This window comes from Schistocerca cancellata, chromosome 4, assembly GCF_023864275.1.
Source record: "Schistocerca cancellata isolate TAMUIC-IGC-003103 chromosome 4, iqSchCanc2.1, whole genome shotgun sequence".
Classification (NCBI taxonomy): domain Eukaryota; kingdom Metazoa; phylum Arthropoda; class Insecta; order Orthoptera; family Acrididae; genus Schistocerca; species Schistocerca cancellata.
The window spans coordinates 614,947,859-615,019,947 of NC_064629.1; positions in this window are offsets into that span (position 1 = coordinate 614,947,859).

Consider the following 72,089-nt stretch of genomic DNA (forward strand, 5'->3'; position numbering starts at 1 on the left):
CATCTGAGCTCTTGATGTTCATACAAGTGGTTCTCTTATCTCCAAAGGTCTCTTTAATTTTCCTGTAGGCAGTATCTATCTTACCCCTAGTGAGATAAGCCTCTACATCCTTACATTTGTCCTCTAGCCATCCCTGCTTAGCCATTTTGCACTTCCTGTCGATCTCATTTTTGAGACGTTTGTATTCCTTTTTGCCTGCTTCACTTACTGCATTTTTATATTTTCTCCTTTCATCAATTAAATTCAATATTTCTTCTGTTACCCAAGGATTTCTACTAGCCCTCGTCTTTTTACCTACTTGATCCTCTGCTGCCTTCACTACTTCATCCCTCAAAGCTACCCATTCTTCTTCTACCGTATTTGTTTCCCCCATTCCTGTCAATTGTTCCCTTATGCTCTTCCTGAAACTCTCTACAACCTCTGGTTCTTTCAGTTTATCCAGGTCCCATCTCCTTAAATTCCCACCTTTTTGCAGTTTCTTCAGTTTTAATCTACAGTTCATAACCAATAGATTGTGGTCAGAGTCCACATCTGCCCCTGGAAATGTCTTACAATTTAAAATCTGGTTCCTAAATCTCTGTCTTACCATTATATAATCTATCTGATACCTTTTAGTATCTCCAGGGTTCTTCCATGTATACAACCTTCTATCATGATTCTTAAACCAAGTGTTAGCTATGATTAAGTTGTGCTCTGTGCAAAATTCTACCAGGCGGGTCCCTCTTTCATTTCTTAGCCCCAATCCATATTCACCTACTACGTTTCCTTCTCTCCCTTTTCCTACACTCGAATTCCAGTCACCCATGACTATTAAATTTTCGTCTCCCTTCACTATCTGAATAATTTCTTTTATTTCATCATACATTTCTTCAATTTCTTCGCCATCTGCAGAGCTAGTTGGCATATAAACTTGTACTACTGTAGTAGGTGTGGGCTTCGTATCTATCTTGGCCACAATAATGCGTTCACTATGCTGTTTGTAGTAGCTTACCCGCACTCCTATTTTCCTATTCATTATTAAACCTACTCCTGCATTACCCCTATTTGACTTTGTGTTTATAACCCTGTAGTCACCTGACCAGAAGTCTTGTTCCTCCTGCCACCGAACTTCACTAATTCCCACTATATCTAACTTTAACCTATCCATTTCCCTTTTTAAATTTTCTAACCTACCTGCCCGATTAAGGGATCTGACATTCCACGCTCCGATCCGTAGGACGCCAGTTTTCTTTCTCCTGATAACGACATCCTCTTGAGTAGTCCCCGCCCGGAGATCCGAATGGGAGACTATTTTACCTCCGGAATATTTTACCCAAGAGGACGCCATCATCATTTAATCATACAGTAAAGCTGCATGCCCTCGGGAAAAATTACGGCCGTAGTTTCCCCTTGCTTTCAGCCGTTCGCAGTACCAGCACAGCAATGCCGTTTTGGTTATTGTTACAAGGCCAGATCAGTCAATCATCCAGACTGTTGCCCTTGCAACTACTGAAGAGGCTGCTGCCCCTCTTCAGGAACCACACGTTTGTCTGGCCTCTCAACAGATACCCCTCCGTTGTGGTTGTACCTACGGTACGGCTATCTGTATCGCTGAGGCACGCAAGCCTCCCCACCAACGGCAAGGTCCATGGTTCATGGGGGGCCTTAGAACGTAGAACTATTTAAACCTAACTAAGCTAAGGACATCACACACACCCATGACCGAAGCAGGATTCGAACCTGCGACCGTAGCGTGCGCGCGGTTCCAGACTGTAGCGCCTAGAACCGCTCGGCCACTCCGGCCGGCAGTGATATTATGGCTTTAAGCCATGTCGACGTAATGTAAGCTGACAATGACATACAAATGTGTCAGCTTACATTAGGTCGACATGGCTTAAAGCCATAATATCGCTTGATAACGGCCTAAGGCCGAAATTGCAATAGTGTAATAAAAACTTATAAGAGTCGCTGGCGTAAAGATGAGGTCCTTCAAACAAAAAATTATGACTGTGAATCCCAGCTACAACAAGTTTATACATAGGTAATTGTAACAAATCGAATAAATCACAATTATATTATTACTCTGTAAGATGCCACCGGAAACCACGGGTTCCATATACCAATATACACAGAAAACATTCCTGAACAACCTCCAAAATTTTGTCGATAGAGCTCGAATTCGCTCTGTACACGAGTCGATTAAGAGCTAGTTACGATTCTTTGTATAAGGCTAGTATTTCATTTGATCTAACTGGATGCACTCCAATTACTCTTTATCATATAGATAAGAAAAATTCTGTTTCTGTAACAATGTTTTATTTGTGTGTACCAAACATGTTTCGCCTTCTCATACTAGACATCTTTATTGGTCTGTAATACAAAGAAAATTCTTTAATTACGCTTATTTTTATTGGAGATTTGCGGTGATTCTTGGCTACTCATTTAAATCTAACCATTTTATTTACAACTATATGTTTTTTTACACTTTCATTCGTTTTATGTTCTTTCATGCCTCCATATGTTGTAGTGTATGAATGTATGAACTATATCCATATAGTACAGGTTTTTTCTATTTTATATGTCCCATTTAAACAGTTATTTGCACGTAACATACGCTGTAGCACAGTATACATGTTCTTGCTCACATGCTGTAGGGCTGGCTGAGAAATCAAGGGAGCTGTAGGGGTTGAAAATAGAATAGGGTGATGGTGTGGGGATTTTGGTAGCTAGGCACTATGTGTGTGCGAAATGATTTTTTTGATAAACTGTGAATTAGTTTGGATATTGTTCTTCTGTTATTGCTCTTTTATTCAATGAGCATAGTTTTGTTTTTATTTATGGCCTTCTGTATGAAATATTCTTCCTGTAAAGTGAGCGTTCCCTTTCCTTTGTTGTCTTAGTGTAAGATAGCTTTGTCTGTCTGTTTTTATCCCATCTTGGCGGTGATATTCTTTTGTTAGATGTTCTGCATGTGTGGAGTGGGTATATTAACTCTTCAATGCCGTTGTACGTTCTCTGTACCTGATATACAAATTTCCTGCAGTCATACCAACAGAGTTTCAGCTATTATGTGTTAATTTATGTATTCCTGAAATACCGTATTTAGCTTTCTCTTCTGTCGCAGTTTATAATTTCTTTTTTATGGTGCTATGTGCTATAAGAATATATTAATTTTATGTTTTTTGAATATGTTGCCAATCTTGTGTGTGAATTGTTTGTGGTATGTTATGATGTGCTATTTCGTATTTGTGTTGAGGGGTGTGAGTGTGCAATGTTGATTACTGTTATGTGTTGATATATCTGAACTGCTTTTAATTTTGTTGCCTTCTGTTTGTATTTTCCTTTTATTCCATCGTGTAGGTAGAAGGAAAATACAAACAGAAGGAAGCAAAATTGAATCAATGAGCTGCAGTAAAGGTTATATGCAGAGAAATGTTTAAATGAGCCGTATCAGTTGGGAGCAACCTGTACTATGTGCATCTAGTACATACAGAACAGCACATGCAGGCATGAAAACGAGATAAGATGAATGAGAGTGTTAGAAAAAGACGTATTGCTGTAAATAAAATAGCTTTAAATGAATTGCCAAAAATCACTGCAGATATACAATCAAAATATGTGTCATTAAATAATTTTCTTTGCATTACATTCATGTCTAGCATGAATAGGCGAAACATGTTTGGTACACACGTGTAAATCATTCAGTTGCAGACCACGAACTTTTTCTTATCTATATGATAAATCATAATTCAAGTACCAAATGCGGAAATATGGTTGCAAATACTGACAACACGAGTGTACTTCATATTTAATCGGGTGGAAACCACGTCGTCTGCAATATTAAAAAAGTAATGATAATGGCAACACTGTGGGTGAAGCGCAAGTTTGTTGTCTTCCTATTCGCATTGTAGCTGGTTCAGTCGCGCGTATGACTCAGTTCTAGTTATATCTCGCTGTCGTTGCTGCACGAGTATAGAGAGAAATATTAAATTCCGTTTGGAATACGTGTCGCAGGGACAGACGAGACAGCAATGTTGGCGGCGTTTTTATTGACATAAAGAGCGAGATAGTATCTAGTGGTGTTATTACAGATCCTGAAGCCGCACGGGATTCGCCGAGCAGTCTAAGGCACTGCAGTCATGGACTGTGCGGCTGGTCCCGGTGGAGGTTCGAGTCCTCCCTCGTGCATGGGTGTGTGTGTTTGTCCTTAGGATAATTTAGGTTAAGTAGTGTGTAAGCTTAGGGACTGATGACATTAGCAGTTATGTCCCATAAGATTTCACACACATTTGAACATTTTTTTGAACAGATCCTGAATGAAAAATATCACAAATTAAAGTAAGTATCAAGGACGGATGAAACTTGGGAAGCGGATGCTTCCTATAGACCAGCTTCCAAAGCAGCTTAGAAACAGATCACTTCAGATAAAGCTTTGTGAACATCGTGGCTAAACTTCGCGATCATGTATTGTGACAAAGAGTGGGAGGGGGCGTCTCAATTTGCCAGCTACAGCATAGCGAAGTTACACGATTAAAACTGGTGTCACAGTCTGGAATTTGTGTGAGATTGTTCTGAACGCCATTTCTGAAAATTAGACCACTGACCCGTGAGCGCAACGTCTTAAATCTAAGACAGCATTAGTTAACCTGGAGGACGGAATCATTGATCATAGGGCTGTTAAGAAATCAGTGATTATAGTATAAAAAGGGATGTTTGGAAAGGTAGAAAATATTTTGACTTTGGAAGTATGGCACAGATTGTATGAACAGTTAACATTGGTCTCTGGGTACGGAGGCATGGAACACAAATAGCTAAATTTCAAGAGCATTGTGCAAAAATGATCAGATTTGTGTGTGCCGAGCAATGTTGCGGGAGATGGGATAGATCCACAGTGGTGCAATAATTGCGTGAGAAAGTTGTTACGGAAACTAAAAAAAGTCATAAGTGAAGTCAAAGCCTTGTTGCCAAACAAGAGCTGAACTAAGACAAAATGAGGGTAAGAAAGGCAAAGTAAAACGTTTCATTGTACTGGAAAGTAAAAGTTTGACTAGCGATGAAATGGGAAATCTGAAAATGATTTGGTAAACAGATGAAAATCATTTATTCATTCTCTGGGTGGGTCGGCGCAGCCTCAACGCTACGTAGTGATCTCCCCCCAAAAAGTGGAACGCCTAAAAGTAAGGAAGCTCTCGGATAACCAGTGACCATTATCTTTCTTTGTTACGTATAATTACAGTCCCTTTCAAATGAGAGATTCATTGTTTCAAGAAGCAAGTGCGTATTTCGGGCTTCAAGACATGTGAGAGTAGACGTTCAAATATTTACCACAGCAGTCCTTGGCATTCTGGCTTCGACCCAGTGACCTACATGAATAACTCGTAGATACTTGAATTATAGAACAAGGCTTTCGCAGATTGCAAACCAAGGTCATGGTGATACCACCTTGACATTTAACAAATCTGAACATCTGTCTTACGCCAGACGTTCCGTTTGTTTGCAGCAATGCGCTATCGAGTCTAGTAATTCTAGGCTCAGACGAAAGATTGTTAAAATATTATGATACAGAGACTAAAAGAAGCGTTTGTAACATGTACTTCTATTGCCTACACTCTGCATTACTTTTACACCTTCTTGATAAGTTGTCTCAGTATTTTAAATCGTAGCATGCAGCAGAATGATAGCACTCGAATTATATTGTTATTGATTTATTTGACTTGAGGATAGACAAATATTTGACAGGTAACGTTCATCAGTGTAATCGTCTTAAAAGCGTCATAATATGATTCCGATAGTTTAGTTTTTCGTTGGTATATACTCCCCAAACACAGTTTAAGGTTGAAACACAAAGTAAAGATAGCAGTCTTATAAAATACACCAGAAGGTATTTTCCACAAAGGGCGCCATTTAGTTTCCTCAGTCCACAAACCACTAGAACTCAGATGCAGCTATTTTGCGTTCACAGAATGAGATATAAATGAACTTGTCAATTACAAACCTCTCCAAGAGCAAACGGTTCAAGACAATAGAGGGTGTTCTATAATTCATGTTACACACTACCTGAAGTAGTTTCGCACACGAAATCACATGCTGTAAAGATTCCTTTCCATGTTACAAGAAAGAAAAATTGTCGTGTTTTCAAATCTCATGATATTAGTTACGTTTTTTTCTCGTATCTAACGACATGCAAACAAACACACCGCAAAATACAGGTGTCACTCATCATCATTCCCTAACATCATCATTACTGGTATCCCCGGTGGAGCCTACATCAGAAACAGATTCGTTCCCTCCTTCCTCGTCCTTATCTTCACTAGCGTCCAAAGCGTTTGAAATACAGATTTTATTGAATTATTTTACGAGCATTGGTGCGTCGATACTTTTCCAGGCAGCCGAAACCAAGTGTGCAATAATGTGGGTGCAGCACCGTTACTTTATTCTATCGGAGTCATTTCACGATTTGGTCCACAAAACCAGTTTTCGTACTGTGCCTGAACGTAACCTTTGAAAGGTTTATTTATACTGACGTCCATAGGTTGTAACACAGTAGCCATTCTCCAGAAACAACAACAAGCTCACTGGCTAGACTGTTGATATTCTTTTTTTAGTCGACATTGTGGTAGCCACGAAATGCATTGTGTTAGTTTGGGAGGCCCACCAGGGCGGAGTTCCCATAAGTTTTGGAGCCCCTCAAGCATAGTTTCAGTCACTCCTTCCTTCTCTTCATTTCGAACATTGACGTAATCAGGGAACAGCTTTAGTTTTCATGGACCCTGGGGCTTGTTTTCTGCTTGAAGATTAAGAAAGGGGAAAGTTTCCATCCACCTGTTCTGATTGCCAGCATTATGGTTATGAGCCGTTTTTCACGTCCAGCTGTTGTTCGTCCCATTTCGTCCCCGTCTCATCACTCGTGAAATGACATGACATATCAAACGAAACTGGCGTTTCATCAGCGTTACCTATGTGGCCTATCGAAAAATTCTTCTCTTTCCGAAGTGTGATGACATATCGCAGAAATTCTTCAAGTTTTTTCTCAAAATCCTGTGGAAGTTTTAGGTATAGTGTTGTCTTGGAGATAAGCCCGTCCGTTTCATAAAGCGCTCAACAAATCCACAGCTAGCCTTCAGCTCTTGCTTGAGAATACCAAGAACTGCAGCCACCTCTTTTGCCTTGTTGCTTATGGTGTCACTAGTCAGAGGTTTCCCATTCGTTCTCCTTTCACGGACTAACTGCAAAACTTTTACTTCAACGTCAAGATGTCTTCCTTTGCGACGGCTAGTAAATTTCTTCTTACTACTGGTAGCTGCCAATAATGCTAATTTCTGTTTCTTCCATAAGCGAGCGTTACTCTTAGCAAAATTGAACCTTCGTTCCATCCTATCGTTACCATATTTTTCGGCATAAGGAATTACTTTACGCAAAAAAGTAGCATCATGCGTTGTACTTCTCTCCTTGCATTCCATTACGTGGCAATATAATGAAACACACAACGCAGTAATAAGCCAACAATAATGTAATGAAGTCAAGAACTACAACAAAGCATTGTGACGTAAGAAACAATACCTAAATTTCAATGATGTTGCCGATGAACGATGGATTCAAATTTGTATTCGAATGTAATGCGCCAGCCAACTTATGCAGGGCGTCCATACGATAGGGGGGGTGGGGGTTGGTACGGAGTATTTTTAATGCTTTGAAAGACGATTGGCGACTTGTAAGTAGCCATAAAATGTTCCTGGCCCAACCCAGTTAAAAACCTACTTAACACCAACTTTTCGACTTTTAAATCATTTTCTTGATAGAAAAACGCCTGAATACATTATAATTTTTCCTCTCCCTGGCCGCCCTTGGCATATGGTAAGAAAAGGTGCACATTAGATTCACGGAAGTGCGGTACATTACTTGCGTAGTTAACAGAAAAAGCAACTAGATATGATGAATAGCATGTTTGTTGAATTCGAATATTTCCGTTAAATCAAAATATGAAGGCGAATTATCAATGGTGACTTGATTGAGAAAGATATCCTTATACCCTGGTTAATGGATCAGAGGTACATAGTTCCTGCAAGAAGTATTGCTGGACTTGTTTAAAGACGAGCCACTAAGTATTCCTGTAGAAATATAGTTTTAACAGGATTCTGTGCTAGCACATTTTAAGCTTCCCGTACAAGACCACATTGACCTAACTTTAGGGAAAAAGGAAGATGGAGATGGACCACTTGCTTTGCTGAGAAAGATTATAGGAATCGACTCTTTCTTTCAGGAAGGTATGAGAAATCATGTTTACGAGACCTCTCTGCAGACAGAATAAGATATGTCTTCACATGTCTTGATTGCGGCAAATAGAGATTATCCACCAACACTAGGTGTTATTAGTCATTATATGGATTATGTAAGGAAAAGGTGGTCGTTATATCGAGCAGATTTTGTTGGAAATAACATAAGAAACTCTAACAATATACCATGAGTTGGAACTGTTTGCCGGTTTTGTTTTTTCTATAACATGAAAACGAACCGTCTCCAGCCATTTTCCGATGAGTCAAAACGTTATGACCACATGACTGATAGCGTTTTGGTTCGCCTTTGGAATACAGTACAGCAGAGATAGTGCGTGGCACGTATTCGGCAAGTCATGGGCTTCCGGAGGAACGTGGCACCAAATATCTTCCCACTAGTCACCTAATTCCCGTAAATTACGAACCGGTGGTCCGTCAGCCCGGACCTGACACCTGACAGCGTTACGGATGTGTTCCATCGGGTTCGTATCAGGCTGATTTGGTGGACAAGAGATTAACGTGAGTTCAGCATCATGCTGCTCAAACCACTGTAGTACGATTCTGGCCCTGTAACTCGGACAGTTATCGAGATGAAACATGGCGTCGCCGTCGGGGACGACATCAAGGATGAAGGTATGCAGGTGGTCCACAATAACGTCCACGTAATCCACAGGCGTTATCGTGTCTTTGATTACTAACAAAAGCCCAGTGGGAGCCCAAATGAATATCCCCATATCATAATACTATCTCTATTGGCCTTCATCTGTTGGGCAATGAATGTTTCTAGCAGCCGTTCACGTTGGTGACAGAGTATCTTGGCACGACCATGGCCCTGTTGTAACAAGAAACTTGTGAATCATCCAACTAGACGACACGTTTCAATTGATGCACAATTCAATCTCGACGATCCTGTGCTCTCTGCAGTCATAACTGACGATGTCGCTGTGTCAACATGGAAACACGTAGGAGTCGTCTGCTACTGAATGCCATTTTCAACGTGCTCTAAACGGTGTGCTCCGAAGCATGCGGCAGCTCCAGCACTCTACTCTGCCTTCAGATCTGACACAGATCGCCGTTTGGTCTGATTTACAAACGGGCAAGACTGCGTCCCACACCTACTGAGATGGGGCGTGGTCGTACATCTTGTTGTACACTCGTAGTCACATGGACGTTCATGACAATGGTACCCGAACAACGGACCAGCTTCGCTGTTTCTGAGATGCTTGTTCCCGAGTGTCAGATGATAACAACCTGTGCTTTCTCAAAGTCCCTTGTGTCAGTGGATTTCCGCATTAGCGACTGATGTTTGTCACTAGAATGGTTACCCATCCATACCTGCTCCGCTTATATGTACTACCGAAAAAAATGCGACACACTCAAGGAAGTGGTCGTTTTATTGACAAGACTGGTGACAGTTAGTTCATCGCTGTAGTAGTATATGATAACAAATTCATCCACGTCATAGTAAAGGGTGCCCAAACAGTCGCGTCAATACACATTATACCCTAATTTGGCGGCAACACAGGAGTGTATTCCCGCAGATAGACTATCATAAAGGTGCCGAATTGTTCCCCACGATAGATTGTCCTAAGCATCTTGCGCCTTTGGCTGGAATTCGACAGTGGTTCTGGTAGACCCTGGAGAACGAAGACGTTCCAGCTTCATTGTGTCTCAAACGTGTTCAATTAACAAGAGATACGGTGACCTTGCTGAGAGCGCTAACGCGCTGCTGCCTGGACTCTGATAGGCGCGCCGGCCCCGGATCGAATCCGCCTGGCGGATTAACGACGACGGCTGGTGTGCCGGCCAGCCTAGATGTGGTTTTTATGCGGTTTTCCACATCCTATTCGGTGAATACCGGGCTCTTCCCCACGTCCCGCCTCAGTTCCACGACTCGCAGTCATTTGAAACAAATTTACACTATTTCACGATTTACACTAGACGCAGACAGCTGGGGTACACTAATTCCGTCCCGGGGGGTATGGGGTGGCTGCAGGAAGGGCATCTGACCACCCCTTAAAATTAACCATGCCAAATCCGTACTTAACCCTGCCGACCCTGCGCACAATGGAGGATAAAGGCAGTAGCAAAAGAAAGAAAGAAAGAAATAAAGAAAGACGGTGACCTTGCTGCTCAGGGCAGTTGTTGTACACCATGAAGAAAACGTAGCTGTATGTGGACGTGCAGTGTCCTACTAAAAAAGCAGATAAGCCTTCCTGTCGAGGAAATGGGAGTAGCATTAGGCAGAAACACCAAATGTGACAGAGGTTTGTAACTGATGGCTTCCCTCACCATGAACCCTGAGATGCGATTTGTGTTGTGGGCGAATGCACTCTGGAATAGGAAACTCTCTCGGTCTACTCCGTACACATGTTCGCCCGTACACTCGCATACATGCAGAACGTTATCTCTTCATTGAAGACAACATAGTGGCATTGCACTTTCCAATCAACTCCTTCACTACACCGGACTAGGCACGCTTGACAGTGTTGTGGTGTTAGTAATAGCCTCACCAGAGGTGCTGCAGGCAGATGGCTCCCAATGATCACTGATGGCATAGCAGGTGCAGCTTCTGCCAACCACTAATGCTCGCACAACGTATCGATCTTGACGTGCATCTGCTTTACGTGGTCGTCCAGAACCTGGTCTACGTGTGTGGGATGGTTCTACAGACCTCTGTTGATAGCAGTGACTCACCATCAATAGATTTGATCCCAACAAGTGCAGCAATCCGTCGATTCGTCCATCCAGTTTTCCACAGGCCCACAATGTTATCCCTTTAAAACGGCTGAAGGTGTTCTCATGAATACGTAGCCGGCGGTGGGGCGTGGTTGTACCCTAGAATGAATGTTGCAAACATTATTCACTTCTAAACGGAGCACACGTCCTGCCTGCAGAGTGCACATAGAAGGCACAGAGCTCTTTTTAGCTCCATCTGAACGCAAATGACCGTATCAAATGATTCGGTAACACTACAACCCGTCAGTAAGTACATCAATGAAGAGCCAAAGAAATTGGTATAGACATGCGTCTTTAAATACAGAGATATGTAAACAGGCAGAATATGGCGCTGCGGTCAGCAACGCCTACATAAGACAACAAGTGTCTGGCGCAGTTGTTAGATCGGTTACTGCAGCTACAATGGCAGGTTATCAAGATTTAAGTGAGTCTGCACCTGGTGTTATAGTCGGTGCACGAGCGATAGGACACAGCATTCCGAGGTAGCGATGAAGTGGGGACTTTCCTGTACGACCATTTCACGAGTGTACCGTGAGTATCAGGAATTCGGTAAAACATCAGATCTCCGACAACACTGTGGCCGGAAAAATATCCTGTTAGAACGGCATCAACGTCGACTGAAGAGAATCGTTCAATGTGGCAGAAGTGCAATCCTTCGGCAAATTTCTGCAGATTGCTATGCTTGGCCATCAACAAGTGTCAGCGTGCGAACCCGTGTGCGCTTGAAGACTGCATGACACAAAGATTTACGCCTCGCCTGGGCCCATCAATACCGACATTGGACTGTTGATGACTAGAAACACGCTGCCTGGTCTGACATGTCTCGTTTTAAATTGTATAGAGCGGATGGACGTGTACGGGTATGGATACAACCTCATGAATCCATTGACTCTGCATGTCAGCAGAAGACTGTTCAAGCTGGTGGAGTCTCTGTAATGGTGTACGGCGTGTGCACTTGGAGTGATGTGGGACCCCTGATACGTCCAGATACGACTCTGACAGCTGACACATACGTAAGCATCCTTTCTGATCGACTCATCCATTCATGTCCATTGTGCATTACGACGGACTTAGGCAATTCCAGCAGGACAAGGCGACATCCCACACTCCAGAATTGGTACAGAGTGGCTGCAGGAACACTCTTCTGAGTTTAAAGACTTCTGCTGACCATCAAAGTCCCTAGACATGAACATTATTAAGCATCTCTGGGATGCCTTACAACGTGATGTTCAGGAGAGATCTCCTTCACTTCTCCTACTCTTACGGACAGCCTTGCATGATTTCTTGTGTCAGTTCCCTTCAGTTCTACTTCAGACATTAGTTGAGTCCGTACCACCTCATGTTGCGATACTTCTGCGTGCTCACGGGGGTCCTACACGATATTAGGTGTACCAGTTTCTTTGGATCTTCAGTGTATAATACCCTGGTGCCACTGAACACAGTCCTTAAGGGTGTTGCATTTTTTCCGGCAGTGTACTTTCCTTATCGCGTCACGCTCGTGCAACACCAACAGGTGGATTCACCTCTACGGTGGGCACTGCTCAGAATGCTTCGCACATCACTGCTTCGTAAACTTTACCTGACAGTCTTCTTTACAGTTTCTAAATGTTGGAATTTTGAAACACCCTGTTTTCTTGACTAAAGTATGTCAGTTGATGTAACTTGCGTACTTGAGTACAAGCGGCTAAAAAGAAAAAAATAGTGTTCCCCATTTCAAAATGAAATAAAATATCATATTTTTGTTTGCACTGCCATTTGCCACAGCAGCTCTTATAATAAATTATTATATGTTTTTTAGTCTGAAGCTTACTGTAGTTAAAGAGTGTTTTTGCACTGGACGTGTTTCGCTTTTATTTACAAATGGTCTTCCGTGGTCATTATGGAATCATGAATACAAAATATGTATATACATTTTTAGAGGCAAAAACCCGTCAGTAAACTGTTCACTAACTGCTTGAAAAATACGTTTTTAATCGATAAAGACCAAGATGTACAACATATTATGTATCAATATTACCAGAATGACTACTGAAGGTGATTTGTAAATAAAATCGAAACGCTTCTGGTGTAGAAATACACTTCATTTTGCAGTAAGCTCAAGGCGGAAAAGTAAATAATAAATGAAATAAAAAAAATTATTGACGCTGCGTTGATCAGTTATGGTACAGAAAAATCTGAGTGCTAGCTGGGGTTTTCCTTTACTACACGCAATTATTGCTAGCGTTTGCGGTCAGACATACCAAAAAGTAGCTTCGAGCTAAAGAAACGAAAGGTAAGGAATGTGCTCATGCAGACGACCGTCCACACATTAAGAGCGGAACACACCAACTGTTCCACTCTTTCGATGGGTAGAGGGAGCGAATTTACCCGATACTGTACAGACCTAGCGACACAGATTTTCATTTATTTCAAAAGTTGAATATATCCTACATATGCATCAAGTTATAATGAAAATTTGATTCTTCACAAATATTTTCATTTCTTTGTATTTTCACTTTATAGCCAACCCTCAAAATCTCTCCTTTACCGTTAGAGAATAGCATATTTTGTGTAATTTAACAGTTCTACGGAAGTCCTCTTGCAGAAACATTGGCGATGCTAGGATCGGTAACAGCGTTAGTATCCATTTCACATCAAGTGCAAGGCTGATTTTGTCATCTGTTGTATTTCTTGCTGTGTGAATGAGTTTCAGTAAGGGCGAAACTATAACACAGGTTTCATACAACTGGGGGAGCACACATTTACAGTGGAAATGCTTAAGCCTCGCCGGCCGCGGTGGTCTAGCGGTTCTAGGTGCGCAGTCCGGACCGCGCGACTGCTACGGTCGCAGGTTCGAATCCTGCCTCGGGCATGGATGTGTGTGATGTCCTTAGGTTAGTTAGGTTTAAGTAGTTCTAAGTTCTAGGGGACTGATGACCACAGTAGTTAAGTCCCATAGTGCTCAGAGCCATTTGAACCATTTTTTGCTTAAGCCTCAGTTACACGATTAAATTTGATGGTTCATTATTTTGTAAATTATTACCTTAAATCCGTCAAATCATAACTGAATAAAACAAATCTTTCTTGCCGTACACGTTTTGCAGTTATCATTAGTAAGGCATCTTCAGTGACCTGAAATATATACATATTTGTGTTTAAACTATTTTTATTTATATTTTAGAAATTGTGTATTGAGGCTATAAACAGTTCTGGCACTTTCTTCTTATCTATGCTGTAATGATAGCATAAAATTTCTACTTAAATATTTCGTAGATACTGGTCTATGAGTGCACTTTTTCCTGTTTTACAGCGTTTATGCTTTGTCATGCAAAATTTCGTTTTCACAGCACTAGGAAATGAACATTTTTACTTGATGTTATGTTTTCGATGGCGTTGCCAACTGCTGAATGCTATTACCAATTGTTCAATGTGTCGTTGTTGTATCAGTGATCTATGCATATGTGCGTGTGTGTGTGTAGAGGGGGGGGTGCGCTCGTTTTTGTTTTGGCCTGGTTGTACGTATTATTTTAACGCGGTGGTTTGTATGAAAGGATTGTTTATACTTGTAAAGCAAAATCTTTGAAACATAAGTATGTACATATTCAAGGCCACGGAAGATACCTTGCAAATAATAAAGGATAAGGGCATACGGCAAGAAAAATTTGTTTTCTTTAGTTGTGATTAGAGAGATTTAAAGTAACAGTTTCACCATGACCTCAAACGCAACAACAAATAGTTAACGATGTTGAATATTCCTTGAAATTAACTGTCAATTGTCGGATCTTAGAAGCACGAAATAAATAGAAACATGCACACGCACAGACACACACACACACACACACACACACACACACACACACACACACTGTACTCATACCGCGTCCAAGTGTCACATATTTACCAACTGACAGTACACAACTCCTAGACAATACATTTCAATATTAGGAGCTAGTTAGAAGAGGTAATTACAGAGAATCCAGTAATAAGGTACTGCATCAAGTGGGCCATCCTTCAGACCGTACTGTTTTGCTATCCTGGCTCCTATGAACGTAGTCGTGCCGGCGGACGTGGTCGTAAAACGCCGGTAGGTAACATGCGCCACTTTATGTCGGGGTCGGAGGTTCGGCCTATCGATTTCAGTCCAAGAGGAAAATACGGCCACTTCTTCCTTTGTGCGAGGAATAAACCCGTCAAAGAGCGCTGTTATACTGCGGTGCCTCACGTTAGTGGCCGCTTTCTAGGGCAGACAAGGACTTCGTGGAATTCCGTCTTCTGCTGCGAACCATACGAGGCTACGGTGGCCTGCATTCGTCTCTTAAAGATTTATTATTATGATTGCTGCTCAGATCACAGCTAGGTGATACATAGAGAGGTCCCTCCGCACGATACCTCTGGAGAAGCAATTCTTAACCACAGCTTCGTCATTTTTTGTTAATGTTAATAATAGAAATATACTATGTTGGTGCTTAAGTTGATCGAGCTATTGATTTGCATGTCGGTATTCCGGTTCCTATGGTTTTATTTGTCGATGGTAATTTATTTGTGGTTAACTGTTGCTATCTGATTTAGTGAGTGAGCTGTTGTCACTAGAAAATGGAGTGAAAAGTGGAGAAATTGGAACGTTCCCGACACATTCTTTTGTCTGAATTCAGTAGGTCGGGGATAGCAGTGAAGGTAGCCAGAAACATTTCCGCCGTGTATGGGGATAGTGCCACTGGACAGCGTATCACAGTAAGAAAACAATTTTCTCGTTTTAAGGAGAGTTGTTTCGATATTAGTTACTCTCCACTTTCAGAAAGACCTTCGGTGTTTGATGAAGGTCGTTTAAACACAGTAATCAACAATGATCCACGTCAGTGTATTCAATAACTGTGATAATTCCACAATCATGCGACAATTGCCTGTAATGGGGAAGGATTGAAAATCGGTTGTATAAGTACCGCATAATCTAAGCCAAACTCACAAAGACCTGTGGGTGGCCATATGTGCATCTGTGCTTTCTCGTGGTCAGCTGGCTCGTGATCAAGTGGCTCGTGAACAGCACCCACCATTCCTGTCTCGTATCGTTACTGGTGACGATAAATGGTCTACTTGCTAACATAAGGAAAATAAAGGAATGGTTGAACCCGAACAAAGCAGCAACTACCCGTACAAAGGCCCGCTCGCATCCACAAAAGGTAATTTTATGCATCTGGTATAACAGTTACGGTGTGGTGAACTACGAATTGCTTTCCCGAAATGTAACCATCACTGCCGATATTTATGGTCACCAACTGAGGCGCCTTGCAGCCGCAGTCCAAGGACAGCGACCAGGAGTACTAAGTGTAGTGGAGCTCCTACACGATAACGCCCACCCGCATTCTGCTAGACAGACGAAAAACGCTATACAGAAGCTGCGTTGGGAAGTTTTTGCGCACCCACCTTATTCACCTGATCTTGCGCCCTCAGATTTTCACCTTTTCCTCTCTCTATCGAACAACCGCCAAGGAATATCTTGTCCGGATGTAAATGTGCTCCGAATGAGACTCGACGAGTTCTTCGCCTAAAAACCTCGTGATTTCTACAGTCACGGAATCGAAAAGCTACCCCAGCGCTAGCAGAGTGTTACAAATAGTGAAGCGGAATATGTTATTGATGACTAAAGTCTCTGTTATGAGGATTTGTTGTGGTATTACACTTACGGAAAAACGCTGTGATCTTATGCACCAGCTCGATAATACATCTAATGGAACTATATGAATTTTTGCAACTAGTTTTGTAAAAGCAAAAACGCATTAGTTGACAGAAAATAAAATCCAAAAATTCCTCTGTTACTACCTCAGGCCACCAACTTACAGAACAGAAATCGGAAGCAGTGTTATTTTACGTTACTCTTAACTTATTGCCAGCAGTCTAAAGACCTCACTTGTGCTTAACAACGAAAGACAAGCCGTCTTGTATACATTACGACGAGTTATTGTATGTTGAAATCGGTGTCATATAGGAGAGGTGCCGCCACAATCGTCAGGGCGAATACAACTCTTTGGCGGGAAACAATACTATGATGATGACTCGCCCTTCACTGTTCGTCTGACTGACAGTTGTGTAAAGATGTGACAACGTACAAGATAACAGTGCATGTAATCGCGGTTGGATCATCATAGTGAAATGAAAGAGGAATTGCATCCACAGTGTTGTGTGCATGTAGACTTTCATAGTGTCTGGCGAAGTATTAAAGTAAGTACTTGTGATCATGTAGAATTGTCTATGCCTGAGAGTGTAGTGGTAGTTAAACAGGCTATTGTGCTGCAGAGCACTCAATAATTTAGCACTAGATTACGATAAAATCATGAAACGCTATACCATCCAGACCTATCACTTTACTGGGACGAACAGAAACAGTGGACTACTCGAAAACTTCTCCTAAATAAATGACACTGAGCACACATGTGTGCAGAAATTTCAACATTAGATGCAAGAAACTTATACTGATTAATAGCAGAGCAAATTTCTACACTTTGATGGCTGAGTATTAGAGGCGATAAATCTGACTTTCCAGTAGGCCACTGGTTGCAATGTAATCTGAGGAATTTTTACTTTGATTGAAATGGGATTATTTGTGCATATGTCATTTCTCCTCATATACGCGCGACATATCATCCCTCTAGCACTTCGTGTACACCTGATGATTCCCTTGCGGTAATGGAGACCAGAGAGTGTCACCAAATAGTGAACAACCTTTTACTCCTAAATTTTTTGCAGTGAATCGACAAACATTAGTAGCACATTAAGTTCGCCTTGGCCGCTGAGTTTGCCGGAACTAATTTCCATTGAGCATATCAGAAGTGCTATGTATATCGGGACTAGGCTCTTCGCCGACTGGAGTGGCCGAGCTGCTCTAGGCGCTACAGTCTAGAACCACGCGACCGCTACGGTCGCAGGTTCGAATCCTGCCTCGGGCATGGATGTGTGTGATGTCCTTAGGTTAGTTAGGTTTAAGTAGTTCTAAGTTCTAGGGGACTGATGACCTCAGAAGTTAAGTCCCATAGTGCTCAGAGCCATTTGAACCATTTGAACTAGGCTCCGCCCAAAGCGCATGTATTGTGGACTACTGTTGAGAGGATTTCCAGGGTGATTTTTTCCACCGTGTACAAACTCTACGGATTGATCTATGAGAGGATACAGAACAAAAAAAGATCTAATGAATTTATGTTTGGAAATGCATAGTTTCCGTGATAGAAACCATCCATTCAATCATACATTGTTACAGGGACTCTGGTCTAACACGCGCTGTACCATGCAGGCACAGTTACGGTATGCATGGTTTCTTCCTAGAGGGTGATTGTGTCCCTCGTACATCCTGCCCTAGTGCCCTCTTCTGCCATTGTAATTGGTAATGTTGTGTCCGATTCACTTATCTTGCTGACTCACCTTGTAGTGGACGTGATACAACGTCGTACACGATAGTTCCGTATTCGAATGGAGAGGTTGCCGACATGGTGTTTACTTACGGAGAGGCAAATAGCAACGGGCGGTGGGGAGGAAGGTTGTATCAGGAGACCTATCCCCGCCTGCAACAACCACAGCATTCAATGTTTGCAACAGTGTTTCGCCATTTTTCTGAGACAAGATAGTTTCAGGAAGCAGGAAATCATAAAGGACGTATCCGAAATATTCCGTATCTTCTCTACAGTGGAAAAAGTCACCCTGTAGACCATGATGCTTCGCAACTTATTCAGGTATGTACTGGAGGCCAGGCCATCACGAGGCCCTGTTAATCGGTAAATAATTAGCTCGCGTAAGTAATTGTGAAAATTATAATATGAATCTTTCTTCTAGTCATCTTACTAGAACCGAAATGACATAGACTGAGATAAATAACCGTGGAATAGAAAATCAACTAAATCGTGCTACATAAGAAAAGCTTCTGGACTTGATAAGACGCCTTACGATTCTATGCAGATTTTGTGAAAGAACTTGGTCTACATCTAGCAGTGGTTAATTGTACGTTGCTGGAGCAACGAAGGGTACCAAATGATTGGAAAAGTAGCAGGTCATCGCTAGTTTCAAGAAAAGTCATCCGATGTACTCGTATATATATATATATATATATATATATATATATATATATATATATATATATATATATAATAGGACCTGCAATCGCTGACGTTGATCGTAGAACTCTGGAACACATATATGATAATGTGCTATGGACATTTTGGACAACTGAAATTCACTCTGTAGGTAGTTATTTGGACCACGAAGATTGGTATCTTGTGAAACTCAGTTCTGTTTGTAAACGAGATGTAGAGGGCTTTAGATTACAGCGTCCAGGTTAGGGTAGATGGGGGTAAAGATCCTCGCAGGTTCGAATCCTGCCTCGGGCATGGATGTGTGTGATGTCCTTAGGTTAGTTAGGTTTAAGTAGTTCTAAGTTCTAGGGGACTGATGACCATAGATGTTAAGTCCCATAGTGCTCAGAGCCATTTGAACCTTTTTTTTTTTTTTTTTTTTTTCGGTAAAGATCCTCGTAAGGGTAAAGTCACTCACCGAAGTTTTTAATTGACTGCCATCGATTCAAAAGTTGGACACCAGAAGGCAGATTTGTCTTATTGTTACTGATTGTCCCACAAAGGTTGGTCTTGAACAGATGACTCCAGAGGTAAGAAAAAGAGGTAAGTCTGATTTTTACTACGTACACTAATGAGCCAAAACATTATGACCACTACCCATCGCGAGGTTAACTGGCTCCTGGTGGTGTTACGGGCACGTGACGCAGAAAAGGAAGAATGAAAGCGGAAGAGAGAGGAATGGGCTGTCATTATAGCGAAGATACGGGGCGCAAATGCCGAAATCCACTGATATAAGCTGTTTAGACAAACTGAACATTGTTGTGGTGCTGCGATTGGAAACGAGAATCTCTGAAATGGCGAAGGTGGTCGCCTGTTGGCGTACTACTGTCATGAGCACCTATGGAAAGTGGTTGAAGGATGGTGAAATAATGAGTAGGCCGTATGGTTCAGGACGACCACACCGAGCGAGGTGGCGCAGTGGTTAGCACACTGGACTCGCATTCGGGAGGACGACGGTTCAATCCCGTCTCCGGCCATTCTGATTTAGGTTTTCCGTGATTTCCCTAAATCGCTTCAGGCAAATGCCGGGATGGTTCCTTTGAAAGGGCACGGCCGATTTCCTTCCCCATCCTTCCCTCACCCGAGCTTGCGCTCCGTCTCTAATGACCTCGTTGTCGACGGGACGTTAAACACTAATCTCCTCCTCCCTCCTCCTCCTCAGGACGACCACGTCTCATCACAAAACGTAAAAGTCGGAGGATCCCTCACTGTGTAATCCAGGATAGGGAGCGATCACACCCTCATCCACACGACCCCTACGTGTTCATGCGTTGACCCAACGACATCGTCAAATATGATTGCAGCATCACTGAGTTTTCAATAGAAATGTCGGATGTATGGCTGGGTCCCTACATGCCATCATCCAGGAGAATGACTGTACGAAACAGGCACCACGCCACAGATGCAGGGTGGTGAGGGTAGAATTATGCTGTTGGGTACATACACGTCTCCCCCTACGGTGATAAAATCTTACAGCAGGATAACTGTCCGTGTTGCAACATCAGAATCTTGCTGCAGTGGTTTGAGGGGAATTATAGTGAACTCACAGTGATGTCTTGGCCAGCAAATGTGCCTGATCTGTACCCATTGGTACACACATTGGGCAGTTGCGTGCCTATAAACCACCACCCCGTAATTTGCGCGAACTGCTTGACCTGTGAGTAGGTATCTGGTGCCACATAGTTTGGAATCCTGTCAAGGACCTGTAGAATCCATGACAAGCAGAATCCGTTGTACCGTGCTTGAAAAGTGGAACAAGTCGCTATTAAAAAAGGTAGTAATAATGTTTTGACTCATCGGTATATCTATAACTTTTCTGATGTTTTACTTCAGCATTGTATAATGTCGCGTTTGGAAACAATAATCAACGAATTACTCGGTAACACTACTGCCTTTAAACTTCACTTTCGCGTGGAAATAATTCTTCCAGTTGATCCCCAAAAAACAAGGGTGGAATTTCAGTTCAATTTTGTGTTGTGTAACTTGACTGCAAGACAACAATGTTACAAAGATTTAATATCCTGCGACTTCTGTTGTAGCTAAATTGTAAATTTCTCTGTAATCAACTATAAGACAGAGCTGGAATCTGGATCGGTTATGGGTAACGACTCGACTTATGACATCAGTCAGACATCGCGGGAAAATCTACCCTTCACTGTCCACAATATTAAAATTTTGGATGGCATTCGACACAGTTCTGCTCAATCAGTGAGCGAACGAAATCCGAAATTAGGAAATTTCTGGCCAGCTTTATGCCTAGAGTGTGGATTTATTAGCAGATATAACACTTAGCCTGACATTATCGTGGAGGAGGAGGTTGTTGTCTAACGTCCCGTGGGCAGTGAGGCCATTATAGACGGAACACAAGCTCGGATTAAGGAAGGATGGGGAAGGAAATCAGCCGTGGCCTTTCAAAGGAACAATCCCAGTATTTCCCTGAAGCAATTTAGGGAAATCATGGAAAATCAGGATGCCCGGACGTGGGTTTGGAGTCGTCCACCTGAATGCTAGTCCAGTGTGACATTATCGTCCACTGTAAAATTACTAGGGGCTTTTAGTAAGTAGTGCAACACTATTTTTTCTCAGCCAGTTCCGGTTAATGCAAAATTTGTTGTGGGACATCTTGGAATGTTCGTACTGCAACCCCTACAGTTTCATGAAATTCCGATAAATGGCGGCGCTATACATAGCCTTCAAAATGGTGGCAATAACTGAGGTGCGTTTCAAGCAGAGAGCTGTCATTGAGTTCCTTTTGGTAGAAAACCAGAGCATTGCAGATATTCCTACGCACTTGCAGATTGTCTACGGAGAGCTGTCAGTGAACAAAAGCACGGTGAGTCCTTTGGCGAGGGGTCTGTCATCGCAAGAAGGTCGTTGAAACCTGTCCGATCTCCCGTTCCCGGCGGGCCGCACACAGCTGTGACTCCAGCAATGCTGGAACGTCTGGACACTCTCATTCTAGGTGGCCGATGGATCACAATAAACCATCCCGCTGCACAACTGGACGTCTCAGTTATTAGTGCTGACACACTCCTCCACAAGTTGGGATACTCAGGAGAGTATGCCCGCTGAGTTCCTCACCGTCTTACAGAAGACAATAAAGAGCAATGGAGGACTACCTGTAAGGAATTGCTTACGCGTTACGAGGCTGATCCTGACAATTTTTTGTCGAAGATCGTCACAGGCAATGAACATGGTTTCATCACTTTGAACCGGAAGCAGATCGTCTGTCCATGGACTGGTGCCACATCAGCTCTCCTCTAAAGAAAAAGTTCAAGGCCGCTCCCTTAGCCGGTAAAATGATGGCGACGGTCTTCTGGGTCTCTGCAGGAGTTATACTGTTTGACGTCGTCCCTCATGGAGCCACAATCATCTCGTAAGTATATTGTACTACTCTCAGGAAATTGAACAAACGACTTCAGCGTGTTCGGCGTCACAAAAATTCAAACGAACTTCTCCTTCTTCACGACAACGCATGGCCTCACACAAGTCGAGGCAACCGAGAGGAACTCACAAAACTTCATTGGACTGTTCTTTCTCATCCACCCTACAGCCCAGATGTCGTATCTTCAGACTTCCATCTCTTTGACCCTATGAAGGATGCACTCAACTACAAAGAGTACTTGAATGATGGGGAGGTTATTTATGCAGGAAGACACAGGCTCCAACGCCGATCAGTAGAGTGGTACCATGCGGGCACCTAGGCCCTCCCAGTAAGGTGATGTAAGGCCATCGCATTGAACGGGGATTATACTGAAAAATAGGGTTTTGTAGCCGAAGAGTGGGAAATAATATAGCGTATTGGAATCCTGAATAAAACGAAGGATGTACTCCATTACATATTGAGCACCTCTAGCAGGTAAATTGTAAATTTCTCGATAATTAATAATCAGAAAGAGCTGGAATGTTTTATAGGTAATAACGCACTCTATGACATCAAATTGAAACCGTGGAAATTCTACGCCTCATAGACCACAAGATTAGTGAAACTGTAAATTACGAGGCTTTACCCTCTCTTACCATATGCCTTGCTCGCTGAATTTTGGAAGGCATTCGATATAGTTCCACATAGTTGATTAGTGAACAGAATCCGAACATAGGCAGTTTTACACCAGTTTTTTGTGGACTTATTAGCAGATATACACTACTGGCCATTAAAATTGATACACCACGAAGATGACGTGCTACAGACGCGAAATTTAACCGACAGGAAGAAGATGCTGTGATATGCAAATGATTAACTTTTCAGAGCATTCACACAACGTTGGCGCCGGTGGCGGCACCTACAACGTGCTGACATGAGGAAAGTTTCCAACAGATTTCTCATACACAAACAGCAGTTGACCGGCGTTGCTTGGTGAAACGTTGTTGTGATACCTCGTGTAAGGAGGAGAAATGTGTACCATCACGTTTCCGACTTTGATAAAGGTCGGATTGTAGCCTATCGCGATTGCGGTTTATCGTATCGCGACACTGCTGCTCGCATTGGTCGAGATCCAATGACTGTTAGCAGAATATGGAATCGGTGGGTTCAGGAGGGTAATACGGAACGCCATGCTGGATCCTAAGGGCCTCGTGTCACTAGCAGTCGATATGACAGGCATCTTATCCGCATGGCTGTAACGGATCGCACAGCCACGTCTCGATCCCTGAGTCAGCAGATGGGGACGTTTGAAAGACAACAACCTTCTACACGAACAGTTCGACGACGTTTGCAGCACCATGGATTATCAGCTCGAAGACCATGGCTGCGGTTACCCTTGACGCTGCATCACAGACAGGAGTGTCTACGATGGTGTACTCAACGACGAACCTGGATGCACGGTTGGCAAAACGTCATTTTTTGGATGAATCCAGGTTCTGTTTACAGCATCATGAAGGTCGCATCCGTGTTTGGAGACATCGCGGTGAACGCACATTGGAAGAGTGTATTCGTCATCGCCATACTGGCGTATCACCCGGTGTGATGGTATGGGGTGCCATTGGTTACACGTCTCGGTCACCTGTTGTTCGCACTGACGGCACTTTGAACAGTGGACGTTACATTTCAGATGTGTTACGACCCGTGGTTCTACCCTTCATTCGATCCCTGCGAAACCCTACATTTTAGCAGGATAATGGACGACCGCATGTTGCAGGTCCTGTACAAGGTTTTCTGGATACAGAAAATGTTAGACTGCTACCCTGGCCAGCACATTCTCCAGATCTCTCACCAACTGAAAACGCCTGGTCAATGGTGGCTGAGCAACTGGCTCGTCACAATACGCCCGTCACTACCCTTGATGAACTGTGGTATCGTGTTAAAGCTGCATGGGCAGCTGTACCTGTACACGGCATCCAAGCTCTGTTTGACTCAATGCCCAGGCGTATCAAGGCCGTTATTACGGCCAGAGGTGGTTGTTCTGGGTACTGATTTCTCAGGATCTATGCACCCAAATTGCGTGAAAATGTAATCACATGGCAGCCGGCCGGAGCGGCCGTGCGGTTCTAGGCGCTACAGTCTGGAGGCGAGCGACCGCTACTGTCGTAGGTTCGAATCCTGCCTGGATGTGTGTGATGTCCTTAGGTTAGTTAGGTTTAATTAGTTCTAAGTTCTAGGCGACTGACGACCATAGAAGTTAGGTAGCATAGTGCTCAGAGCCATTTTGTAATCACATGTCAGTTCTAGTATAATGTATTTGTCCAATGAATACCCGTTTATCATTTGCATTTCTTCTTGGTGTAGCAATTTTAATGGCCAATAGTGTAGCTCCTAGCCTGACATTATCGTCAAATGTAAAAGGAATTTCAGTAATATCCCAAGTGAGTGTTACAGAGAAGTTAAATTTTGCATCATACATAAATGACTCAGTGGATAGCATCGAAAGCATCTCAACTCGGTTCGTAGCTGATGTTGTCGTATATAGGAAGGTTTGACTACCGGAAAACCGTAGTGAAATGCAGTAAGCCCTGCAACCGATCCAGGTCTGTTGCAAACACTCGCAGCCGATCCTCAACATCAGTGTACGTAACGTATTGTGCATTAATAGGCAGAGACAGAAATTTCATTTCGATTATACTATTGACTATAAATTACTGCAATCAGATAACATCCGCAAAATAGCAAGGAGCACCCGTCTGGTGCGACCTAAACTGGAATGGCCACATGAAACTAGTAACAGGGAAACACGATGCTTACTACACCCCTGTCTGAATGATTCTCGAGTATTCCTCGTTGGTTTCTGGACCTTCCAAGGAGGAATTAACAACAGAATTGGAGAAGATTCAGAGAAGAGTGTGAGGTTTCGTCACAGGCGAAAGTGCGAAAGTATTACGAAGGTGCTCATCTAATTCCAGCAGAAGACGCCATCTGTAAGAGTGAACCCCAAGCGTAGCCAGGGGACAGTGAAAGAAAGCGCTTTCTCTGAGCAATGTCGCCCCAGGGAGGAAAGTTCCACACCGACTGCAGAAACCGGAGGGACTACGGTGTGGTTTCATCTGTAGGTAAGATAATAACATCATGAGGCGCCTGTAGAAGTGACCTGCTGTTATTTGCAGCTCTGCGGGACGTCTCGACTTACCAGTAACGGAATAGTAAATATTATCATTATTTGTTTCAGGAAGCAATATTTGGACGAGAGTATGCTTTCTTTTGCGCGCTATAGGAGGGTGTTACACAAGGCAACGAAAATTGTTAACTTTTTTTTTTTTTTTTTTTTTTTTTTTTTTTTTTTTTTTTTTTTTTTTTTGGCGAGACGAAGAATCCGAGCGCTCTAATCAGAGGGAAGGAGAAAAGTGCAGCGAATTTTACATAACGCTAATGGAGAGATAATACCCCTGGTGTGTGCGGTTGTAAACGGGCTGTGTGTTGTGTTAAATCTGAGTGCGTATAGAAATGCCTAAAGTAGATTGCGCTGATTATAATCCCCCATTTTATCTACGGATACTGGCTCGTGAAGGTGCTATTATAACGCGATCTGACTTCATTTCTTGTACAAGTTAACACAGAAACCACATACTTAGCGCAACGGTTAAATACGACTTAAAATCTTAAAGTTCACTTCATTGATCATGTTTCCTACGAGTAGAACTGTTATTCGTCCTCTGAAATGTTTCAAAATTCTCCACCTTATAGGAGAAAGATGTGCATTGAGCATGCTTGATTCATAACTGTAACGTAAATACTTTTCTACAACGAATCACAAATTACTGAATAATATAAGAAGACTGCATGGAGTAGGAGAAGCCATTTGCTGCTCCGAAGGTCTCGGTGAATACGAGTGTGTGCTGAAAAGTAGTAATTTTTTTATGTAAGAATTCTTAAAGTTTTTTTTAAATAAAACAAACGTTATTAACATTCTATATCTTCGTCCTTCATATCTACGTGTTTGCAGCACTCCGCCGCTAGAGGGCCCCTAATTATAGCGTGTAGCATGGCGGTGTGTAACGTAACTATGTCGGTGAGCGTGGAGTAATCGAGTTTCGAATTCGTCCACACATGGACAGCCCCTCTTTCAGCAATACAGTGCTAGACCACACACGAGCGCTGCGGCATCTGCAACAATCCGATGCCTTGGGTTGACGTTTGTCGATCATCCTCCATACTGTTCCTACTTGGCCCCATTCGATTTTCATCTGTTTCTAACGGAACACTTTTGGGAAATTCACTTTGATAGTGATGAAACGGTGCAAGCAGAGAAGAGGTTGAGGTTCCGTCAATAAAGTCAAACATTCTACAGTGACGATATCAACAAAGTGGTCTCCCGTTGGGCGAAGTGTGTTCGCCATCAGGTAGACTATGATGAGAAATAAATATGTAGACATGAAGAACAAAAATGTAGGTTGTTAATGACGCATCTTTTATTTAAAAATCTTTGAGAGTTTTCACATGAATTCGGATGCATTACTTTTAAACAAGCTGTCGTACTTACCTTCTCAGTCCTGTAAGTATCGTACGAAAAATGATGCTAGAAATCTTATGCTGATTAAATGAGTGCAGCACATGAAAATTTTTATTTCATCTATCTTCAGCAACTTTATTTCTGTTTGTTGAAATAATCGGTAACCAGTTGCACAAAAGAAATTTTATTCCTGTACCAGTTTCAGGCATTTAGTGTCATTCGTCAGAAGGTTATAATTACCGAGTTATTTGCGAACTTAAAAAATGAGTAGACTTATGCTGCATATTGCTGTGGTCATGTGAATTATAGTGTTGTTACAAAAATGGTATAAGGAAAGCAAACAACAAGAGCAGTCCTCATGCCAGAACGGGAGCTAATCAGCTCCAGGCAGTATGATTAACATGACAACAGCAATACGCTGCCTACAGCTTATTATTTTTTAGGCTCGCAAATAATGCGATAATTATAGCCTTATGAAGGTGCCTGAAAACGATAAAGGTATAACATTAATTTTATGCAATTGTTTTCTAATTATTTCAATAAGCAGATTCTCACTGAATATATTGTTGTAGGCTAAGGATGACAGTAGGATCCATGTTGCTGACTAATTTACAAATCCATAACCACATAGCTCCTGGAAAGAAACGTTATGCAAATGCTCTGAATTTGGTGATGCGAAGGTGATTAACTACAGAAAGATTTAGTAAATGTAGGAATATGCGAAGCAATACCACTTATCTTAAAAGAAAGACTGAGGAAAGCCAAACCTACATTTATAGCGGTTGGATATGTAGACTACGTTTTGAGAATATTGACTGGAATACACTCTTTAAAAATCTGTTGGTAGCAGGGATAATGTGATGCGATGCAAAAAAAGCTTGTAAATCTTTTCATCCCCCCTTTTTGAGCCCCCCTCCCCCCTCTGTGCCGTGTGAATGGGAATGGGAGTACAACACTGACGTAGACAAGAATAAAACGCAATTTGACAACACCTTCAGTGCCATCCGCACACCTTTGCTAGGCACTTTAAAAACGTCCCAGTACAGAGACAATCATTCAATGATTCCTAGGTGACAAGCACCCCTCTCGAAACCCATAGGCTGACAGGCGGTGCGCCGCTGAACGATGTCAGAGGTTGTGAAGGACGTCGTCCTGTCGTATACCACATTGAAGAACTATCGTTTAAGATCCCCAAATGTGTGAAAATGGACTTATAAAGGGAAGGGATTGTTTCATCCACATTCTTTATGGCACCTTCTCAGGCATTTTCATGTCGACTATGAGCAGCGGTGTGTCCGAAATGTTCTCCTCGTTCACCCATGAGAAACCCGTTTGATTTCAAACCTTGGTGTCTCGGTTCTGACTTCCGTCATAGAGGCGTCAGGAGATGGATTAAGGTGTGTGTAAGGGAAAGTGTCACGACCGTCCCATGGTGTCATGCGTCCACGGTGGCAATGGGCAGAAATGTGGTGAAACTTTGTGCCAATGTGACATCATAACAAACTTTACAGAGTCCATGATCTTCGGAGCTCTGACCTTTTTTTCCTGCATATGTCGACACCGAGCTGTTTGAACGTCACCGAGGCCGAGGTTGACGTCGCAGGGTGCCACGTTTTTACACCAATACAGAGGAAGCATGTAGGCACTGTAGAGCCAAATTTCGAACTTCTGCATGGCAATTACAGAGAATGACGGGGTTTAAAAAAGTGACCCTCCAGTTTCGTTGCGTAGTGTATATTGTTAGTGTATGCTTGGATGTAACTAATTTTTGTTAATTTTAAAGAACGCATCAGTCTTTAACAGAAGTAATCTGACAAGAAATGAGTAGAATTTTTGTGTTTCTGTTGCGTGATAAACACGTCAGCGGTTGGTTATTAAATAGTTCTGGCGTTTTACATGTGAATCATTCAGTATACCCTACTGAAGATCATCATCTCTTTTTGTGTCATGAACTAGTGCCATAAAGTTTAACATAATCGGTAGATTAGCAAAATATAATGACAAAAGATGAAGACCGACGGCAAAAGGCCAGGTCGTAATTTAATATCAACAAACATTGTTAAGGTTTCGATCAATCAACAAAGACGCCGAGTGACTTAGCGTAGTGGTAAGACACTGGAATCCTGTTCGGGAAGGTGGCGCTGAAACTTCTCATCCGGCCATCTAGACTCAGGTATTCTGTAATTTTCCTTAAGTGTTTAAGGGTAATGTAGGGATGTTTCCGTTGAAAGTGTATGGCAGTTTCCTTTCCCCATCCTTCCGAAATTCGGGCTTTTGCTAATCTAAAATGACCTCGTCGTCGTCCAGTTACTGTATCGTAATCTACCTTCCTTCCTTTCTCCACAGAGACCTCATTTTGACCTTTTTTAGCAGTCGAATTCTCGGACGCCTTGAAATACAAATTACAGCGAAGTTTGCAAGAAAATAGCTTTCAGAGGTTACAGGTAGCTCATGAGTCGAAGCTTCCTTCAACCCTCGCTATCAAAGGCTCAGAACAATTTGTGTGTTGGCTTGTTCCTTTACAAGAACATTAAAAAAAACCTTTCATGTGAGAGACACAAACTAACACTCAAGCTCCGTTTAAAATATCCTTCACCTGTCGCTTTTAAACAGCAACAGTGCAGTTAAAACGACACGAAGTCCTCGGACCATTATCTCGTCAAATTCTGCACCCGCGATGTCATAAGGTCATCTGGCGCACTACCTTGTGTACTTGAAGCCTCCTTGGAATCAGCTGTGTCAGGCGGTCATGCCACCGGATCGACGAGAACCGAACAATATATATTTCACCAAATCAACTAAAATAAGCAAAAATTAAGTAAATGAAGATAACAGGTCTGCATAAAGTCATAAGCCACTGTTATTTTCAGCAAGTGAAACCGAACAAGGCATTGTAGTCGGTGTCAAGGATATGAGTTTAACATTAAATGACTTCTCGTAGTGTTGAGATTCACCCATGTTTTCGTTTTGGCGTATAATTCGAGGCCCAATCAGTTGTTTCTCAAACCTATTAACTTCCGTGGATAACGTACAAACTTTATAATTTTCTCCAGGGTTCCACGACTTCATATGATGTTCGATGTTAACAGCACGCAAAACCTTTATGTGAAGTCTGTTTATTTTTCTTAACCTCCAGCACAAAATAAATACACGTATTTGCTGCGCTTCATGTTGCCACCATACCATTATTCAGAAACGAATATACACAGCGTCATCTGTAGGTGGCGAACTAGTCACCACCTATCACTCACGTATCTGTGCTAGTAACAGCTCCATAAATGGCAGAAAAAACTGCCCCCTTCAGCTGAGACAGTTACTTTCATTATGAAGGCTTGTGACGCTATTCTTATAGCGTCAACAAAACCATACGTCAGAACTACACAATATCTATTGTATCAGTTTCATCATTTACACAATTTAAAATGACGGTTTAAGAAAGATTCAGTGCACAAAAATAGAATTTGTGAACTCTCACGGATTAACAGTGTTGTTCGCATGCAAATCACATTTATGAATTATTAAATGAACGTGTCTGACATGGGATAAGAAGAAATAAAAGATTCGAAAAAGGAAGTCACTAAACATGTCGAAAGTGAACAGAATGTGTTTGATTGAGATGCAACACGAAGCTGAATGCACCCCTTACTGGTCCTACTACTAAGAAAAAAACCTTGGCAGTACCGAGAATATATCGCGGGTCCCGCATCTGAGCCATCTACACTGACCACATATTTACTCCACAAACCATTCAGATAATCCATTCATGCGCCAAGAGCTACGTCTGTCACCACAGAGAGCACTGAAACCAGGTACTATTTGATGCATCCTCCAGATAGGACCCATTGCATATTAATATGCCGAGCGCAAGATGAAAGCGGTACAGTGATCGCTCAGCAGTTGCCAGTCCGCAGCTCGTGGTCGTGCGGTAGCGTTCTCGCTTCCCACGCCCGGGTTCCCGGGTTCGATTCCCGGTGGGGCAGGGATTTTCTCTGCCTCGTGATGACTGGGTGTTGTGTGATGTCCTTAGGTTAGTTAGGTTTAAGTAGTTCTAAGTTCTAGGGGACTGATGACCATAGATGTTAAGTCCCATAGTGCTCAGAGCCATTTGAACCATTTGAACCAGCAGTTGCCAGCATGTTATCTACAGTTGCCGACAAGGTCCTGTCATATATATGTCCATGCTCAGTGTCGAAAGTTTGTCGATGTGCTAGCCGAAGTGTTTAACTTAGTAATAGACTGAACTTACAAACTTTCCAACTACAGTCCAAACTGAACTTCAGTTAAATTAGTCAGTAATCATCTATCGTGTGACATCCAATAAGATTAATCCGTCACCATCTATTGTGTTAAGCTAGAGTCAGTTAAGCTAGAGTCGGTTCATAACTTTTACATCAGTGCAGTGCCATCTCAACAAAGCAAAAGCTGAGTCTATTTTTTCATGTAGGGGAAAGTGCTGTACATAGAAACATACTACGTTTTTTGGTCGAAACATCACTCTAGTGATTGATTTTCGGATCGCAAAGCCGGCTGGAGTGGCCGAGCGGTTAAAGGCGCTACAGTCTGGAACCGCACGACCGCTACGGTCGCAGGTTCGAATTCTACCTCGAACATGGATGTGTGTGATGTCCTTAGGTTAGTTAGGTTTAAGTAGTTCTAAGTTGTAGGGGACTTATGACCACAGCAGTTGAGTCCCATAGTGCTCAGAGCCATTTGAACCATTCGGATCGCAAGAAGGAATGCCCACTAGAGACCGCTGTGAGCACTTTCCGCTATTTTCAATAGTTTTTGTTGTTTTTTGACATGAGACTGTGTATCGTGCAGCATTTGTAAACATTTCGTGTTTCATACATTTAAGCCGAAAGCCATTTAGAATATATTATTAGCACTTCTGGTACATTATTTTATGATGAGTAAAATACTATATATTTTAGAACTATGTATATCACGTGTGGATAGTTAAATCATACTTCCTCGGTCGTGCACCATCTTCTAACTTGAAACGGAAGTTCTTTTACCACGAAACACGTGATACTTGCAAATGTACGAAGTTTCTTTAATATGTTGACCATTTTACCTATCTTGAAAATGGAATTATGTGTTGGTTTCTAGTACTTTCTATTTCAGAATGTGCTTAAGCAGTTTTTGATAATATTTCTACTTAATTTGATTTAACTTACTGATTATTGATGTGTAGTAGAGTAATAATGTAAGAGATAGACAATTAAATATATTACTGAGAAAATTTTCTCCATTGCAACGCTTTTAAATTTCAATATAACATTTACTCCTAGGTACAGGACCATCGTGTATCCTGGAAAATTCTTTCACAGTTGGCAAACCTTAATTTTTCGGATTAATTTTTGCAATTTCAGAGAAAGACTACAGCATTTAATAAATGAATGTCATAATTTGCAAATGGAATCACAAAATACGATAATTTTCTATTACAGGGGCGAAAGTGTAAAAAGTGTACCAAGGTAAAATATTCTTTCCTACATTATTGTAATAAATTATTGTTGTTTCTCATGTGTTCCCTTAGTTATTCTATTTCACATATGCTGTCCTGGTATATGACCGTGATGTGCGTGCAAGTTAGCCACTATAGCCGCGGAATTCTGTAGCTGGAGGTTTCGCTTTCTGCTACATATACGACGGGCATTTAAGTAATTGGTGCATACGCCACATTCGATACGCCGTAGAAGCTCAGGTTTCACGATATAAGTGAAACCTGACATAGTCAGGTATTGCCATGCAATTCTGTAGCTGGGGGGTTCGCTTCCTGTTACATTTACGATGGGCACCTAAGTAATTGGTGAATACGGCACATTCGATACGCCGGTAGAAGCTCGGGTTTCACGATATCAGTGAAGCCTGACGTTGTCAGGAAAGAGACAGCGGTCTGAACGTAGTTTATGGAATAAAATTTTTAATATAAATTCTTCTACTACCTAAACCTCAGTTTACATTATACATTTAAAACACGATGACTTGTTTCGGTTTCGTTCAACAGCCATCGTTCGGATCGTAAAAATCAGTTGAATATGCATTAAAAACATCATCAGTGGCAATAGCAGTGATATGACATGCATTAGTATTATCAGCCAATTACAATAGGGAAATATACACTACTGGCCATTAAAATTGCTACACCAAGAAGAAATGCAGATGATAAACGGGTATTCATTGGACAAATTTATTATACTAGAACTGACATGTGATTACATTTTCACTCAATTTGGGTGCATAAAGCCTGAGAAATCAGTACCCAGAACAACCACCTCTAGCCGTAATAACGGCCTTGATACGCCTGGGCATTGAGTCAAACACAGCTTGTATGGCGTGTACAGGTACAGCTGCCCATGCAGCTTCAACACGATACCACAGTTCATCAAGAGTAGAGACCGGAATATTGTGACGAGCCAGTTACTCGGCTACCACTGACCAGACGTTTTCAGTTTGTGAGAGATCAGGAGAATGTGCTGGCCAGGGCAGCAGCCGAACATTTTCTGTATCCAGATAGGCCCGTACAGGGCTTGCAACATGCTGTCGTGCATTATCCTGCTGAAATTTAGGGTTTCGCTGGGATCGAATGAAGGGTAGAGCCACGGGTCGTAACACATCTGAAACGTAACTTCCACTGTTGAAAGTGCCGTCAATGCGAACAAGAGATGACCGAGACGTGTAACCAATGGCACCCCATTCCATCACGCCGGGTGATAAGCCAGTATGGCGATGACGAATACACGCTTCCAATGTGCGTTCACTGCGAAGTCACCAAACACGAATGCGACCATTATGATGCTGTAAACAGAACCTGGATTCATCCTAAAAAATGACGTTTTGCCATTCGTGCATCCAGGTTCGTCGTTGAGTACACCATCGCAGGCGCTCCTGTCTGTGATGCAACGTCAAGGGTAACCGCAGCCATGGTCTCCGAGCTGTTAGTTCATGCTGCTGCAAACGTCGTCGAACTGTTCGTGCAGATGGTTGTTGTCTTGCAAACGTCCCCATCTGCTGACTCAGGGATCGAGACGTGGCTGCACGATCCATTACAGCCATGCGGATAAGATGTCTGTCATCTCGACTGCTAGTGATACGATGCCGTTGGGATCCAGCACGGCGTTCCACATTAACCCCCTGAACCCACCGGATCCATATTCTGCTAACAGTCATTGGATCTCGACCAACGCGAGCAGCAATGTCGCGATACGATAAACCGCAATCGCGATAGGCTACAATGCGACCTTTATCAAAGTCGGAAACGTGATGGTGCGCATTTCTCCTCCTTGCACGAGATATCACAACAACGTTTCACCAGGCAACGTCGGTCAACTGCTGTTCGCGTATGAGAAATCGGTTGGAAACTTTCCTCATGTCAGAACGTTGTAAGGGTAGCCACAGGCGCCACCCTTGTGTGAATGCTCTGAAAAGCTAATCATTTGCATATCACAGCATCTTCTTCCTGTCGGTTAAATTTCGCGTCTGTAGCACGTCATCTTCGTGGTGTAGCAATTTTAATGATCAGCAGAGTACTGTTACATAGACAACTGGCCATTTTTCTTCTTTATTACCTGCATCTTGCGTGATTATATTTTACAACTCGGCTTGCTCTCCAGGATCATTTTAATAGCTTACTGTCCTAGTCTCGGTGGATTATTGGTTTAAGAGGAAGAGATTCACAAACTAAACATGTCAATAACACGTAGTCGACCTCTGGTCCTTATGCAAGCAGTTATTCGGTTTGGCATTGATCTATAGAGTTGTTAGATGTTCTCCTGAGGCATATCGTGCCAAATCCTGTGCAATTATAGTGTTAAATCGTCAAAATGGTTGCGGAGAGATCCAGTGATCTTGTTGGGCAATGTATCATTTCACAAGCACGAAGACCAGCCATAGAAGCTGTTGCCATGTGCGGGAGGGCATTATCTTGCTGGAATGTTTGCCCCGGGTGGCTTGCTATGAAGGGCAACAAAGCGTGACGTAGAGTATCCTCGACGTATTACTGTGCTGCAAGAGCGACGAGTATAATAACCAGTACTGCCCAACTATGAAATAAAATAGCGCTGCAGACCATCACTTCTGTTTGTCAGGCTGTATGGCGGGCCACGGTCTGGTTGGTATTCCACCACTGTCTGAGGCGTCTCCAGACGCGTATCCGCAGGACATCGAGGCTCAGTTCAAGCCGGGACGCATCACTGGTGTCAATTCTAATGCAGTGAATGAGATTCCAGGCCCAGGACGTCTGTGAAGACGTCCTGGACAGTGTTGGGATATCAACCCGACTGGCGCCCGCCATACGGCCCGAAAACCAGGAGTGATGATCTGGGTTGTCATTTCATTTCATAGCGGACCACTTTGGCTGTCATCCACGACATCCTTACAGCACAGCGGTACGTCGTCTATATTCTGTACCCCGTTTTTTTTTTTGCCCTTCATGGCAAGGTATCCTGTTATTACATTTCGGTAAGACGTCCGCCCCCGGTAGCTAAATGGTCAGCATGACGGGTTGTCAATCTTCTGGGCCCGGGTTCGATTAGAGGTTGGGTCGGGGAATTTTCTCCGCCCAGGGAATTTTCTCCGCCTCATCATCATCATCCTCTCATCCTCATCGACTGCAGGTCGCCGAAGTGTCGTCAAATTGAAAGACCAGTTCCCGGCGAACAGTCTGCCCGACAGGGGGCCCTAGCCAAACGATAAAATTTTTAAAAAATTCTGTAAGATAGTGCCCGCTCGCAAATGGCGAAGGTTTTTACTGCTTATCTTCGTACTTCCAACACTATTTTTGCCAGCAAGGTCACCGGATCTCTTCCCAACTGTGAACGTTTGGAGCATTACGGGCAGGACCTTCCAACCCGCTCGGGATTTTGACGATCTGACGCACCAGTTGGACAGAATTTGGTACGAAGTCCCTGAGGAGGACATCCATCAACTCTGTCAATCAACGCCAACGGAATAACCGCTTGCTTAAGAACCAGGGGTGGACCGCGTTATTAACTTGCTCAATTTGTAAAGCTTTTTCTCTTGAATAAATTATAAAATTTTTTCTGAATTTGTAATCATTCGTTTGTCCGCACAAGTACATCGCATCTGTCGAATTCCGTCCAGTCGGATGATTTCTTTCTACAGCGTTTTTTTTGTCTTAGAGTGTGTACGTATTTTACGAAGTATTTTAAATCTTTCTTACGTACATCTGCCGATAACTTGTCAGGTTCAGTAGATATGTACCACGGTCAACAGCACGAGAAGTCTTGCTGGTATTGTGTTTCAGTGACATGACAGCAGATGGTGAAGTAGCGGCGGCGGTGACAAGCCGCCGAGAGTGGAGGGGCACGCGTGGCGTGTGACAGCTGAAGGAGGCGGCGTGCGTCCTGCGAGGCGACGTGGCGGTGTGGGAGGCGCAGCTGCAGTGCGGCGTGCGGCGAGCGGCCGCCGGCTCCGGCCGGGCCGCCCGCCGAATCGATGCAGCCGCTGCGCCTACACTAAACCCTCACGTTCTGCCGCCGGCACCACGTGCTCTGTCCGCCTATGCGACAACCACCGTGTCGTGTCTACAGCACAAACATTACGCGCGGCTGCTCTCTGGGCAACACACTGAATGCGCTCAGCGAGATGTCATTTGGCGTATCAGAACGAACTGACGGGTGTAATACAGTGATTTGGAACGGGCCATGATAACACACGGTTCAGTCACATTATTGTGACCACGTTCGACGTCAACGTAGAATAATCACTCACAGACAGCAGGTGACAGCAAAAAAATGGTTCAAATGGCTCTGAGCACTATGGGACTTAACATCTGAGGTCATCAGTCCACTAGAACTTAGAACTACTTAAACCTAACTAACCTAAGGACATTATACACATCCATGCCCGAGGCAGGATTCGAACCCGCGACCGTAGCGATCTCGCGGTTCCAAGCTGAAGCGCCTAGAACCGCTCGGCCACATCGACCGGCTCAGGTGACAGCACTAGCAGTGGATTTTACATAGAGCGATCAGGGGATAGCGCGAAACATTGCAGTTGTTGTAAAGCGGAAACGCACACATTTATCTGACGTCCAAAATGGCGTGATCACTGGCTTTCGACCCAAAGGTAGAAGCATATCTGAAACTGCTAAGTCTGTGAACTATTCGGTAGTCGCCGTGGTTAAAGTATACTGTGCATGGCAAAATGGCGCTATCCAAAACGCCCGTCGGAGCAAGTGTAGTGCACCAGAGGCCATAGATTCTATCTATCGCTTGAGCCTTGTCCCGCAGTTACGCAGGGTCTGCCATCGTTAATCGGATTTGGCATGTTAATGTTTAAGGGGTGGCCAGATGCCCTTCCTGACGCCACCCAGTACTCCCCCCCCCCCCCCTCCCCGGACGGAATCAGTGTACCCCAACTGTCTGTGTCGAGTGTAATCCATGGAATAGTGCGAAAGTATTCAGATGTCTGCGAGCCGTGTAACTGAGGAGGAACATGGGGACCAGCCCGGTATTCACCTAGCGGGATGTGGAAAATCGCCTAAAAACCACATCCAGGCTGGCCGGTACATCGGTCATCGATCCGGGGCCGGCGCGCCTAGCCGAGTCCAGGAAGCAGCGCGTTAGCGCTCAAGGCTACCCTGCCGGGTTCACCAGAAGCCATAGATAACAGGGGTGAAAGACATATGCACAGATGTGTGCAGGTGAATAGACGTGCAATTTTTGAGCAACTGACTGCCCAGATGGACCAAAGGGGTACCAACAGAGTATCCTCTCGACCGTTCAGCGAACGTTTCTGCGTATCGGCCTCCTTAGCAAGTCACCCGTAGTGACTGCTGTTCATCGGTGACGAAGGCTGGAATCTGCACGCCAGTACAGCAACTAGACGTCCGCTGAGTGGCGACAGGTGGCCTTTGCGGATGAATCACGTTTTATGCTCCATCAGAAAGATGGCCATTGGCGTATATGGCGTGAAACGTCTGAAAGCAAACGACCTACCTCTGTTATAGTCTGGGGTATGTTTTCCTGGCATTCGTTGGTGGTCTCGTCTTTCTGGGAGGCACGATGGATCAACGCAACTACCTATCCTTGGGGAACATGTCCACGCCTACATGCTGTCTGACTTCTCCTCGGCATGAATGCATCTACCAGCAGGAAATACAACGTATCACTCAGCTCGTAATGTAGGTGCGTGATTCGAAGAGCGCCAGGATGAATATACAGTCCTCCCCTGGCCACCAGACTCCCCGGATTTAAACCCAATAGAGAATGTGTGGAACCACCTAGACGTGCTTTTGGCTCCATGGAACCTCAATCAGAAAACCTAGCGTAGCTGACCTAGGCACTGGAGTCGGCACTGCTCAGTATCCCTGTCGGTACCTTCTGGAACCTCAACGACTCCATTTCTGCACGCCTGTGCTGTTAATTGACTGGTGGTCACAATAATGAAACTGAACCGTGTATTCACTGAAATGAAATGTCGTGTGGCGAAGGTCTCCCAGCGGGTTGACTGGATTACCTGGTGCAAGTCTTTTGAGGTGACGCCACTTCGGTGGATTGCGTTGATGTGGATGAAATGATGATGATGAAATAGACGCGGATGCCCAGTACCAGAGAGGAGAAAACCTCAAACCCAGCCGGGAATCGAAGCCGGGGCCCCCGGCATGACAACACGACGGGCTGTCCACTCAGCTACCATGGCGGGAGTGTATGCGCTGAGGTGGCGTAAGAAATTAACTGATACGAACTGTAGTAAAGTGGAAGAAGACCTGCGAGAATCGATTATTAGTCCAAAAATGGTTCAAATGGCTCTGAGCACTATGGGACTGCTTAGGTCATCAGTCACCTATAACTTAGAACTACTTAAACCTAACTAACCTAAAAACATCACACACATCCATGCCCGAGGCAAGATTCGAACCTGCGACCGTAGCGGTGGCGCGGTTCCAGACTGTAGCGCCTAGAACCGCTCGGCCACACCGACCGGCTTATTAGTCCAAAGAATGGCAGTTCACCTTGAACACTGTCTGAGAAAAAAGTGAAGCCCTTGGAAAATATGGTCAGATATCAGTGTAGCTTGCACACATACACACAATCAAAGGGTATGAAAATGAGGTAACAGTTATCAAAGCAGTGAGTGGTATTCGTGTTAGGGTATCAAGCCTCACAGATACTTCACTGCGTCTAAATTGAATATTTGTTAGACCATACTAATAGAAGAAATGAAGAATTTCAAGATAAATAAATGAAAACTAACACAGAACAGTGAGGTCACGTGTTGGAAATAACAGGCCTGATCCACCAACTACTCTCATGGCGAGAGTACTGAAATGCCTAGCAAAGGCACCGAAGAGGCGGTGCTTTGTTTAATATTCGATCATTTGTTCTGCTGTTCAACCAACAGAGAGCAGTTTTGTCACATCTTCATCCCATCAGAGACCAAAATATTGTCTTTGTTACTGGATCTCGCCAAACGCATTCGTTGAGGTACATTTGCACGTTTAGTGAACTTGTATAACTAGCTCTTTTCATATTCAGATAATCGAAATTGTCGTTTCTTCATTCTCTTGCTGTAAGTCATTTACACACAATGATAGCAACAATGAAGTAATAAAAATAATAAGACAGTAAATAAAACTGTTTAAAAATTTTCTTACCCGATGAAATGCGTGATTAGAGTTAAATATTTGATTTAATGGCTCAATAGTGTAAGTATTAATGTTCAGTGAATTTTATAGTTCACCTGGCGTATTAATTCTTTGTTTTAATTTTGGATTTACATTTACTTGTTATACACCATTTGCAATTTTCCGCGACAATATATTACAGGAATTGTCAGGTGCCGAAAATTTAAATTTATTAACGTATCTGCCAGTAACTTTTATTTCTAAGGATGTAGTTTTTGTATTACAAAGACGACGACAAAGAGACATTGAAATATTGGCAATTTTCTGATATAGTTTCAGTCCAAACAGTACGTGTAATTGCATTTTACATGTCCATTTAACTACAACCCACACCTTATTCAACTAGAATGTGTTGTCACAGCTTATAAGAGGAGAAAATTTATAATCGTTGTTTTAATTGCGATGTATTAAACCCTACGGAATAGCCGGCCGGTGTGGCCGAGCGGTTCTAGGCGCTTCACTCTCGAACCGCGCGTCTGCTGCGGTCGCAGGTTCGAATCCTGCCTCGGGCATGGGTGTGTGTGATGTCCTTAGATTAGTTAGGTTTAAGTAGTTCTGAGTTCTAGGGGACTGATGACCTCAGATGTTAAGTCCCATAGTGCTCAGAGCCATTTGAACCTACGGAATATTTCGTTCTATTGAGATTGATTTAAGCCTAGTTAGTGACTGTTAGCGCACAATTCCTGCAAATGAGTACCAGTCTATACGAACAAGCATACGAAGCGCAGGAACTGGTGCTGTGAGTACGAACATCACAATCGCCGTTTGGTGTCTGTAGGTCTGTCGACAATAAGCTCTAGATTATAGTAACTACTAAGATCTTGAGCGAAAACACAATATAAGATATATCAGAGGAATCTAGTGCTAGCACGAAGGTTACTGGGATCGAACGCAATTTTTGCAATTTTGAAGTATTTATTGAATTATTATTACGAATGAAAGAATGCCATTTCAATTCTGTCACAGCTTGAAATCTCTGAAATACAATAATGTAGGTGATACACATTCAAAAATGTCTAAACTACAATGTGATTGTCAAAACAAATGAAAATTTGTGCCTTATCGAGATTCGATCCCAGGTCTCTTATTTCTCGCGACCCGTATCCCTTAAGTATTTTATCCGTCCGAGTACTACTCCAGTAGGGACTCAAGTTATCCATACCACTTGTGTATCCTTGCTGTTACTTGGAAGACTGCCGGCCAGTGTGGCCGAGCGGTTCTAGGCGCTACAGTTTGGAACCGCGCGACCGCTACGGTCACAGGTTCGAATCCTGCCTCGGGCATGGATGTGTGTGATGTCCTTAGGTTAGTTAGGTTTAAGTAGTTCTAAGTTCTAGGGTACTGATGACCTCAGAAGTTAGGTCCCATAGTGCTCAGAGCCATTTGAACCATTTGAACCTGGAAGACTGGAACCGGAATTTCTTCTACACAGTATGTCCGAATGGTAAGCCACCGGCCTATTCATCAGTTCACCCTATGCAACTATTACCTCTGGTAGTAAACTTATCAACGAGAAAGGAAACATCAGTTATTTCACTATTTTCCTTGATGTTGTGTGCCATTCTTCCATCTTCAAAAAATGGTTCAAATGGCTCTGAGCACTGTGGGACTTAACATCTGAGGTCATCAGTCCCCTAGAGCTTAGAACTACTTAAACCTAACTAACCTAAGGACATCGCACACATCCATGCCCGAGGCAGGATTCGAACCTGCGACCGTAGCGGTTGAGCGGTTCCAGACTGAAGCGCCTAGAACCGCTCGGTCCATCTTCATCTTTCAGTATTAACGTAGGGGGCTCATACTGTTCTAGTTGTTTCCCAGTGATTTTGTTGTATTTCGTGGAATTGATTTTGTGATAATTATCTTCTATAGAGTCTGTTACGTTGATTTTCCTAATGTTTTGTGTGAATTTTTTTCTTTCGTTTTTGTGGTTGACAGCTTTTCTTTTTTGTGTGTGTTTGAAACTTTAACCATGCTTGATGTCTTCCTTCATGGAATTTGTCACATTCTGGTGTCCACCATGCAAGTTTTCTTCATGGGTTCAGAGGAGCTAGATTCTCGGGTAGTTTTTTGAGAGTTAACCCCAGTTCTCATAGATCATCTGTTAATGTAATGGTTTGTGTTATTTGTTGATATCTGTTATTTTTAAGTAGCTATGCTGGTCATGCCTTCTGTTTATTTTATTGGTTTTTCCATTCTTTTTCTTTAACGGGGTAAATTTGATTTTAATTTTAACTATGAGGGGCGTTCAAAAGGAAAGGTACAAAACAACGCTGTTGATATAATTTAAATCTTTACTGAAATGTAATCACCGGAGAATTGGGCACAACTAGCCCACTGTTTCGTGAGCCGAAGGTTGCTTGTTTCCAAGATTCCTGTGGTTGTGGCAGGCAACATTTTTCCACTGTGTCCTTCACTTCGTTGTCCGAAATGAAGCGCTTCCCTCTGAGGTGCTTTTTAGCGGACCACACACATGTTAGTGTTAGAGTTATGTGTCGGGGTTGTAGAGCCCATAATGAAGTTGCTCACACTTCAACTTGGCCATTATACCTTATGTGATCTAGGAGACGTGTGGACGCGCTTTATGGTGTAGTAGAATCACTCCCTCCGTGTGGAGTCCAGGCCGTTAGCTCTTGATGCACTTGCGTAGGCTACGGAGTGTATCACAGTACACATCACTGATAATGGTTTATCCGTGCTCGAGGAATTCGATGAGCATCAGACCTCGGACGTCGAAAAAGGCGGTGAGCATCATCTTGCCTGTTTGAATTTTTTAGGGGGAAGTGACGAAGTATGCTTTTACTACGTTGTCATATGTGAAATTCAACAGGTTTGGTTGTTACGACATTTCACACCTTTTCATTTGAACAGTCGTTTTATGTAATGGTCTGAGATTGTGTTTACTCATCTCAGTACGTTATCACAGCAAATTCCCTTATGGAAATATTTGTGCAGACATGATTCTTCCAATCTGCGTGCTTCCGCGTTTTAAGCTTATTTGGCATCCTCTTGAAGTTCACTGATTTAGATGTACGGTTATGGTCTCCTTTCCCAACTGGGCATTGAAGTCTCCGAATAAGACTTTTGCATGCCTTTCAATTTATACTGTACTGGACCTCGGCTGGCTTCGGGCAAACTTTAACATGGGCAGTTCTTGCATGTCAAGAAATTTTCGAATCTTCCTGTGGGCCTGGAAAGGTCTGCAGATGATTTAAGAGGCAGGGGAGACTTGTGTGGAAGCCGTAGACAGACAGAGGTGAACATATATAAAGTCCTTTATTCAATCATTCAACCTGATTCCTTCATGAACACGAACAAGCTAGTACAGTCAGTTAAGATGATTTCTTTTTTCAGGTGATATTCCGGCGTCTTAGCTGGAGGGGATGTCGGCCGAGCTGAGTGCAAGCGCTACCCGGGAAACAGAGCGCTGTGCTGGCGTCTCCGGTATGAGAGGCGAGCTGAAACGGCAGGATGTGGCTACGCCGCAGTCGCGGACGGCCACCACGGCTTCGCTATTGCGGAAGGTCGCGGCGTCCCAGTGGCTCGGCGATGGCGTTGGCGGTAGTCGACCTATGGACCGACGCTGAAGAGCAGGTGTGGGAGGCTGGCGCGGTATCGGCTGCTCCCGCTGGGCAGCCATGCAAAAGTCCCTCCATCGCAGCCCGTTAGCGGCAGAGCTATGGCGACGGCGGTGATTTACACAGACTGGGAGTCACACACTGTTCAGATGGTCGAACGACGACAGGCTGGTACGACGGTGTTTAAATACTGCTTCCCAATGCTGATTAAACGGTAACAGCGGTTGTTCTGGGTGCGTCGAAACCTCTGGGGCGCGTCGATGTCAGGAAGGTGTGCAGTAACCAGCAGTAGGTCGGTTACGTCGATTACGTGACGTCGCCCTATGGCCTCGTTCCGGCGCTCGTGGTCTGACGACGCAGGTGTTGATAACGCAAATCAGTTAGCAGCACCTGCTGTCTGGCTCTGACCTCATTGCAGTTCTGGGCTCCGACTACTGCTTCAAGGGCATCTATAGCTCTGTTACGTTACAATTCTGTTCACATTTTGTTCAAAGAGTTTCCAAAATTTACCTACATCTTGCTTTCTTTTTATTAGAAAATTATTTTAGTTTGTAGACACTGAGTATTTATTATTGTTCTATTCATTGCTTTAAAAATTAGAGTTGTGATTATTGGTAATAATGCTTGAAAAACAATTATTGAATCTATTTACTATGTATCCAGTTCCAAACTGAGGACATTGCTTCGTGACCCTCTCTCCTAGTTTCCCATTGTAAATTTGGTATTGTTGCGTTTCGAGTGGGCCCTCCATTATGTTTCTCAGTTCTTGGAGCCCTGCCAATAATTTTTTTGTTTATTTAATTCATCTGTGAAATTCTTGAGTTTCCAGTCTTAAGTAATGAGTTTGTTATTGCTATGTAGTTTACTTACTTACGTTGAATCTTCTTTTTCTGTGTTAGTATGCATCTGAGTGATTGCGAATGCTCCGACTCGTTATTGTGTTGACTACCCACCGCATCCACGCAGACTTGATCTACTCCTTTCGTCACCGAGCGCGGTGGCGCAGTAGTTAGTACACTGAACTCGCACTCGGGAGCACAACGGTTCAAACCCGCATCTGACCTAAATCGCTTCAAGCAAATGCTGGGATGGTTCCTTTGAAAGGTCACGGCCGACTTCCTTCCCTAATTCGATGGGACCGATTACCTCGCTGTTTGGTCCCCTCCCCCAAATAAACCAACCAACCCTTTTTGGCTTGACGATGATATTTATTTCTTAAAAGGCCTTTTCATACTTGACTTTCAAAAGTAATTAACCTCAGTTACTACGATTGTTAACCGCAGAGTGGCTGTTTCATCCGCCGAAGTGCACTTTCTAGCCAGTGAAGACCCCTCCCTATCCGTCACGTGTGACGCGCCACGTAGGAGTATCACCTTCCTGTCTGCTATGACAGCATAGTAGGTTTGTGGACTACCAGCCTATATATATGACCAAAATTTCTTTGGGTTTGGTGAAAGACTGTTTGATAATATTTTTCGATGGTAGTCACTAAAGGCATCACGCATTGCTCTGCTGTCAACAAAGCGCGTTGCATTCAGTATATCTCTATCTATTGCTGTATGATTTCCTTGCACATATTATGCAGCAGTCTCTGTTTCTTTAGAGGTTTATTCACAATGACTCTCTACCAGGGAGCAGGTTCGAATCCTGCCTCGGGCATGGATGTGTGTGGTGTCCTTAGGTTAGTTATGTTTAATTAGTTCTAAGTTCTAGGCGACTCTCTACCAGGGAGGGTCCCTCCCATTATGAACTGTTCTGCTGGGTGCATATCTATCCAGCGCATGGTCAACTATTTTTTTAAACTTGAACGGTACTTCCTCTGCATGCTCTTGTGATAATCATTGTTGCAACAACTGACTCTTGGTTACTGATTCAGTTTTGGTGCGGAAATCCTCAAAGAGATAAGGTCTATTTGTTGCCATTATATCTAATATATTTCCACCACGAGTGGGATATTTTATCTGTTCTAAGTCGTTCTCGGAGAAGGCATTTAGTAATGTCAAGTTAATTTGCGTTGCCATCATCTGCAGCAAGCACTGAAAGATTAGTTTTGTACATAATAACTGCCTTTCCTTGCTGCCATGTATTTTATTTCTTCCAGACGCGCTTCGCCTTTTACTTTAAGGCATAGCAAAACAAAACTGTATCATTCTAGATTCCACTGAAGATGCGCTACAGTCTGGAGCCGAGCGACCGCTACGGTCGCAGGTTCGAATCCTGCCTCGGGCATGGATGTGTGTGGTGTCCTTAGGTTAGTTATGTTTAATTAGTTCTAAGTTCTAGGCGACTGATGACCTCAGAAGTTAAGTCGCATAGTGCTCAGAGCCATTTGAACCATTTTTTTGAAGATGCGTTAAATAAAAAAGTGAAACGAGCCTGGAAGAAATAAAATATAATGCAGGAAGAAAAGCCAATTTTTATTTACTAAACGAGCGTTTAGTAATAACTCACAAGATGGAAAAAATTGGAAATTTGTGGTAAGTTCTGTGGGACCAAACTGCTAAGGTCATCGGTCCCTAAGCTTACACACTACTTAACTTAACTTACGCTAAGGACAACACACACACCCATGCCCGGGGGAGGATTCGAGCCTCCGACGGTGGGAGCCACGCGAGCCGTAACAAGGTGCCTGAGACCACACGGCTACTCCGCGAGCCTTCACAAGTGTCTTATCATGCCCATGATTAACAAAACTGTTTTCCCAAATGACAGTCTGATGATTAAAGTCTCCACTGATAACAAGAGTATGGCTGGGGAACTTACGTACAAGCAAACTGAGGTTTCCTCAAAGGTTTTTGGTTACATAAGGAGGTGAGTCCGGTCGTCGATAGAGGGATCCAGTTACTATTTTATGTCCACTCCTGATGCTAACAATTGTCCAAACAATCTCGCATGCAGCTTCAGTTTCTATCTCGGTGGATTTGAGTTTCTTGTCGGCCGCACACTGCTGTGACTCCTGCAGTGCTACCCTCAGAAAACTGAGGACACGACACCCAACAGGAGCTCACAAAACGCCATCCGACTGTTCCGCTTCACCCACCTTACAGCCAGATCTCATATCTTCCGACTTCCATCTGTTTGTTCCACTGAAGGATGCACTCTGCGGGAAGCAATACGTGGTTGATGGGGAGGTTTTTGTAGCAGTGAGGCTCCAACGTTGGCAAGTAGAGTGGTACGACGCAGAAATACAAACTCTACAAGCAAGGTGCCGTAAGATCCTCGCATTCAACGGAGATTATGGTGAAAAATAGGGTGTTGTAACCAACATATGGTGTATTTGAATCCTCAATAATACGAAACCGCTTTCAGAAAAAATAAGATTGTGTTGTAGTTATTGAACGCCCCTCGTATGTACTACGGTAACTGAATCAGAAACGCTGATTTTCTACGAAATTCACTATGCAAAACACTTTAAATTTCAGACAGCTCTCAAAAACGTATACTCTAAACATGAGGCAGTTCTGAAAATGTACACTACTGGCCATTAAAATTTCTACACCACGAAGGTGACGTGCTACAGACCCGAAATTTAATCGACAGGAAGAAGATTGTGTGATATGCAAATGATTAGCTTTTCAGGGCATTCACACAAGGTTGGCGCCTGTGGCGACACCTACAACGTGCTGACATGAGGAAAGTTTCCAACTGATTTCTCATACGCAAACAGCAGTTGACCGGCGTTGCCTGGTGAAACGTTGTTGTGATGCCTCGTGCAAGGAGGAGAAATGCGTACCATCACGTTTCCGACTTTGATAAACGTCGGATTGTAGCCTATCGCGATTGCGGTTTATCGTATCGCGACATTGCTGCTCGCGTTGGTCGAAATCCAATGACTGTTAGCAGAATATGGAATCGGTGGGTTCAGGAGGGCATTACGGAACGCCGTGTCGGATCCCAAAGGCCTCGTCGCACTAGCAGTCGAGATGACAGGTACCTTATCCGCATGGCTGCAACGGATCGTGGAGCAACATCCTAGTCCCTGCGTCAACAGATGGGGACGTTTGCAAGACAACAACCATCTGCACGAACAGTTCGACGGCGTTTGCAGCACCATGGATTATCAGCTCGGAGACCATGGCTGCGGTTACCCTTGACGCTGCATCTCAGACAGGAGTGTCTACGATGGTGTACTCAACGACGAACGTGGGTGCACGGTTGGTAAAACGTCATTTTTTCGGATGAATCCAGGTTCTGTTTACAGCATCATGATGGTCGCTTCCGTGTTTGGCGACATTGTGGTGAACGCACATTGGAAGCGTGTATTCGTCATCGCCATACCGGCGTACCACCCGGCGTGATGGAATGGGGTGCCATTGGTTACACATCTCGGTCACCTCTTATTCGCATTGACGGCACTTTGAACAGTGGACGTTACATTTCAGATGTGTTACGACCCGAGGCTCTGCCCTTCATTCGATCCCTGCGAAACCCTACATTTCAGCAGGATAATGCACGACCGCATGTTGCAGGTCCTGTACGGGTCATTCTGGAAACAGAAAATGTTCGACTGCTGCCCTGGCCAGCACACTCTCCAGATCTCTCACCAACTGAAAACGTCTGGTCAATGATGGGCGAGCAACTGGCTCGTCACAATACGCCAGTCACTACTCTTGATTAACTGTAGTATCGTGTTGATGCTGCATGGGCAGCTGTACCTGTACACGTCATCCAAGATCTGTTTGACTCAATGCCCGCGCGTATCGAGGCCGTTATTACGGCCTGAGACGGTTGTTCTGGGTACTGATTTCTCAGGATCTATGCACCCAAATTGCGTGAAAATGTAATCACATGCAAGTTCTAGTATAATATATGTGTCCAATGAATACCCGTTTATCATCTGCATTTCTTCTTGGCGTAGCAATTTTAATGGCCAGTGGTGTACATTTATTCACGTTGATAAATACCGAAAGCTGTGGTTGAATGATTACTTGAATTCGAATACTACTGCTAAAACTATACAACATTGTGGAAATAACTGTATATCAATATCGCCGCAAACGTGTAAATAGAACATGCATATTTTCCGGAGTAAACTGCGTCTCATTTGTTCATTATAGATAAATAACTCGTGCTATGGGTTTTCGAAAGTAACAACACGTCCTGTTGCCATTGCATCTAAAACGGAACTGAACTTTGGGCGTTATGCCCCATAATTTCGACGCTGTATAGTACTGATATGGGGCGTGGTTTGATATCCTTAGTAAGATCCCGCCCACCATCTCTAAAGTCTTTCGAAATGTGACGTTATCGTTTCTTTTCTTCCTGTATAGTTCGAGGCCGTGCTGACAATGTTTCCGACTATTTTGTGAAAACTCTTAAGGCTTTTTATATAAAAGAAACGGTAGTAATGTTCTACATATTTATTCTTGATATCTATAAATTTATGTCTCAACATAATTACTCTGGCAACGAACGCATTTGTCACAACGAGAGACCAGTTTGTTGATACTGTCACGGTAGAATGTGCGACTATGATGACGGAGCAGCAGCCTCACCTCTGCTTGCACCGGTTCATCACTATCAAAGTGAAGTCCTCGAAGGTGTTCTTTCAGTTTTGGAAACAGATAAAAGTCGGATGGGGCCAAGTTGGGACTGTATGGGAGATGGTCGATGACAGTGGGTCCAAGGCACGTTATTGTTGCAGATGTCGTAGCGTTCGTGTGTGTTCTGGCATTGTTATACTGAAGGAGAGGGTGCTCCATGAGTGGACGAGCTCTTAGAATTCTGTACTTGATTACAGCACGCTGTTTCTCACGCACCTAAATAGTTATGTTAGACGCTACAATTTGGTGGCTTCTAGTGCCAGACGGCTGCAAATATGAAGACACGAAGAATAAAGGAGTAGAATGTTAATAACGTTTGTTTTATTTAAAAATGCTGAAGAGTTTCTACCCAAAAAATTCGGAGGTATTACTTTTCAGGACGCAATCGTAAAACCGTCCCTCTGTCTGGAGCGACTTAAAGTGAAACGGCAAATAAAAAACGCATATGTGAGACTGAGGTATTGGAATTTTTTTAAACTAACGTAGGACATTTAGCTCGTTCAAATTTTGAGCCATTTATACTTTGGTAAATTTACTGTATTTATTCTAATTCTCGTGTTCAGTACAATCACTGAGGAAGTTATGCCAACATTTGTATTGAAGTTGTGTGTAATGATTTCAGGGGAGGCCACAGAGTTTCCAGAAGTGATGTCATCAGTGCTGCAAATCTGCAATACTGTATTACATCAGAACTAGCTGATGCAGTGACAAACATAAAACTTTAGTACAGCTTTCTGCACGTACTATGAAATCATATTGTCTTTCCAGTTTGAGGCAGATCGCCTTTGATGGGCAGTTTGGCCCAAATTCTTTATGTTTATAACAAAATTTGCTGTTATCTTTTAGATGTGAAAATGTAATTAGAAACTGTTGCTACAGTCTATAACGAATATATAACCACCTGGGCACTCCAGCCTCATTTTGGCCTACCTTCAGTCTTAGCAATAGAGCTCGAAAGTATTCGGCAGGCAAACAATGCCTGGAAGTCATTAGAATGAAGTCATTAGAATTATAGCACCAACTAGCAATCTACTCTGAAAAGTACTACTGCGACAAGAGACAGAAACCTCTTTGAAGCCAATAACATAGATTTTTAACATTTACTTAAGTTATTGATTGTTAATCAATTTGTGGTGTCACCGCCAGACACCACACTTGCTAGGTGGTAGCCTTTAAATGGGCCGCGGTCCTTTAGTATACGGCGGACCCGCGTGTCGCCACTATCAGTGATTGCAGACCGAGCGCCGCCACACGGCAGGTCTAGTCTAGAGAGACTCCCTAGCACTCGACCCAGTTGTACAGCCGACTTTGCTAGCGATGGTTCACTGTCTACATTCCCTCTCATTTGCCGAGACGACGGTTTAGCATAGCCTTCAGCTACGTCATTTGCTACGACCTAGCAAGGCGCCATATTCAGTAATTAGAATGAATTCTGAACAGATATTGTGAATCGTGTACCGTCAAGAGCGACGTTCATCATTAATGGATTAAAGTTAAGTATCAAACTAATTACGTCCGCTTTCTGAATTCTAATTCCTTGTCATGTTCCAGACCTCACGTCAGTATAGTCCTTCCCTCCTCACGCCAACCTGCGTGAGCTAAAACACGTGCATTTCGGCCTCCTCTAGTAACACGGTGTTGGCTCTTCTGCCAACACAACACAATTATTGCGGTTATAATTTACTTTTGTGTTTATGCTAATCTTTTACAAGATTTTTCTTCTGTCTTACTTTCGAAAATGTTTCCACAGTTATTCAAATTTTACACATACTTCAACGAGCCCTTTCTCTAATGCTGGCTTCACTGATGAGCCAAAACATTATGACCTCTTGCTTAATAGCGCGTGTTCCACCTTTGCAATTCAGTCCTACATGGCATTAACTCGACAAGTCCATGGTAGCTTTCCAGAGATTTGTGGCAACAGATATGTGCACAGGTTACAAAATTCCCGTAAATTACGTGCTAGTGGTTTGTGGGCACGGAGCTGGCTCCTGCTAGAGTGCCAGATATGTTCCATTGGGTTCATATCCGGCCAAGTTGGTGTCCAAGGTATCAACATAAGTTAGCTATCATGAACTTCAAACCGCTGTAACAAATCAACAAGATTCTGGAAATACTATTCACGCACTCCACAGATTTTATGGGGCCACAGAATATTACCATAGGTCCCGTGGAACCCTAGGTGAATGTTTCCCATAGCGTAATATTGACCTACCGGCCTCAGTGGGTAGTACGGGGCGTGTTTCGAGTAGCCGTCCGTTTGCATGACGTATGCTGACACCACTGTCGACCTGATGTGACAAGAAACGTGATTCATTCGAGCAGGTGATACGTGTCCATTGATGAACGAGCTAATCTTGGTGATTCTGTGCCCACTGCACTCGTAATTGACTGTGGCGTTTGGTCAACATGGGATACGCTAAGGTCGTGTGCTGTGGAGTCCCTTCTTCAACACTGTTCATTGAATGGTGTGCGCCGAAACACTTGTGTCTGCGCCGACACTGTACGCTGTCATTTCTGCCACAGGTCGCCGCCTATCCAGCATTACAGAGCGGTCCTGGACGTCCATCACCTAGCAGCCTACTCCTTGCTTCACCATCCCTCAATCACTTTCCATAGACACTGAGGACAGTAGCACGCGAACAGCAGGCCAGCTTCGTCGTTGCCGAGATGCTCGTTCTCAGGCGCCCGGCGATAACAACCTGCCTTTTATCGAGGTCGGATAAGTCAGTGGATTTAGCCAATAGCGGCTGGTGCTGTCTCTAGATTGATTCCGCATCCGACTATGCTATGCTTATACGAGATGGTCGGAAACAGTCGGAGAAGCTTGTAAAGGCGTTGGAAGGTAGTTTGTGATGAGAAATAATAACTAGAAGAAAATCGATACGTAACCTCGTTTCATAGTTAGCTAGCATTGAAGTCAGCCAGTCAGGCCACTGGGCGCCCAGATTCAAGCGGCCTGCCAGAGATGATGTCGCCAACCTATTTCTTCGTTTGGTTTCCTGAAACTGAACAAGAGAACGATACAAAAATTGGACATGGGGAGGTGGTAAGGTCTGAACCCGAGTCAAAGGCTGAGCAGTCTCGTGCACTATGTTCTATGCTAAGAGAAAAACTGACACTAACCTTATTTGGCGGGCCGCTTGAATTTGCCCCCTCCCCCTACAGGCTAATTGGCTAACTTCAATACTAATTAACTAGGAAGCGGCGCAACTTATCGAATGTTTTTCTTAACAATCATTTCTCAGTACAACCTACCCTGCAAAAACCTTATAGTATTTTCAGACTGATTGTGAGATTCATAATTGTCTGAAGGACATTGTATTGTGAAGATACAGTCACTACATAGACACTGACATTGTAACCATCAGTTATTTCTATTCATATTGCAAACTTCGTTATAGGATGCATCGTAATTGACCGATAACTTTTATAAGACGTCAGTTTCAGAAGCTGCAGTGTAATCTTTATGTACTTGTGTTAAGAGATTTCTGTACAACAAGCTTGACTGTTTCGGTTACAGTGCCACATTCAAGTTCATCCACGAGTGTTGTGAACAGCGAACATTATTTGCGTCTTACTTATGATTAATAACGACATTTCTATAAATTTGGAGTTGATCATGTGGCATTCATGGGCCAACTGTAAAGTGGCTGTTATGAAATAATATGATTGTAACCACGTAGATTTTACAATATGAAATTTTTTCGTCCGAAGCTCTTGATCTAGTATCTAGCGTTGCTGCCTCTGGATCACGGGGTCCCGGGTTCGATTCCCCTCCGGGTTGGGGATTTTCTCTACCCGGGGACTGGGTGTTTGCGTTGTCCTCATCATTTCATCACCACCATCATTCGTGACTGTGGCTCTATTGGATTGCGTGAAAAGATGGACCGCTTAAAAACTGAAATTTGTACGGGCGCTGATGATCGCGGAGTTGAGCGCCCCACAAACCAATCATCATCATCATCATCATCATCATCACGATCATCATGAAATTTCTCATAATAAACGTTTGACAGCTGTTTGAGAATTGGGATCCCTAGGTGCTGTATGTTACGGATTTTTCATCTTTTGGAGTCAGGGATGGCGTGTTTGTTGCATGCACATTATTTGGTAATAGCTTTTGTATATGTGATATCTCTGATTTCATACGTTCAGCCTCCCTCGTGGTCGAAAATTTCAATAAAATTTCCTTTGTAGGTCTTGTATTTCAATTTCTCGTGTGACTGTATATCTTTAATTCTTCCAAAATATTCATAGTACGTGCTTTAAGTATTTATTGTAAAATTTTTACTGTTTTCAATGTGTTCTGATTTGTGGTTTTCATTTTTAAGGCATAGGAACAAAGTTGACTGATTGCGTTCGCATGCTCTCATATGTTCTCTCAATCGAATGTTGATGTTTCTTCCCGTTCGTCCGAGTAGAAATCCGTACGATTTTCACAAGATATTTTTTAGACCCCTGGGTTAGAAAATTCTGAGATTTTGGCTTTTCCTGATCGAATTCGTGTTTTCAGATTACTAGACGTGCGAAATGATAATTTTACATTTGTCTTACGTAAAAGTTCGTTCATTTTACTCATTACGTGTCCCAGATAATTTGTCGGCACATATGTGACACAAGTCTATTGAATAAGAACTATTACTGGCCGTGTTCTAGCAAATTACATAAAGGTTTCATGTTTGTAACACAAGTATGTTTTAACACCGTCGTGTTGCTTTTCGTGGGTGCATTATGTTCTTTTATTATACTGCGTGCCATTACAACCGTAACTTTGGCTGGCTTCACTCTGTATTTATTGTGAGCTGAAACTGATGTGGTTCTGTTTCCTTACTGATTTTAACACTGTCAAATTTGTCGTCATTCACGGAATATCTTCCTTCTTCTTCTCATATGACTGTTCTCGTCCTTGAATGGATGTAACGATTTCCTATCGACTGTATATTCTCATTACAGTTAAGTCGTGGATCCTCATTTGTTCATCATCTTATCTTTATTGTAACAAAGGAAAGTACCCCTAATTTCTTATCAGGCAAGCACGAGAAACAAGGAGCTATACTTTCAGTGTTGTTAATATTAATTCTTCTCTAGCATTATTCGAAACATCTGCGATGATTGAAGCTAGAAAAGCTTGTAGTGTAGCCTGGAACATTATATTGCGGTTTCGGTGGAGAGAGAGGCTTCTTGCAGCTCATTAGCATTTAATGAACTCAGAAAGCCTCACTTTCTGCCTGTGTCGATTCTGTGGTCACACCTTTCAATGGATCTTTTGTTTAGCTGTGAACGGCAACTAATTAGTTGCTGCGTGAGATGCTTTTGTTGTATTGCTGTCTCAGCATACTCTCCATCAGCACTTCAGCTGAAACAATGCCTGTACCTGTCCGAAGAGCAACTAAAATTACACCGTCAAGTACTCTCCAAGGGCTGCAAGAATTTCAATATTTCCATTCATGCAGTCACTCAGGTTTTCTCGCAATGTCTTTAGATACAATTATAAAACTTTATGTTCACGTCTCAGGTCCATCAGGCGAATGTAGTAGCTGTCAGTAGGCGTCCAGATAATAATAATAGCAACAGTACTTTAATAATTTTTTCTTATGCATAGTACAAGCATGTCGGGATGTTTAGAATTTAATGTTCAGTTGACATCGACAGAACACAAGCTCGAAATGATGGTGACTGGTGAAAAAACTCGACCATAATCCTGTCGATGGGACCAACCTTCAGTTTGCCTACTGTGATTTAGAGAAACATCGGAATATCTAAATCAGGATGGCAGGACGGTGATGTAAAATCTGCTTCTACCGACCGCAATCACTGCACTACCTAGCTCTGTGAAATTATAAGAACGTTCTTCTATACACTGTTCTGATCCTTCGGAGTGTCAAACAATAGAAGCTACTTTTGTATTCTATTCTGAAAATTCTTCATTCATGTTTACAGGTAATAAAATTTCGTACTCTACAAAAATGAATTTTTGTTGCACTCTTCTAAAAAAAGTTAAAAACTTATATTTCTTCCTTATTATTTGTTCTGAATACTCTTCATCTGTATCGCATAGTAAAATTTGATCCCGTCAGGGTCAGGCAAATTCGTGCGTCAGCCCCGGAAAGAACACCTACGCCGAATTACGAATCGTCAGTCAGGCACATTGATTATCCCCAGTGCGGTTTCCGACGATTGTCCTCACTCACCTAGGTAAATAGCACCTCGTCTCCGCCTCAAGCACAGTACATAGTTATAATACAAAATCGTAGGTTGAGAGATAAAGGGCAAACACGATTTTCCTCCAATGAGATTAATAACGATTGTGGTGTAACGAAGGGTATCAGGTCACAGAGTGAAAATAAAGCATCTGCCAAATCCACGCTTGGCCATTGCCCATCATTAGTGGACGTATTCATGGAAGGACAAACACAGAAGAGAAATGTATGAAGTACTTGATTCAAAAAACTAAGGGACAATCACAATGTTTCATAGGCGAAATGTTAACAGGATTAATAACGTTAGAATATTTTTCACTCGTACAAATTCTGTAGTTTATCAACAACAAACGAGAGTACGTTGAAGCAGCTACAGTAATTTTCAATATAAGCTTCAATATCTGTGAAGTGCTGGTTTTCAGTTTAATAGTGTAGTCATGTTCCTAGTGTCCTTTCGAAAACCCGATAAATGTTTGAATGGTGTTACCAACTAATTGCAAAGCGTCGAGAGGTTAAAGGTTGTTAATGCATTCTACTGTGTTCTTGTTTCACTGGTGTTCTCGCTAATCAAATATAATTTTCATCTTTCACAAAATTTCTCATACAAACCAGAAAAATGTATCAGTGATGGCTGAGTGTTAAATGATAGGTTGTGGCTGAGTGTACGTGCAGTTGAAAGTTGTTGCATTGGGCTTCGGGTTGTGATGCGTAAGTTCCCTTTCAAAAATGTTAACGTGCGCGATTAGTTTCAATCCGGGCCCTGGAAGAAGTTAGTGGAAAAGAGTGAGGCGCTGCAGGACATTGCAGCGGAATTTTTTTAGGCAGCTATTGCAAAACGTCGTAAGTAAAGATATACTGTTCCTGACGCGTACATAAATGTAAACATCCGAAAATGACGTGAATATAAAATGAAAGTACTGTCAAAAATGAGTGATTTGAGGCATAATGTGTTGGCGTGGCATTTCGGGAAAGGGTTGCCATTCATATCGGTGCTTGATGAGGCAGCCCGTGGGCTTACGTATGTAACTCAGGCCCGCAGGTCCCAGACTGTTGCCCATGCCTGGTCTAAAGTCTAACGTCTGCCAGATGATCACACTCTGGTTTTCAAGAGAATATTCAGGAGCTTCTTTCAACAAGATCGATTGGAGCTTCTTGGAGGAGTCGCAGGGCACTGAATGACGGTGGACTCCAACGTTGAATCCTGCTCCTCTAGGATGCGAGTCTAGTATCTGAGTCATTATTAGATCTATCGAAAGGTTTGTGACATACCAATAAAGAAATCTTCCTGCTGCAGCAAATTTTAGAAGACAGGCTCCTGTAACAATGTATTCAGAGTTTCTGTGAAGTTGTGTTTGAGTATTTGTACAATGATCTCGTAACGGAAAGTACACGAAATAGCAGGCAAAATTTGTGAAATGAGTTATGGTGGAGGAATATCGCTCATAACTTCGACCACTGACGACTGAAACATCACGGTTGATACTCGGAGAACCACGCATGCCTAATCTGCAAACAGCACCCGAGTGACTTGGCTGCCAACATCTTCAAGTATGATAAGCATATACCTTCGAGATATGCTTTTGTCCAACAACGATACTTCTAATACTGATAATAAAGTTAAATAATGTGAGATTTAACATCACGAGCTGGCGAAACCTAACCTCTTCACTGATGGGATCCGATTTTCTACAGATAGTGGAACAGCTATCCTAGGTGTTCCCTTGATATGGAGAGGCCGAGTACTTATAAGAGAGCCGGCCGGAGTGACCGTGCGGTTCTAGGTGCTGCAGTCTGGAACCTAGCGACCGCTACGGTCGCAGGTTCGAATCCTGCCTCGGGCATGGATGTGTGTGATGTCCTTAGGTTAGTTAGGTTTAATTAGTTCTAAGTTCTAGGCGACTGGTGACCTCAGAAGTTAAGTCGCATAGTGCTCAGAGCCATTTGAACCAACTTATAGAGAAAAGATGACATATACCTTGATCATATTTAACAGTGAGATCACTGTAAGTAGAGAACTTTTTCTGCTCGAGGATACGGTCCATCCACACTGAAGCTGTGGATTCAGGCTATAAAAACCCGCACAGGGCATTGATATTCGTTCTTCTAACTTTCTCCGAATCATCTTTCAAACATCTTACGGGAATTCAGCCAAGTATTATTAACAGCGACCGCCGATATTCCGGCAGGAGCACACTCTGCCATTTTCATGGCAAACTGCAACGGACAGACGAAGTACAGGCAAATTTAAAACCCCGGTTCTCCGACTAGTTCAGGAAAGATAACACACACACTGAACACTAGTGCCACCAAAGATGACCAAAGTCAGAGATATCGATAGTGAGACTACGAGCTAGCAGGTGAGGTAACACTGACTCTGTCCCTCTGTTTTTTGACACAGGTTTCCAAACAGAGTTTAAACAAAAACCTCCATCCCTGTTTACAAGATTTCTCACTAATTTAATCTCAACTGCCACCTTCACAACACTATCCCAATAGCTGGACGTGCATGCCAATATCTGGGTGTTGTTTGTTCAAATGGCTCTGAGCACTATGGGACTTAACTTCTGAGGTCATCAGTCCCCTAGAACGTAGAACTACTTAAACCGAACTAACCTAAGGACATCACACACATCCATGCGCGATGCACGATTCGAACCTGCGACCGTAGCGGTCTCGCGGTTCCAGACTGTAGTGCCTAGGACCGCTCGGCCACCTCCGCCGGCTAAGTGTTGTTGTATAACATAGGATGGCCAGTATTCAAGTAATGTTCGGCAATAGCAGATCTACTTGGCTACTGCAATCGTGTGTGCCGTTCATGCTCAGTACATCGATCCTCCACGGTCGTGGTAGTTTGACCAATGTATGCCATACAACAGCTACAAGGAATTCGATATACACCCGCCTTACGGAAACCAAGATCATTCTTAACGGAACCTTACGTAGGAAGTACTTACGTAGGAAGCACTTCCAACAAGATCGGTCTTATTTAACGGAAATGTGTTTTCCGACCTCCATCTAAAATTAGAGTGCATTTGGGTTCCTTTAAGGATAATCTTGGTTTGCGTAGGCGGGTGTATATCGCATTCCTTGGAGCTGTGGCATGGCATATATTGGTCAAACTACCAGGACCGTGGAGGACCGATGTACTGAGCATAAGCGGCAACACACGATTGCAGCAGCCAAGTAGATCTGCTATTGCAGAACATTGCTTGGATACTGGTCACCCTATGTTATACAACAACACCGAGATATTGGCATGCACGTCTTTCTATTGGGACAGTGTTATTAAGGTGGCAGTTGAGATTAAATTAGTGAGCAACCTTGTAAACAGGGATGGAGGTTTTTGTTTAAACTCTGTTTGGAATCCTGCTCTCTCCCTTGTCAAAAAACAGAGGGACAGAGTCAGTGTTACCTCACCTGCTAGCTCGTAGTCTCACTATCGATATCTCTGACTTTGGTCATCTTTGGTGGCACTAGTGTTCAGTGTGTGTGTTATCTTTCCTGCATTAGTCCGAGAACCGAGGTTTTAAATTTGCCTGTATATCGCCTGTCCGTTGCAGTTTGCATTGAAAATGGGGGGGGGGGGGGGGGGTGCTCCCGCCGAAGTATCAGCGGTCGCTGTTAATTCCCGTAAGTTGTTTGAGAATTTTGTACGCCAGGAGAGACTCAGGTTTCTCCGAATCAGTTGACGTGACTGCCGTAGTAGTTCCCGCAACACAGCCATGCCCGTTCCCTCCCCGTGAATACAATCTAGCGTTTTAACACTAAATTATAACTGAACTATCTGTATCAAAACTGCTTGATTCTTACTGGATGCCAAACATTTTCGTATTTCCATTTGTTTCTACTTCTTACAGTTACCGCATCTAATCGTATTTGCGTTAAAACTAGACATACTATTACTCTCTAGTGAACAGTTCAAAAGAGGATATAATAATGTATTATTGATATATTACTGTAACGATCCTGACGCTCCTATAAGGTAATGTTATAAAACTCAATCTTTGTTCATCGGAGGGAATTGCTGTGGGAAACAAAATCCTATCTCGTTTATCCTCCTCCTCCTCCGCTAATAGCGAAAGGAGCTGCCGGAGACCCGCTAAAATTGCAGCCTAATTTAATATTACTACCCCAGCAACTGGCCGTATAGCTGCGCCGTGGAAAGGCACAGCTCTCAGGCTGAAAAATTCCGCGGCTGTGCGGCGTCGTAGTTGGGTAACGCAGAAATTTCTGGCCAAGTTTCAATTCAAAGACGAACACCAGCTGATTAATCGGTTAGTCTTCTCGCCATCAGGTTATGACTTCCGATTGAACTCACAGTTTTCAGCTCACTGCGATTGCAGTTTAATAGGATGTAGAACTAAGATCACAACAACAAATACTTCGACGACAGCATTTAGAGAGATGTTTCGATGTGAAATCTTGTGTATTTAGAACGTAACTCAGCAACACCTAATATTTGAAAGCATAGATTGTAATAAGGGTATGTTAAGTGCTGCATATAGTAAAGTAGTATCGTATGATACTAAGCGAAAGGAAATCCCTGAGCATAGCGGAGCTAGTATCTCATAAATAAATAATTTTAATTCGTCCTACTAAGATCGAAGCCTAATGAGTGAAGGAAAATTTTTGACTTCAATGCTCATGCTTTTCTAAGGCATTTACCAGAATGTGTCTTTAGAGGAGTTCATCGATCAGGATGTCTTCGATCGAAGACCGTTTGAGTTAACAATAAGTCTCTGGAGTTGATTTTGAAGGGATCTGCCTTGAGCAAAACACAGTGTTACCTTTTCTTCTATTTCCCAGGCATGTTTCGGTAAAATTTCAGCATCAGAACTCCCACCCAGAACATATTTAGCTTCCTGCCATCTTGTTTTCGTACTTTGTAAACAGTGACAGTGAAAGTTACGCAGTGGGGTTTTTCACAGTGATGTTAAAGGGGAAACCAGAAAAAGTACTGTAAACATATTGCAAACACACACACACACACACACACACACACACACACACACACACAAACGGACGAACCCACAATAATTCACAAAGAATTAATTAACGTTAAGATTAACGATAACATTCTTAGTCGTCAAATATCGAAGTAAATAGGTTTTCTATATTAAGTTCTATGTGGTTGCAGATGATTAACTGTGAAAGAAAACAAGTGCAAGAAAAAACAGGAAAATTACAGCCTGCTGTAACAAGGTATACATACAGAGTGTTTCAAAAATGACCGGTATATTTGAAACGGCAATAAAAACTAAACGAGCAGCGATAGAAATACACTGTTTGTTGCAATATGCTTGGGACAACAGTACATTTTCAGGCGGACAAACTTTCGAAATTACAGTAGTTACAATTTTCAACAACAGATGGCGATGCAAGTGATGTGAAAGATATAGAAGACAACGCAGTCTGTGGGTGCGCCATTCTGTACGTCGTCTTTCTGCTGTAAGCGTGTGCTGTTCACAACGTGCAAGTGTGCTGTAGACAACATGGTTTATTCCTTAGAACAGAGGATTTTTCTGGTGTTGGAATTCCACCGCCTAGAACACAGTGTTGTTGCAACAAGACGAAGTTTTCAACGGAGGTTTAATGTAACCAAAGGACCGAAAAGCGATACAATAAAGGATCTGTTTGAAAAATTTCAACGGACTGGGAACGTGACGGATGAACGTGCTGGAAAGGTAGGGCGACCGCGTACGGCAACCACAGAGGGCAACGCGCAGCTAGTGCAGCAGGTGATCCAACAGCGGCCTCGGGTTTCCGTTCGCCGTGTTGCAGCTGCGGTCCAAATGACGCCAACGTCCACGTATCGTCTCATGCGCCAGAGTTTACACCTCTATCCATACAAAATTCAAACGCGGCAACCCCTCAGCGCCGCTACCATTGCTGCACGAGAGACATTCGCTAACGATATAGTGCACAGGATTGATGACGGCGATATGCATGTGGGCAGCATTTGGTTTACTGACAAAGCTTATTTTTACCTGGACGGCTTCGTCAATAAACAGAACTGTCGCATATGGGGAACCGAAAAGCCCCATGTTGCAGTCCCATCGTCCCTGCATCCTCAAAAAGTACTGGTCTGGGCCGCCATTTCTTCCAAAGGAATCATTGGCCCATTTTTCCGATCCGAAACGATTACTGCATCACGCTATCTGGACATTCTTCGTGAATTTTTGGCGGTACAAACTGCCTTAGACGACACTGCGAACACCTCGTGGTTTATGCAAGATGGTGCCCGGCCACATCGCACGGCCGACGTCTTTAATTTCCTGAATGAATATTTCGATGATCGTGTGATTGCTTTGGGCTATCCGAAACATACAGGAGGCGGCGTGGATTGGCCTCCCTATTCGCCAGACATGAACCCCTGTGACTTCTTTCTGTGGGGACACTTGAAAGACCAGGTGTACCGCCAGAATCCAGAAACAATTGAACAGCTGAAGCAGTACATCTCATCTGCATGTGAAGCCATTCCGCCAGACACGTTGTCAAAGGTTTCGGGTAATTTCATTCAGACATTACGCCATATTATTGCTACGCATGGTGGATATGTGGAAAATATCGTACTATAGAGTTTCCCAGACCGCAGCGCCATCTGTTGTTGAAAATTGTAACTACTGTAATTTAGAAAGTTTGTCTGCCTGAAAATGTACTGTTGTCCCAAGCATATTGCAACAAACGGTGTATTTCTATCGCTGCTCGTTTAGTTTTTATTGCCGTTTCAAATATACCGGTCATTTTTGAAACACCCTGTACAAAATTACATTTGTTTTTCAAATTTGTAAATACTATCTTAAAAACTCAAATCTGTTTGTATACAACTGGTAAAGAGCATTTTTCCTGCTTAATAGCAAGAAAATAAAATTCCACTGATGCTGAAACTCCAGAGAAACATGTCTGGGAAACAGAGGAGAAGGTAGCTCTGTTCAAGGCGAACATCCTGCAAAAACAGATCTACTTTTAAGCAAGCAGGGATAGAAGAGCTTCAACCTCAAGATGAATGTGTCTAGTAACCTGGATCTTGACGAGACGGTCAATTACGATCCTGTTCCCTGACCAGATATATTGATTATTTGCGAGAGTATTGGTTGGTTGTTTTGGGGAAGGAGACCAGACAGCGAGGTCATCGGTCTCATCGGATTAGGGAAGGACGGGGAGGGAATTCGGCCGTGCCCTTTGAAAGGAACCATCCCGGCATTTGCCTGGAGCGATTTAGGGAAATCACGGAAAACCTCAATCAGGATGGCCGGACGCGGGATTGAACCGTCGTCCTTCCGAATGCGAGTCCAGTGTCTAACCACTGCGCCACCTCGCTCGGTGCTGCGAGAGTATTATTCGCCATATATGTATTCAGTGTTTCAGAGGTAAGAGATATAGGGGAAATTTTCAGTTACATTTTCGACTTTTAAGCTGACTGGCCCTTAGTTTTGTAAGGTCTCAAGGCTTTATAGTACGTATAAATATCGTATATTTTTGTGCAAAACTTCTAAAATTAATTCTTATGAGCTTAATCTTTCCGTTTGTTTCGCGACTAAGAATTTTAAGCGAGAGCTACGGATCGTTAAAGTGCAGTGAAAATGAGTGTGTAGTATGCGCCAGACGTCGTGCCAAGGGCGCCTTCCTGGCGCGACTCGCTGGCAGACCCACAAGGCTGGACTTAAAAACAGAAACGTGTCTAGCCCGGGGTGACTGACGAGGCGTCGTGTGTCATGCAAAAAGACTTTCTTACCGGCTAACCCAAAGAGTCACGAAAATTACTTTGTAAATGAGAGTGCCGTTATATTTCCTACAGAAATTCGAACACCTGTGAAATTTTAAACTTTATCTCATGACGAACAATATATCATTTACTTGCAATGTATAGCAACTTAAGTACAATGTAAGACCTATTAACGTTTTTATTGCGCTCGTCAAATGAGTGGTAATCGTACTACACCTTATGGAACTCAGCTGCGTCCACGTGGAAACGAAAGGTTAAGGGTTCGATCCTCTAATTTTTATAGTACGTAATCTAGCTTCCCTTTTGCATTGCCTGTGAGCTGTAGATTGTTCAGCTAGAACACTGTCGTGTGAATGGTTTCGCGGAAGTAATATGGAAGTGCGGAAGGTATGCAATACTTTCTAGGCTCTCGGAGGTATCATTTACTTGGCCCTGTGAGAAGTCAGTGGAGATTCCACTGGCAAATACAGGCTGACGTTGGCAAATACAGGTTACGATGGGTAGTAACGAGCAAACAACGAAGCCTTTGGCTATTTCCGTTATGTAAGTTAAAAGTGAACGAATGGCAGTGAAACCACCAGTAGACGAGTAGAAGAGAAATACTGGACATCCGTAATCAATCCCAGGAGTGAGGTTGTAAAAGCAGATGTGTTTGCAGAAAAGATTGTAGAACTAGTTTTAATCTGTTCTTGTAAAGAACAAGAAGTGTCTTTTGCCAAAAGGAGGTTAAAATCTGTACTTTAATAGCACGTCCGTTCTATAGAATTGGGTGAGCGTGAATCTATGCAATGGAGTACAATGCTAAGGATACTAAAAGTGTTTCGGAGAAAGTGAGCTTTCCGGAACTGTTCCGAGCAGGACTCTGCTGCATATGGTCAATTTATGCGACATCTCACTTAACGAATTCTTCAGTTAACGTTGGAGTTGGAACGAAAATATCGTTATTCACACGTAGAACGATACACAGTAAAGAAGTTGCTCGCTTAGAGAATTACGCTTTCCGTTAAATCACGGTTATGGTAGTGTCAGAATACTCCATCTTCCTGCAGAAAGCCCGGTGAACGTAAGCATTCTTTGATGTCCACATGCTGGCTATGGTAGTAATCTACAGACCACGAAAACATAAACACCTGCCGTTGTTTGACGGTGTTAGCAAAAATCTTGAAAAAATTATTGGCCGATTTACACGATACTATAATAAACGTGCAGATGGACATATATGGGAAACTTTGTCAGCAAAAATCTCGAAAAGTTCTTGACCGAAATGCTTCAAATTCTTACACGATACTGTAATAAACATTCGGACGGACATAGGCTATGCATTTTGACTATATATAATGTATAAATATATATGCATAATACATAACAGGAAAACGTTGTTAGGAAAAATCTCGAATAGTTCTTGAAAGATTTATTTCAAATTTTTACACAATACTGTAATGAAAACTGAGACGATTATAGAGTATATATAGAGTTTTAAACAACAATGTACTGGTTTTCTGTTAAAACCGACTTCAAGGAAAAGAATGCTCTACTGTGATTTTACAATGAGTAGTTTCATTTCCTTTCTCGAAGCCAGTTCTAATTACGATATCAGGGCATTTACACCATTATACATATGGTTCTCCCGTGTATATTCTTTCGCCTTATACGTAATTGTAAACAAAAATGTGTACACAACAATGTGATGTTTTTGTTTCTTCGACCCTGTTGGTTTTAACAGAAAACAGGAACGTTGTACTCATAGCTTATCTTCTTATGGTTAGAATACTACTACGGAACCTGAATCACCCGAAATTCTGTAATACTACGCGTTCACATATTAAAACCGTGCGAAATACTCTCATTGAAGCTACTATCCTCAGAGATCCGGGAGCTGGAGAGGTCTCTCTCACACCCTGTATACTAATGATCCCAACCGATTTACCCTTGCCTTTTAAGTGACTTCAGTTCCCAACCAATTTTCGTTTGCAGTGCCAATAAAGAAAGCCTCAGGTCAGAGAGTTGGAAAGAGGACAGAGACCGTGCCGAGGGAATGTACATAGAGAGAGGAAAGGAAGGGATGGGAAGGAGGAGATGGGGAGAGAGAGCGGGGAGAAGGAACTTGATGACGTACATGTTACTAGTTGTGCAAATAACTCCTGTCCCCGTTGTATACCAATTACGTTCGAGTATATACTCAGGCTCTGTAGAATCCATCCGCCAGAAAAGAGCAGTTATTTTGGGTGTCAGAGTTGCAATACTACTGTGTTAGGTAGATGGTTAAAACCTTCTGACAAATGAACTTATATTATCATCTTCAACTTCTGTAGTCCTGTCGTCCTCAGGTGCTTGTAGTATTACGGTATGTTGATAATTTTTACTTTTCTACCATCTAACTGCAACTGAATGAAACACAATTTTCGTGCCATACGTATTTTGCCGTTACTTTTTGCAAGGTATCTTCAGTGGCCTGGAATGTGTAAATATTTTTGTTTGGACCATTTAGTTTACATTCTGGGACGACGTAAGTGGAATTTAAAATTTTTACTACATCACAGAAAAGCCAACTGTCAGAACAGTTTACAAACTGTGCATACGTCGTCCCAAAATGAAACTAAATGGTATAAACAGAAATATGTACATATTTCAGGCCACTAGAGACGCCTTGCAAAAAATAAATGTGAAACGCGTATGGCATGAAAGGTGCGTTACTTTCAGTTGTAATTAGACTGCTCAAAAATTAAAAATTATCGACATACCGAAACTTACATTACTATGCAACATATAGGTGAACACATTATTTGTGTTAAACAGAATATTACTGAACAGCTTAGACTTGCATAATCAAGTGTACAAATTAGAATGTTAAATACTGTTGGCAGAAAATTTACTCTAGGGATCTTACTCAAACGGATGCGTCTAATCAATGGGTACTTGCAAAAAGGAACTATTTGTTCTTGGCTTTTGTTGTGAAGTAAGCTGTTGCTTACTATGAAGCCGTTGAACAAGGAGCATAATACTGTTTGTGGCTTGAGGATTAATTGGCTGGAATTTTGCAGCAGCGGGACTGAAATAACTGTCAGATCTAAGTTGAGAGTGAAGCTATAAAGGCGATCTCGAATTGCTCAATTAGAATATCACCAACCTCGATAGGCACAGGTCCGGATATAACACTTTTATTATTATTATTATTCAGGGACATCACGAATGATCTTCGTCTGGGCGAGCCCACTACGTTTTGTATTTAGTTCATCTCAGTGTTTTACAGCACTGCAAACCTCACTTCAAGCCTTACATGTAACACAGGAATATCTCATTTCATTTTTTTTCTTTTTGGTCTCAATTAACGTTCTTGATCCGTAGCCATCATCCTACTGATGTGAAGCGCGAAACCCGTAGCGTATTTTATTCTGTATGCGCCTCATTTTTCTTATATTGTCTTCGTGATTTGCATACCTTGTGTATAGTAAACAGACGTTTTATATTTGTCTCAAAAGGCACGTGCCCAGAATTATAAGAGTTAAAGATTTATGGACAGTAAACTCTTTATTCTTTACAGAATCGAAATGTCATGTATAAAACGGTTACAATCTTCTGATTACTTTACAACTGAGTTAACATGTTAAATACTTGATGTTAAGCATGTAAGCTATAAAAATTTTTGAAAAGGTTTCAAATTAGGCTGGAAATTTATTGAACGTCGCTAAATGCTTTCGATGTGAAACCCTGGATGAATGTGGTCTGGTTAATTAGCGCTGTTTTAAGTGAGAGCTAGTTTTTCACGCATCTGAATTTTTATGACGTCATATCTCCTGAAATATGTGTCGTACATCGATGTAATTTGATAGGTACATTCACTGGTGTATGTAGATACTGTTACCAGAAAGCGTTGCGAATAGAGTTATTAGTCAAGATGCAATACATTAAAATTCAAGAAAATTTATCCACAAGTGTATGACCGTGCTTATGGTGAAATAAAGCAGTAGTTTCCATCCCTTAGGAGACCATCACCCCTATGCAAGATTAACCAGTGTCCCAGCTTCATTTAACACTTACCTAAACTATAGTGGGGAGGGAGGATATTAATGTTTCTTTTTTTAGATAAATCAAACGGTGTATTTTTGTAGTTTTTTTATTAGACCAATTAGTCAGCCAGTCGGTGCTGATTTTTTATAACTACTTTTTTTATATTCAGGTCTGTGTCAACCAGTGTTCATTTTAAGTTATATTCAGAGTTCATTCATTTCCGTGCATTTGTTTCAACTACTATGATCGTGTAGAATTGACTTTAATAACTAATATGCATGGAAAATAGAATTGGTAACTTCAAAGTTTTACCGATAGTAATGTGTACGAGACACCAACCATTCCACAAATTGCTCAGCCAGTGTGTTTTCTTTACAGAGCTCAGGAATCTGTAATGTGAATAAAATTTCACAATCTGAAAACATTCCTACATACACTAAAATTATCTTGAAACGCAAGCTTTTACTTAACGATATTGCAAGTCAGGAAAAATGGTGACAGAATGGGCATCCGGCCAACCCTTGAAGTAACCATGCCAATCCGTCGATGTGCGATGTGCGAAATCGTTCACATTTATCGTGATACAGCCAACCTTAAAAAAGATCTAAAAAAACATTGAGAAAGCATTACATTCCCGTATTTGTGTGTATTAAGCATTATCAAACTTAAACCGGTAGACTGCCATTACAAGTTCCTGAAGCAGGTCGATTTTCTTTCCTTTCTTATTCACATGTATCCCCCCAAGAGCAGCTTCTACTGGCAGGCACTTCTAGAAACGCTTTTCTCTGGCTACATATTATATTTCTAGTGTCGCACATCGCCATTTCAACAAAATTTCTCTTATATTAATTATTTCACACGCTAATACATTAAAACATACCTGTTTTTACACTGAAAATCCAAAACTTCTAACGGGATTAATGGCTTCATTAGGCCTATACACATGTTTTTAACGACACACAAATTATCATTTTTAATAATGAAAACATCAAGATCTTTCCATGTGAAATCCATCAATACAAAATTTGATTTAACATTGATGATTCAGAATTTTGCATATTTCATTTTATTCTATAAAAATGATGAAGAATCCAAAATTGAATATTTTTGTGCTTTTTATTTTAGAGTTCTTAATTTTTAAAACTCTGCCATTTTTGTCTTGCTTTGAAACTTTAAAAAGGCCACAATCCCAAAACCATTTGACTTACAGACCTACAATACGTACCACTTTATTCAGTTTCTTCTAAGGTTTAAAGATGTGTTCCATAAATCAATAACAGAACAATTTCTTTAAACACATTACGTGGAAAACGCCGAAGCACATAATGATTCACTCTTGTTCCATATCAGGCTTCACTTTCATGGAGAGCAAACAAATAAAATAGGGCAGGAAATAAAAACAAGTAAATATTAGTGTTACGCTCATAGCCCAACAGAAATTGGCGTTTAGTGTCCTGTAACTTCTGTGAATTCAGCGGCAACATAGAAAATCAAAATTGCAATGGACACACTGCATGAATGGTGTTTAGCTTTAATTTTCCCTTACGGAATTTAAGGTATATTAGTGGCGTTAACAACAACAATAATAATACAATACTCTCAAAAGATTAACACAGTATGTGCCAGGGGCTGTGTAAATTTAAGGTTATGGCTCACATTGTTTACTTTACACTACAGTGTAATCGTAAATGAACTGAAATGACTTACCTTTGTTGTTTTGCTGATTGTTAAATTTTCCCTTGGGATAGCCCGTTTTCATTAGTCTAATAATTTTTTTTCCCTTGGAAATGAAAAAAACTTGCACTTTCGGTCCCGTCGGGTAATTGCCTTTACACCCGTTCACACAACATATGTACGGCATTTTGTCTGTTACTAACACAAATTCAAACTGTACATCACATAAATAACCTTAAAAACGTTCTAAAACAGTTACGTTGTGCTGCCTTCACGTACTCCCATGCTCAGCACAACGTTATAAGACACTTGTCGCTTCCTTTGTTATGACTACTCTTGGATAGCCGTCATGCTGTTCACAGGGAGCGCTCAGGCCTTCTCTCTAGGTGGCGTTGCGATGATCCGGCTGGAGGAGGCGCGCCTCGCGGCCTCCTAGCCACTTACACGTCATCGGTCATCGCCCTGGTCTACCCTTGCGGAGTGACTACGGAGGGCCTGGGCGGCCTACGGGCATCGTGGCAGCTGCCGCCGCGACCCAGGACAACGGTGTCATCGGCGTGTTCGGGGCGTCAGTATATTCCGCAATCGGCTGCGCTTGCAAGCACACAATGCGGCCCTGAGGCAATACTGCATGAGACTGCTTGAACAAACATCTGCCAATGCTACCTCTGTTTCACTACGCACTCTGGCGTAAACTGGAGATTTGTGGTAAGGTCTTATAGGACCAAGCTGCTGAGGTCATCGGTCCCTAAGCTTACACACAACTTAATCTAACTTTAACTTATGATTGCAGTAGCATGTAAGCAACGAGACTGGATCGTTTATCAGAGGAAGGTGTCACCTGGTTGGATGAACCACCTTTATTATTGCGCCAGGCCGATGGCCGTGTCTGCACACGCCGTCATCCAGGCGAACAGCTGGCTGAAAGAAGGACCCACATGAATGTAGGACCGTGAGTGCAGTATTATGCCGGCCGCTGTGGCCGAGCGGTTCTAGGCGCTAAAGTCTAGAACCGAGCGACCGCTACGGTCGCAGGTTCGAATCCTGCCTCGGGTATGGATGTGTGTGCTGTCCTTAGGTTGGTTAGGTTTAAGTAGTTCTAAGTCTAGGGGATTAATGACCTTAGATGTTAAGTCCCATAGTGCTCAGAGCCATTTTTTTTTTTTTTTGCAGTATTATGCCTTGGGGGACGTTCACCTGGGCATCGTGACAGCTGTGGTGTAAGTGAACATTATTTTGGGTCACCTGCACACCTTCAAGCTTAACGTCTTCTCAGATGGCGATGACTTTTTTCCAGTAGCATAACTGTCCGTTGTCATAAGGTCATCGAGCTACAGTGACTTGCGGAATGTGATAGTGAACTCACATTGATGTGTGGGCCACCAGGCTCACCTGATCTTAAACCGGTGGAACACATTTGTGGCGCAATCAGGAGCCAACTCCACACCTATAAACCACAGCTCCGCATTTTGTGCCAGTTGGATGGTCTGTGCGTAGACATCTCGTGCCCCATACCTCCGGAAACCTACCAAGGACTTCTCAAAACCATGCCACTCGTAATCGCTGCTGTACTGCGTTCTAAAGTTGGACCAACACGCTATTAAACAGGTTGTCATAACGTTGTGGCTCATCAGTGACCAACCTTTCAGTAATTTTCAAAAGAGTAGCAGCCGTTTAGCTGGGAAAGGGACAAACGTCTCACCTCAGGGACATTAATTCAGCATAATGCTTCCTGGAGACTACACGTCACAGATAAGAAGCACTTTTTTAAACTTATGACGTTTGCTGCTCAGAGGTGATAAACATGTTTTCCTAAAAAAGCCCTACTACAATAGCTAATACACTGAAAAGTACTGTCATCGAAGACTTAAGTAATTACTTGCCCTTGGGATTGGGGAGTGCGGTAGTTCTGTAAGAGTGGAAGGGGCAGGAGTGGTGACGGGACTTACATCGTAAAGACTCGAAGTTTCAACTTCAATATAGCGTCGACAATGAGGTCATTAAAGATGTATCGTAAGGTCTGATTGCGCAAAGATCTAGGGAAAACATCGACAGAGAGCTTTTTGGAGTAACCATAAAGGCATTAACCCGATATGAAATGGGGGATTCCAGAAAAACCAAATGTGTTTGGCCGAATGCGAAGCATTTGTGTTAAGAACTGTGCCACCTGCCTCGGTATCGGATAATAACTGCGCATTACTGAGTTTCAAACTCAATTGTAGTACTAAGTAGAAATTTTCAACCCTTCATATATACAGAAAACCTAAATAACGAGGGAAAAGTACTCCTGCGATTGCATCACCAGTGTTCTTCATCGAATTTGAATGTGATACTTAGATTGTACACGATAACATTTGCGAGTTTCTGTTTATAGCAGCCACGTTTTGATGTAATGTTGAGCAGTACTACTTGCATATTAGTGCGCGATCCTGAGAAACATCTGAGTTTCGTGTACTAATATTTTCCAATATGATCTTGTGGCTTTCTGAGTTCGGTATGCATTTCTGTTGTTATGATGCCCTCCGCTCTCTTTAGACCCATAGCAAGCTCCAAAACTTAACTAAGTTATTGTTGATTAAACCAATGTTTTACGCATTGCTGCGCGTGTATTGGAGATTATACGTCTTCAGCTAATAAAAGCACGAAGGAGAGAGAGAGTCAGTACAAACATTTGCCTATTTACTTATTTCTAGTCGTTTGTTGTAGGTTTTTCCTTTTGTTGGCACATTCGTCGTAGGTAAATTATTCCTTCATACTAAAGCTGAAACAAAGTGTCCAGGTTCTGTTTATCCATACATCAAATCAGTAATACCATGAAGCACGAACTTATTTTCTCTTCAAAATTATTTTATTCCATATTTTGCTGTTTTCACAAATTAACGCAGTTCCAGCTGTTACATCTCACAACAAGAACTGCATCACGACTTCACAACAAGATAACTGCCTGACGCCAAAACAACAAGAGGAGAGACATAAAAGTTCGGCCGCGGTGGTCTAGCGGTTCTGGCGCTGCAGTCCGGAACCGCGGGACTGCTACGGTCGCAGGTTCGAATCCTGCCTCGGGCATGGGTGTGTGTGATGTCCTTAGGTTAGTTAGGTTTAAGTAGTTCTAAGTTCTAGGGGACTTATGACCTAAGATGTTGAGTCCCATAGTGCTCAGAGCCATAAAAGTTCTAATACAAAGATATGTTCACATGAACGATATAATCGATGTCTTTTACCAAAGAATTGCAGTTGATTAACATTTCATAAAAGCGAAAAGACAGTTTCCTATTGATTTCACCATTTTCAACAATTACGGAAAACAATAAGTATGATTATGATATTAATCTATGTATTCCCGGCTTCACAAATGAACAAAACTGTGAAGTGCATTAGAAATACCAAAAAAAGTATGTTTACCATTAAATAGTTAATTTTGTATTAGTATTACGCTTCATAAACGTGCTTCTATATCAAAATTCTGGAAAATTTACAATTTTCAATTTCGATCTCTTTGGTTCATATTTTGAATTATAATGTATCGGTGTCTCCGACTCCTGACGGAAAAAGAACTGTAGTGAACAGTTCCTTTTCAGTACATAGAAGGATAAAACACATATAGCCTGTTCAGTGCAGTTTGTGTCTCGCTATATGTACGATCGAGAATGAAAGTAATGAAGTTTTATATGAAATTGTGGGTATATTAAGTCAGTATTGATTCAATAAATAAACAAATGATTGTTTTTTACAGAATAATTT